We start from the raw sequence: 71,818 nt of genomic DNA on the forward strand, positions 1-71,818 counted from the left end.
TGATTCAACTCAAGCCGTTGGATTTGAGAAGGATCAATCTAAAGACACAGTTCCTACATCAAGTTATCAGCTTGTAGTTTTTGGTGATGTTCACCAAAATCAAGTAACTCAAGCTCCACGTCAAGTTGAACCTATTCTAAAAAATCCTGTTGAACAACATCCAATACAAGATGTTGACCAACCTGTTGAACGACAACCTCCTCCAAAGGTTGAAGATGTAGCATTTAGAAGGTCAACTAGAATAAGGAAATAAGCAATTCCTAGTGATTATCAAGTGTATTTACATGAGTCTAACTATGACTTTGGAGATGAAAATAATCTTGAGTCATTTTCACAAGCTATTAATAGTTGTAATTCTAAGTTATGGTTTGATGCTATGAAAGAAGGATTCGATGGCAAATAATGTTGTATGGGATCTTGTTGAGTTGCTTGATGGGATAAAACATATTGGATGTAGGTAGGTCTTTAAAACCAAGAAGGACTCACTAGACAACATTGAGAGATACAAAGCCCAATTCATGGCCAAAGGATTATTTCAAAAAGAAGGAGTTGATTACAAAGAAACCTTTTCTCTAGTGTCCATGAAAGACTCCTTGCGCATAATAATGGCATTAGTTGCACATTTTGTCTTGGAATTACATCAAATGGATGTGAAAATGACTTTCCTAAATGGTGACCTAGAGGAAGAGGTTTATATGACTCAACCCAAAGGATTTTACTCTAACAATGGAGCTCACTTGGTTTGCAAACTCAAGAAATCTATATATGGACTAAAACAAGCATCCTGCCAATGGTATTTGAAATTCCATAATGTTATCTTGTCATTCAGTTTTTTTGAGAACAATATGGACCAATACATCTACCACAAGGTCATGGGAGTAAAATAATATTTTTAGTATTATATGTGGATGACACACTTCTTACAACCAATGATTTTGGGATGTTACTTGAGGTGAAACAATTTCTTTCTAAGAATTTTGACATGAAGGATATAGGTGAGGCATTATATGTCATTGGCATTGAAATTCACATGAATAGATCTTGTTGAACTCTTGGCTTGTCTCAAAAGGCCTATATCAACAAAGTTCAAGAAAGGCTTAGGATGAAAGATTGTTCACCAAGTGTGGCACCTATTGTGACGGGTGATAGGTTCAATTTAAATCAATGCCCTAAAAATGAGCTTGAAAGGGAACAAATGAAAAAAGTTCCATATGCTTATGTTGTAGGAAGCCTTATATATGCTCAAGTTCGAGTTTGTCTCATTATTTGAGGCATCATCACAGCGTATTTAGTTGACAAGTTTCATTGTTGGTCTACAAATAGTTTATTCCATTTCTAGACCATTGAAGATCTAATAAAACTACTATTTTTCTAGCTAAAAATAATAAAAGTGGAAGTCAAAGCAAGCATATTGACATAAAGTATTTATCCATGAGGGAACATGTGAAAGCAAATGAAATAATCATTAAACACATCAACACTAAATTAATGATTGTAGATCCATTGACAAAAGACATGTCAACTAAGTTGTTCAAGTATCATGTAATATGTATGGGACTTGATGTAGCTATGTAATGTCTCTTTTGAAAGTAGTGAAACTTCATTTTGTTTGTCTTCTCATCTTATGTATACATTTGGTCAAGAAAGACATAATTTGTGGACTCAATAATGCGTATTGAACATGTTCATTCAATTAAATTGTTACTTTTATTAAGGGTGATTACATTGTGATACATGAAAGGTAATAATCATTTTAATTTGAGAACCTATTGTCATGATTCATGTGATTAACATTAGATGTGAGTATAATTTTTTCAATATTGTAGATAACATAAAGTGTGAGAAACATTGGATCAAGTGGGAGAATGTTAGACTTATTTTAATTTTTTTTAAATAACTAAAAGATCTCATAGGATCCTAATATTTCTTAGTACTTTGTTTTGTTTTACTCACTCATGTATCTAGTCACTTTCAATTACAAACAACAGTCATATTGTTAGTGGTTTGTTATGAGTGATTTAGTGGTTATTTGCATATCCTGAAAATGTGGAGTTGGAGTTGGTTTCAATGATGGACAAAAACTAACTCTATAAATAACAGAGTCCCAAACCTAAACATCTTATTTTTATTCTGAAATACCATTTTCCATCATGTGAGAGGTGTTATAGTCTGGAAGCACTCTGTCTTTTCTTATGTATGTGAGTGCTATTGGAGAAACAATGGCAGGAGGTTAGTGGTCCTTTAATTAATTTTTAATTCATATACTCATGTATAGAGTGATCACTTATGTGCAACGTATGATCTGGTTTCTATTTATTTTAGCATTACTCGAATGATTGCATATTGAAATAATTCTGTTGGTCGATACCTGAACCAACCGAGTATGCAAGTAACATGCTTAAATCCTATGTGATGCTACTACACGCCTTAGTTATTGAAACACGCAACACTGTCAAACATTGAAACTTGTTATATGACTTTTGTATGTTGTAAAAACATCTTTTGTGCTCCTTTCTTAATTTTATAAACAATTAGCCACTACCATAGTGCCATTAGAGAGCGTAAAGTAATTCTATTTTAAATTTAAATTTTCATATAGTTTTATAATTTGAATATCTTTTCTAGTAGCATGTATTTGTCTTTCTTCCTCATATTCCTTTGGTTTTAGCATGTTATTGTTCTTCTATTAACATTTCACTATCTCTTTACAAAAGCAACCATGTGATGTCATTGTGTCATCACAAAGCAGTACAAGAAATAAAGGCCTATGACACCATTAAAAGCTTAGCCAAGATGACCAGCGGCATGTCTTCATTATAGACGCTTGCGTTTTGAACTTGTCGAATTTACGATCGTAAAAAAACAAGATAGCTTGCAGATTCAAACATGACTTTTTGTATTAGTGTAAACTCGCCTTAACCCACCGGTCATACTCGCTACCATTGAATCCAACAATCGACAACCCGAAATGCTCTTGCGATTAGATACAGTTCAAAAATAATGGTGGTTAATTTTGATCGATTCGAACAGTTTTTGCCTAAAACCGACCAAACCGATCAAATGCTCAGCCCTACTTAGAGGCGTCACTCTGCACTTTGACACCACCTTAGGTATGATGTCAGAACAGGAGGCACCTATCAAAGCTACTCCTCTAGAAGGCGTTAACCCAAACTACTTTTTTCATGATGTTATTTTCCAATGTAGTCAAATGTTAGTTTCCAACTTGATGGGAAATGGGTGTCATTTGATTGCACCTTCCCAAGGTAAAGGAGTGCAGGAGGCGCTAGTCTACCTATTTGGAGCCTAGTGGTGGCGCTAGGTTGGATGTTGTCTTTAGTGGCCCCAGCTAATGTTGTGCTTTGCCTATAAGTTGCAATAGGAACGAGTTGTCATTGTTGTTGCTGAGATATTTTTGGTGTTGTAAGTGTGTTGTTGAGGTGTTGTGAGTGTGTTCTTGAAGTGCTTTGTTTGTGCTATTGAGGACATGCATTTTTTGTGTTGTTGAGGTTGTTGCTGGTGGTGTAGTGTGGTGAGGTTGTTGCTTTCAACTTACAAGGTAAGTTTTGTTATTTTATTTTATTGTATATGTTCTTTAATTTGTTCATTTATTTTTTTTCAGTTGTTAGTCCCTTCTTAGAAAAAAAGTATGCTATTATTTTTGTTTTATTATATCAATGAGTTCATAAGTCTCATTTTTAAGTAGAAAAATATAATATGATGTATTTTTAATTGCCTAACTTTAGTATAGAAAAAATTTGTAGGAAATATGTTGTCATTTTGTATTTTCTAGAAATAAAATGTTGTAGGAAATATATGTTGCCATTTTTTAGTATGTAGAACAAAATATAGTATGATGCATTTGTTTAATTTTTTTAGAAAATTATAGTAGAAAAGATATGTTGACATTTTGTCACTTTGTATAAAAAGTAATAGTTGTTGAAAAATCTATAGTTGTAAAAAAAATAGAATAGAAAATTATTGTTGCCATTTTTTACTTAGTAGAAACAAATATAGTTGTAAAAAATTAATAGAAAATATTTGGTTGCCATTTTGTTACTTTGTAGGAAAAAACTATAGTTGTAAAAAAAATAGAAAATTAATGTTGTCATTTTGTTACTTTATAGAAAAAGTATAGTTCTTGAAAAAGATTTAATAGAAAATTATTGTTGTCATTTTTTAGTTTGTAGAAAAAAATAGTTGTGTTAAAAAATTTAATAGAAAATATTTGGTTGTCATTTTGTTACTTTGTAGAAAAAAAATTAATAGAAAATTATTGTTGTCATTTTTTATTTTGTAGAAAAAATTTAATAGAATCTTTTTGGCATAATTTATGCATTTAAGCGGAAATTTTTTTTGATGATTTTTTTATTAAGTTGACGTATTGTTAAATTGCATAATAATTTTTTGGCTTAAATATGTTTTTGGTCCTTAATAAATACACGTTTGTTGCATTTGGTCCTTGATAAATTTTTCTTTCAAATTGGGTCCCTAATATTTCAAACATTTTGCCTTAGGTCCCTGCCATTAGTCTGTAATCATTAACTGCTTGCGTATTCGTTAACTGGACACGTAGGAGTTTGTTGTATCATGCCACGTGTAACCTTTGGTGTTACTATTTATACACGTTGGAATTTATTTAAAAAAAACCAAAAGGATGTCATTTTAATGTAAGGACTATAGGTTAAAAAACGATAACATTTGTGTCATATAGAAAGAGTGTAACGACTTTGCTTCAAAAGATAAACGGGTTTCTTTTTTGCTTGCTGGGTTTTTGTCAAAGTTCTCCATAGAAGGCGATTAGGATTAACTATTTGGTCTGTTATTTCTATCGTGGAGGGTTTGTTTAGGCGACATGTGGGTGGAACGTTTAGTCTTCGTCTTTGTCGTTGTGGTCCATGCGTTTTCGGGGCTAGGGTTTGGTGCGATTGGAGGAAGATTCTGGTGTTACAACTTGTGGTCTCAAAAGTGAAGATTATGGTTAAGAAAGATACATCATTAAGTGTTTTTTATTGCATTTGTATTGTTTATTCTGTCTTTTTTGTTCATTTTTTTTGTCAGTATGTGTTGGGGTACACATGAGGTCTTTTTCATGGTGTTTATTGATTAGAATAATGTTTTTTTGGGTTAATTTTTTTCTATGGTTTGGCAAAGATGCCTTTTTCTGTGAAGGTTAATCATGGGGTAATTTCATTCATAACCCCTTTTGAAGTATGCTGGTGGAGACAAATCTTTGTTGCTTGACATAGATGAGGACAAGTGATCCTTCTTCGAATTGGTTGGCATTCTGAAGGCGACGTAAATTGCATAGGTGACTTTAAGCTGTGGTGGGAAACCTGGCCATAATTAGAGAAAGTGCAATTTGCCTCCTCCAATAGTTGAGGAACTAGAGAATGAAGGCATTGTTATTCAACCAGTGAATGAAGCCAATGCAGCAGGTGGCACAGTTGCTATAAAATGACAACACATTAGCTATTATTCGGTCACAACAAGATGAGAATGAACCTGTTATTGAGGCACGTCAACCTGAGGTAACTAACTTGTTTACATTAGTTACATCTGAATAAAAGGAAAGGAGTACCTCAAAAAAACCCTGGTTCAAAGACTATGAAAAAGGCAAAATTATCATCTTCAAGGTCTGTCAAAGGTGCATAGGCAGCTTCTAAATTAGCTTCTCAACCAGCTCTTCCATTAGCATCTGAATAGGGTTCTTAACCAGCTTCTATAGCACAACCATCTGGTATGGCTACTTCACTAGCACAACTAGCTTCTCAATCAACTTCTGAAGCACAATCACCTTCTCAAGCAGCTTCTCAAGCAGTAACAAGGTTGTCTTTTGAGAGTGCAAAGTCCACCAAGTTGGTGAGATTACAAGTGATGTTGAAATTAAATATGTTGTTGGTCACCATAGAGGTCTTAAATTAATGTATTGTACATCATATTTGTAGGGAACTGGAGCACCTACCAAAATGGTAAGGAAGTCTGAAAGATCAACACCTATTCAAAATGTATTCCTTACTAGAATTGATAGCTTGAAAAAGTTCTTAGAGCTTACAAAAGGCCAATCTATAAATAATGTGATAGAAAGGAAAATTTTGCAATCAACAAGATTAACTAAATTGTGTGGCAGGTTGACTTTTAAAAACAACCAACATCTGGTGTTGTTGCTAGTGTTGATAAGGTTATATCTAATTTTTTATTTAACCCTTGTCCTTCATTAACTATATATATTATTGATAAAGTGTTGAATTTCAGGTTTCTCAACAACAAGGAGATAGAAGGGTTGAGGACAAGGCCAAAGTTATTAGCCCATCAACAAAAGTTACAAGAAGTAAAGGAAAAACAAAATCTGAAGGCAATAGTCATTTTGTGGGACAACAAAGAACACATTGCAAGAAGTAATGATCTGAAAGTGAATATGATATTTTGAAATCAACATTGAAGAAGACTTAATTTTTTGTTTAGCTTTTTGGTTTGTAATAATTCCATTTTGGATGGCTATTTGGTTTGTAATAATGTCATTTTGGTTGGGTTTTTATGATGTACCATGTGACTTTGTCAGTAGCCAAACTCTATTTATGTTTTAATATTGTAGGATTTGTTGCTTGTCAAACATCATGTTGTTTAAAACTCTTTAATGTCAGTGATATTAATGTCATTCTTATTAGACTGAAATTCATGTCATTGTTATTACACCGAAATTACTAGTTATGTAATATTAATGTCATTGTTATTGACTAAAATTAGAAATTCTTTTGGAGTAGCACTTGAAACTGAATATTGAAAACAAAGGATTATTGTACAAATTGAGTTTGCAACTCATCAATGTAATTTCACAATACACATACCTCAAACATGGATAATTAGTTCCATAAAAAATTCATTACTAATCATGTGTTCATACAAACTTGTCCTTGCAATAACTAAACACCAAACCCGGAACCTTAAACTTGATCTACTTAATTGCAAATGAAACTCTGATAGCACACAACAAACCCCAAAGGAAGAGCACAATGCACCCTAGGACCTTCACCCTTTTTCTCTAAATGCTTGTCTTCATTTGTTGCTTTGCTAATTTTTTTCTGTAGCTCTTCAACTCCAGTGGAATATCCTTGACAATGAGCCTCTTCTTTTGCAACCATCTTTTCAATTCCTATATTTATTCATCATACACACAAATTATATTCTCATCAGAGACAAGTTTGTCTTCAGCTGCTATAAGCTTCTGCTTCAGATCCTCCACTTGTGATAGATAATGATTAACCTCCAAAGAACTTGTACAACCTTGGTTTAACTGTTTGGCCAAATCGTCATCCCAGACCCAAAATTTACACCTATCTTCCTGAAAATTATACAACAAAAACAAATCACAAAAAACGAACAAGGAACTGAAACACGAACCAAAAACCAACATAAATAGACCATAAAACACAACACAAACAAAATCACACCAGAAACCAAATATGTCAAAAGTAAACTTTTTTTACCTTCCATTCAGCACATCGCCAAAATATCTTGTCAGGATGCTTCTTAGTTCGAGATGTTAGTTGAATCATGGACTTGTTGCACAAAAAACAAACAAAATCATACCTAAATGACGAACAAGAGCCTCCCATGGATGCAATTCTCTTCTCTAGACCTAGCGAAGCCCTATATGAAATCAGGTGCAACAAGAAGAAACACTAGGTGCGAATCTCAGACCGCCATACTCATATTTCCTATAGCAATTGAAACCAGGTGCGACAAGAAGAAACACCAAGTGCGAATCTCAAATCATCATACTCATATTCCTTATCACAATTGAAACCAGGTGCGACAAGAAGAAACACCAGACACAGCAAACAACATTGTAGGCATCGTAGACAAGAAGAAACACCAGACCCAATACTATAGGTTGTCGTTATTTTAACCTATAGTACCTACATTAAAACGACGTCGTTTTGTTTGTTTTTTTATAAAAAAAATTCTAACATGTATAAACATTAACACCAAAGGTCTCACGTGGTACCAGACATCAAACTCCTATGTGTCCAGTTAACGACCACGTAGACAGTTAATGATTACGGACTAACGTTAGAAATTTAAGGCAAAATATTTGAAATATTAGGGACCCAATCCAAAAGAAAAATTTATTAGGGACCAAATACAAAATATATATATTTATTAGGGACCAAAAACATATTTAATCCTAATTTTTTTTTATGAGTAAGAAAATACAAAGGAACAGGGAAGGAAAGTTAAGGCCTAGGGAACAAAGTGCCCATAGCATCAACTTCCACAAAAGGACTAACATGAGTTGCACAAACCTTTAACAATACAAAAGAAAAGCTAGATTTTGCTCCTTTCTTTGCCTAAGTGTTCAGAACAAAGTTTCCTTCTCAAGGTATGCTTGAAGGAAATGTAGAAGCAAGCTTCATGATGATGAATCAAGTTGATTCAAGTAGATTTTGATAATGACAAAGATGATGACAAAAAGCCCAAAGAATGATTTCAAGATTGAGTCAACAAATTCAAGATTCAAGAGAAGTTTGATTTCAAGATTCAAGAGAAGATAAATTCAAGATTCAAGAGAAGAAATCAAGAAGACTTCACAAGGGAAGTATTGAAAAGATTTTTCTAAAAACAAACATAGCACAGTTTTGTTTTTCAAAAGAGTTTTTCTCAAAATTTTCTAAGTTACCAGAGTTTTTACTCTCTGGTAATCGATTACCAGTGGCAAAGTTTGATTTCAAAAGTTTTCAACTGAATTTGCAACATTCCAATTGATTTCAAAATGGTGTAATTGATTATAAGATATTGGTAATCGATTACCAGTGTATCTGAACGTTGAAATTCAAAATCAATTGTGAAAAGTCATATCCTTTCATAAAAAGCTTTGTGTAATTGATTACATGGTTTCGGTAATTGATTACCAGTGACAAGTTTTGAATAAAAATCAAGAGATATAACTCTTCAAATGGTTTTCAGGTTTTTCTAAAGGTTATAACTCTTCTAATGGTTTTCTTGACCAGACATGAAGAGTCTATAAAAGCAAGACCTTGACTTGCATTTGAACAATTTATTATTACAACCTTTTCATATATTCTTTTACAACCTTTGAATCTCTTTGAACATCTTCTTGAACTTCTTCTTCTTCCTTTGCCAAAAGCTTTCTAAAGTTTTCTGGTTTCCAAACCTTGAAAACAAGAGTGTGCTATATCTTTTTCATTATCTTCTCCCTTTGCCAAAAAGAATTCGTCAAGGACTAACCGCCTGAATTCTTTTTGTGTCTCTTTTCTCCCTTTTCTAAAAGAACAAAGGACTAACTGTCTGAATTATTTTGTGTCTCCCTTCTCCCTTGTCAAAGAATTCAAAACGACACAGTCTGAGAATTCTTTTGATTCTTCTCTTTCCCTAAAACAAAAGATTTCAAAGGACTAACCGCCTAAGAATTCTTTTGTTTCCCCTTTACAAAGTTTCAAAGGACTAACCGCCTGAGAACTTTGTCTTAACACATTGGAGGGTACATCCTTTGTGGTACAAGTAGAGGGTACATCTACTTGGGTTGTTGTAACTGAGAACAAGAGAGGGTACATCTCTTGTGGATCAGTTCAAGTGGAGGGTACATCCACTTGGTTGTTCAAAGAGAACAAGGGAAGGTACATCCCTTGTGGATCTTTGCTTGTAAAGGATTTTACAAGGTTGAAAAGAAATCTCAAGGACCGTAGGTCGCTTGGGGACTAGATGTAGACACGGGTTGTTGCCGAACCAGTATAAAATTCTTGTGTTTGTCTTCTTCTTCCCTACACTCTTTAATTTCCGCTGTACACTTTAATTATCGCTTTTACTTTTGGTTAAGTTTCTATTTCTGTTATTTACTTTCTTAACATTATAGTAAAAGCCTAATTGAATCTAGTAACATTAAGAAGGATAGATTTTTAATTAGTAAAGGTTTATTAATAATTAATTCAACCCCCCTTCTTAATTATTCCGAGGCTACTTGATCCAGCAGGAAAGATCCCAAGAGGTGTTCTTGAAGGATTGAATAGCATTGACAATAGCAACATGTGGATGAACTCACACAACTCCATTTTCAATGAATTAAAGACACATAGTGGAGTTTGTTTCACAAATTACATGCATGTAGCCAACTTCTTTAGCCATTTAAGACCATAATAAATAGCGTGAAGCTCCACAACGGTATTTGTCGAGAAATCGCAGGTGCCTAGGTACCATGTAAGCCCAGTTCTCAAGATAATTTTTTTTATCATGCAATAAAAAAATCAACAATGACTAATAATTAAATTAAATTATAATTATAGTTCTGCATTAATATTTGGTTTGTGATTTTGGTCTTTTTTTCCTCATGATTTTAGTCCCTATGTTAATTTCATATGTTTGTCATTTTAATTCAATCCTTAATTTTCTCTATATTTGATTTTTTTATTTTGATTAAATTAAATCCTAAATTTAACATGTTCATTTAAGATATATAAAAAATAATTAATTAATTAAAATGTAAAGATAAATATAAAAAATAGTTAATTAATTAAAATGTAAAAATAAAAAGAAACAAACATTAGCAAACTTGATGATTGAATCAAAATTATGAATTTTTAAAATATAAGAACTAAATTATAAAAATAAATAAAATCTAAGAACCAAAATTACAAACAAAAATTAAAAGAGACCAAGATTATAATTTAGCTTAATAATTTAGTCTAATAAAAATAAACATTAGAATATATATTCTAATCATGTAAAAGTAAATATAACCACATTGAAAGTCGATATTTATGCTATATAAAAAATAAAAATTGATGTTTCTCACATTGTACCTCTTATTGCTATTAATAGAGGGGTAGGGGAATGTGAGTTTTTATCTCAAATTAATATTGGGAACGAAAGAGGGGGGCGATTATATTTTCACATGTAGGTACTAACTGATTTAAATATTTTAGGGGGGCAATCAAACGCTAGTTGATGTCTTCCTTGAATATTTTGACGTAGCTAGAGAGCTTCATCCATAAGGTAGAAAAGAAGATCAGAATCAAGATGCATAAAAATCCAAGTTTGTCGGGCAAACGAACAATCATGAAGAGTATGAATCCAAGTCTCATGAGCTGTTCCACACCTGCAACAAGAAGAATCGAAAGAGATATTTCGTATAAAGCGGAAGGAGATAGTAGGAAGATTTCCTCTGTAGGATAGCCATATGAAGAGTTTTATATTTTTAGGAAGCTTAGGAGGTGTTTGGTTTGGTTTTTTTCTGTTTTCATTTTCACTGGAAATAGAAAATGATGATGGAAATGTATTTGGTTGGATTTCAGTTTTCATTTTTAGTGAAAATATTTTCTCAAACAAACCAAAAACTGGAAACAATAAAATCTCAATTTCAGAGTTTTCAGTTGAAACCAGGAACCTCATTTTGGGTAAAATGAAAACGCGGTGGCAAGAAATGTAATTTTAAGAAAATCTAAAAATACATTTCCTTTTGAAAACACATTTTCAGTGTTTTTATTTCTTGAAAGCAGAAAACAAGAAGTCAAACCAAACATGTTTTTAGAATTCTAATCTTTTGAAAATGAAAACAGTTTTCAGAAAATGAAAACAGGAAATGAAAACAGAAAATGAAAATGCAAACCAAACACACCCTTAGATTTCCACCCCTAGGACCAAAACTTTGCATAAGAATGATGACTGGCTGGCTCATGGTGCAACCACGCATAAGGGGAAAACCCAAATACTTCCATGGATGGTGGGTATGCTGAAATTCTAATACGGAAGCAAATTGTTAGATCTTACTTCTAGGAACATTCTTAGAAACAAAAAATTTTGATTTCTGAATATTTACCTTAAGAACAGAAGCAAAAAAAAAAATCTCCTAGGACATCCTGTACCAGCTTGACTTGAGAGTAAGTTGCCTTAGTGAAAAGCAAGCAATCATCAACAAAAAATAAATGAGAGATTTTTGGGCCACCTCTCAAAATAGTCGCAGGTTCCCAAATACCTTCATCCATCTTTTGTTGGATGAGAATAGCTAACTTTTCCATACAAAGCAAGAACAAATAGAGTGACATCAGATCCCCTTGATGAAGCCATGTCGTGGAGAAAAAGAAGGCAACTTTATATCATTCCATTTAAGAGACAAAGAAGTAGTAGTGGTGCAGTTCATAATCAAATCAACAATATTAGTAGGAAAACTAAAATCACATAGTCAATCCCAAGAAGCTCTAATCAACATAGTCATAAGCTTTCTCAAAATCAATTTTAAACATAACATAACTTGTCTTGCATATTTTGTTGTGTATATGGTGAATAATCTCCTAAGCTATAAGAGCATAGTCACAAGTTCCCCTCTTTGGGATGAAACTACTCTAAAGCAGGCTAATAACCCTTCCAAATGAGGATGAACACAATTAACTAGCACCTTAGAGACCAACTTGAAAACCAATGCTAATGGAAGTAGGGTTATCAAACTTTGGGATAGGGACAATTAAGGTTTCTACAAGCTGAGGTGGGACCACACTAATAGAGAAAATGCCCGAAATCATGCTCCCTGTGATACCCCGTTTTTTTGTAAAATAAATAAAAGAATTTTATTTAAAAATTAATAAAGTTTTTAGAAATTAAATAAATAAGAGAAAATGATTTTTATTAATTAAAAGAAGGATTTCATAGTATTAGAAAATAAATAGAGTAAAATGATATTTTAGAAAATAAAGGGATGTTTTAATTGGTTATTTATTTAATGAAAGAGAAAAATAAAGTTCCTTTTTATAAAACAATAAAATAAAGAAGAATACAATAAATAATAGGCTGAGAGTATCCTAGCTATAAATAGAGACATATTAGGTTAGGTTTTATATTTATGATATGTTTTTACGTTCTCTCTTCCTCCCAAATTTGTTCTCTCTTCTTCCTCTCACAAAATCCTCTCTTTCCCCCCGCATACACCCAAACTTATCCCAGTAAAACTATAATCCCAGACTCATTAAATGTTGGATCGTCTTGAAATTTGGACACCACCTTTGGAACTCATTCTCTCAAATTTTCATTATGGAGATTTGTGAAATAATGTATGTAGAGAGAGAAATGACCCTTGCATAGAGAATGAAATTGAAGCTCAAATCCCTTCTCCTTCTCTCTAATGCTTCGGAACCCTAGCAGAGCAACCAGAGAAAAATCTTGAAGAATCTTAGGGAACCCTAGGAGATGTCGCTATCATTGTCGAACTAAACACGTGAGCCCGCTTAGAGGTAAGTGATAAGTTTATCTCAATTGAGGTTAGAATGAACATGTGTAAAAATTCTTAAAGGGTCAAATTGAGATTTATTTTGGAATGTTTATTGTATTATAATTCTACCTTTATGATTATAATCACAAGATTTTTACGTTTGACGGGCCAATTGGTGCCCTAATACGAATTGGTTGATAAAATTGAGTGCTCTTGGTGTTTTCGTATTTTTGAACCTAGGATTTTGATATGATTATGTGAAATTGTTTGAGGGATTTTACTCCCTATGTTGTGAGAAGCATTTTTGTATAATTGGTTTATGTTTTGGACAAGATTTACTAGATTAACATGAGAATTAGATTGTTGGAAATGTTATTTGTCATGTTTTGGTATCATAAGCTTATTACGTGTTGATGATTATAACACATGTATATGTATATGAATTGTTGAAATAAATTAGGAATTTAATAGTTCAAATAATAAAATTAAATTGAAGGAAATATTAATATATCAAGATTCAACGATAAATACTTTCAATGCAATTTTAGTTTAATTATTTATTAACTATTTTTAATTGAAAATAATATAGTTCAATTTCATAGATACATGTTTTGTGTCATGTAAATATTAATATTGTGTGATTTTTATATGATTTATGAGGTGTGATAACATGTTGCGTTGGGATTATAATATTGTAATTGAGATTGGATGTACGTCATAAATTGAGTATGTGTTGAATTGTAAGATACATGTGTATTGAGATTTTTTACCCATTGAGTTGTGAGCTATGAACTATATAATCACACAATTGTAAGACCCTTTAAGGGCGACGAGTTAATACACAATGAGTATTGTGATGGGATCCACTGTGGGAACCCGACGAGTTGAATCACTTTGAGGCGCAACGAGTTAAAATGATTTTGAAAACAATTGAGTAGTTGTGTGTATTGCATAGTTCAAACTCCAGTGACACATGTACGATTTTAAATGCCTGCTTTAATGAGATGATTAGTCATATGAATATAGCATATTAATATTATTACTATGTGATATGTATATGATGCATGAGGCATGATAACGTGATATCTTGGAATTATGAAAGTGTGATAAACTTTGTGTAAGTGACAAGTTAAGTATGTGTTAAATTGTGAGATCACATGTGTATTGAGATGTTGTGTGCATTGAGTTGTGAGCTATGAACCATACAATCACACGATTGTAAAACCATTTAAGGGCGATGAGTTAATGCACGATGAGTATTGTGATGGGATCCACTGTGGGAACTTGATGAGTTGAATCACTTTGAGGCACAACGATTTAAAATTATTTTGAGAACAATTAAGGAGTCGTGTGTTTTGTATAGTTCATAGATAGAGTCTATGTGTTAAAATGTTTTCTGGGTTGGACTTAAATCGGGAGGGAGAGGTATTGATGAACTTTTCAGAGTCTAGGCCTTGGGGGTACATACACCCGGTTTGAGTACTCCTTTAAGCTTGTGCCGATCCCACATGGTTGGAGCATTCTTGCAAAATAACATGATCCTGACTAGTCTCCCTATGATTTTACCTAGTCAGAGTGACCTGACTTACCAGTGTGTGGTCTGTCTAGTCATGTACTCCTAGGCGCTCGACGAGGTTTTTCATTGACATGGTATCACATTGCATATAAGATTGAGTTTTAGTTCATCTATTGCATAATGTATGTGTAATGACCATTGTAACTTGTTATGTGATGGTGTGTAATGCATTGTATAAGTGTGAGATGTTGTATTGTATTTGAGATGTGTTGTCTTGAATATGTGATTAATCGTGAAGGTGTGAAATGTGATTTGTGATTAAATTCTAGGACAAGTGATGTTACGTGTTGAGTGATGAGATGATGCAAACAGTGCCAAAGTTGAGCCTTGTTATACCTATATTGTTGTTATAATTATATTATTATTATATTTATATCATACATGTATGCTTTCATTTATCTTTATTCATTGAGGAATGTGATGACTCACTCCCTGTGTGTTGTTTGTGTTTGAATCTTATGATGATCTTGAACCTTGTGTTCATGAGAGCAGATGACTAGGTGGATTGTTTTAAGGAACCTTGTGCTGAAAGACATCGATACACAATACTTTGATACAATGTGACATTGGGACATGAGTTTTTGTTTTAATTGCATGTGTTTGGATCCTGTGATGATCTTGAACCTTGTGTTCGTGAGTGTAGATAGCTAGGTGGATTGCTTTAATGAATCCCGTGCTGGAGGACGTCGGGACACAATGCTCTGATAGGATGAGTCATTGGGGCATGAGTTCTTGTTTTAATTGCATGATGTTCCAAACATGTCAATTTATTTTACTTTATTTTACTAAGATGCTTAACTTGATTTCTTTTGTAAACTTGAACGACCTTGTTTTGAACCGAAAATGTTTTTGAGAAGTTTTATTTGGCAACAGTGAAGCAAATGTGGACCTTTTATCCACTTGGATTTACTCAGGATTTTATTGAATAAAATTGATTTAATTAGATTCTGTGTTTTATATGTTTTTCCCATTTATATGCATGTTGGGGTAGAGGTGTGACACTCCCAATATCATTTCTAATATGCACCCAATAAGTTCTGAAGAAAATAAGCTAGAACACATGAGTCCTTAAGGCTTTGTAGTGGTCTGTCAGACCCTAATTTCATCCCGGTATAATGTTTTATCATTGCCAATCGAATTGTGGCGTTTTGCACCGGTTATAGTGCAAGGCCAATGGGTCACTCAGGTTTTGGTGGTTATTTGTTAGATCCATAAACAAAGCCACAAGGAAGGGAAAAATGGTCTTTTCATGAAGATTTCTGACCCTAAATTCGCCCAGGCTAGCATCCAGCTCGCCTGGGCTTCCGGTTAACTTCAACCCTAAGCAAGCCACTCGCTTGGGCAAGCTACAACTTTCCTGGGCGAGTAGATACCTTCAGTCCTGAGCAAACAGCTCGCCTGGGCGAATTCCCCTACACTCAATGGTTGTTTTCTATAAATAACTATGCAGGGGAAGAGAAAAAAGGGCCACCAGCCTAAAACTAGAGAGAAAAACGCAGAAGAAGAAGGATAAGAGGGAAAGTGGAGTCGAGGTGCTGCAGAATTGTGACCATGGATCACTTCCTTCGTTATTTCTCTTGTTAGTCTTGTGCTTTGCGCATTGATCAGTTAGTTTTTCTTAAGGATTGAGTATAATCTTTGTACCCTCAGTGTCCCTTTTGATATTATATATGTATTAATCTCTTTTACTCATTATTGGTAATTTCATTCTACTCGTAATGCTTGATTCTAGTTGATCACTAGTGTCATGAAATTGGATTTTAAGTAAGACTGGAAGGTAATCTTAGAATCTTAACCGAATGATTTTACTCTTTACGTTACGTCGCTGGGAATAGAGCATAACATTTTGATTGTAAAAAGGCACAAGAATATAATTGTAATGTTGGGGTATTTACTGCATATGCAATGGACCGATATTCAGTAAATATTCTTAGGTTTCATGTGTGAGGAATCAACTTGGGATAACTATGTGTGTATCAACAATATTAGAAAATGACTTATATATGTTAATCTTATTAGGATACTAAGGGTATGAACGATAAAATCCAATCCTATATTTTCTTGAATCAATTTAAAGTCTTTTTTGTAATTTATGTATTTTTGATGCCCTAAACTCCGTTATTTTCATTTTCGTAATTTATGATTTTCGATGCACTAAATTTCGTTATTTTCATATTTTTCGTTATTTCTGTATTTTTGTTATTCTCGTGATTCCGTTATTTTTACTTTCCTTTACTTTAAGTTGCCACGCTAAGTCTTGGACCTGCCTGGTAATTCTCCTAGAGCGTTTGTTTTTTTTCATAGCACACGACGCTGGGTCTTGGACTTGCCTCGCGCACTCAAAGATATTCAACATATTTAAAAATTGGCGGATACAAAGGATATCCAACCAATAAACAAAACCAAAATAAAAAAATTGGTTCAACACATAAAACATTTGACTTAAAGAATTACGTAGGTCTAATTTTCTTATTGTACCTGGGGATACTAAGAGCAAGGGCAACACCCTTGTCGATTCGGAAAAAAAAAGAAAAAATAATGCAAAAAAATTCACCACTCTTGGGGAAATAAATAATTTTAAGGTCACTTTATTTTTATCACTTACTTGATTAAAGGCTATCATTCTTTGTGACAAGCACATGGGGTGCTACTAGCACCTTCCCTATGGGTAAATAACTCCCGAACCTCTTCTTTTCAAAATTCGCAGACCTTTCATTTTGGTTTTTCTAACGTTTCCCTTAAATAAACGTTGATAGTGATTCCCACTCGTTTTCTTCATAGAAGACAAAATTTCTTTTATTTTCTTTCACCGTCCCATTGTGATGTTAGGTTGCGACATGGTCCACGGTAAAAAAACATCTTTTACTTCACACAGAGAGATTGGGGCAACAAGGACTTCAAAGACTTGGTCTTCAAGCTAAGGAATAAGACCAAGATTCATGCAGTAAGGGAGGAATCTAGCAATTGACTGAAAAAGATTATGATAAAAAAGATTGAGCCTTTTTTTGGATAAGAGAAGTGTCTGTGCACCAAGCGTTGTCAATAAAAAAACTTGTTACCATATTTTTCTCCTCCCGATGATAGTCTGAGTATGGAAGAATTTGGTATTTTTGTTGATAAACTTCACCCAGTTTTCACGGGACTTTTGAAACCAAAGCATCTCGTCATGATAAAGAACTTGATCATACTTGACTTGCAATGATTTTTCGAACTGTATCAAAGCAGATGTGGGCTGAGTCTCCAATTGACTATGCACACTCTGAATACGCGCTTATAGAATTCTATTTTCTTTAAAAATATTGCCAAGAACATCTTTATTGAAAATAATCGACTCCTCCCTGACCTTCTTCAACTTAACCATAACATCACCATTAGTATTCCCTTAAGCTTGAGAAACAATATTCTCATACTCAGGATGAGATATCCAAGCTGCCAGAAAATGGAAATAAGGAACTTTTAATGTATTTGATTGATGACAATGGAGAGAATTATGATTGTTCTGTTTTTTTCCATTGCACAATAAACCAATCACCATGCAACTTTTTATTGTGATTTATTTTCGTAATTGTATGACCCCCATTTCCATAATTATTGGAAATATTATCAGCAATAATCATAACATTTAATTTTGTTGTGGAACTGTCTCCCACTTGCCCTAGTGGCGAATTAGGCACTTTCGTATCACTCTCATTTGTTTCCATGTATTTTTTTTTTAAATTTTGCATTCCCTTAATAAATGACCATATTATATGAAGACCATTATATTCAACCTTATACCAAAAATCTTTTAGCCATACCTTCCCCACAACCGGCTTCGTTAAATCGATTTCAACACATACTCTTGCGAACGTTCCCTTCTAGATGTCCTTCATGTTACTGTCCACCCTCACTGGATTTCCAATTGTTTCCACCAAAGCAAGAAGGATGTTCTCATCATAGTAGAGGAGATTAAGACCTGGAAATCTAATCCATATGAACGTCTTCTCAGCCTTTATCGTGGGTGATAAAAACTTTGGAGTCCAATGTTGCACCGTGAGATAATGATTGAAAAGCATCCATGGTCCTTCATCCATAACCTTTTATCAATCCGTAGCATTGTCAAATTTTACCATAAAATAGCCATTGCCAATATCTAATATCTCAAAACCTGCAATCAACTTTCATAACCTGCGGAGTCTCTCCTTCATCAAAGTACAACCTATAGATTTCCCTAGTAGTTTCAATACTAGGGCAATTTGCCATAGGGCACATAACCCTTTGAACATTGTATCAGAGATATGAAACATGGGTTTAAGGGGATTACCTCCCTCAAACTCAATACGTGCCAACTTATGTTCAATAAGATCAATTTTTGATTTTGGAGCTGGGATTGGTTTATCTCCCATAACTTGTCTCGGAATGAAAGTCTTTAGGGATGGGGTAGGAATACGAAGTCCACCTTCGTCAGGTGGTTCTTCACTAGAGCCCGTATAGTAACTATTTATGTTTATTGTTGTTCATAATGTAAATCTTTTCTATATATTTAATTAGATATGTAATGGATATTAAAATAATAATTGTCAATTTCTTTTGATGAAATTTCAGGGTTTAATACACTTTTATAATGGCGTAAGTTCTAATTCTACACTCTGATCCACGTGACCCTTCACTACTATGACTCTAGGCGATGCATGTGTCAAAAGTTGTCCAGAACAAAGAAGAAGAAGAAGATCGTGTATTACGATCTAGGCGATCCTAAAGCCAATAAGGCCAAGGTCAACATCAACAACATGAACCATGGAATTATTGACACAAGTTGGTTTTCTTGGCATTGCACAAAACACATTTTTCCTGTATGATAATAACTTGATATCAACACTTGTCGAGCATTGGAGGCCAAAGACCTACACGTTTCACATGCTAGTTGGAGTATTTTGTAGGGTTTACCCGTTAACGGTGAACTTGTGATAAAAAAATATTACACATAAATAAACTAGTTTTCACTGTGTACATATTTTATTTTATACATATACAAAATGAAAACTATTTTTCGTTATGTATTTTATACACATACAAAATGAAAGGCAATTACTTAACACACCTCGTTGTGTAATACATATTATCCAAGCAACAACTATATAGAAGTGGTGCGACGATGGTTGGGTGGCGACATAATGGTGGGTTTGGTGCGATGTGGAGGTGGTGTTAGGTGGTTACAATGGTTCTGATGGGTGGAGGTTGGGTGCAGTGGTCATGGAGGTATAGGGGAGAGGCAACTGCTTGGAAGGGGAAGGATAAGAATGAAATATTATGAATTTAAGTGATGTACTAAGCAAAATTTAGGTGAGTTAAGTAATTGCCAAAATGAAAACTAAGCATAACACATCAAGTGTTGCTATTGGTCCCTACATAAATTACTTTTGGCCCCTAACTATAGGTGAAAATACCATTCTACCCCATTTGAAATTCTCCACCCCCCTCTTCCGTCTTCCTCGATCCCTGTGCTTTTAGCCAGCTACTGATAGGATAATTGGATCGTCATTTGGAGGAGGTCAATTGATTTGACACTTCTTTGGTCGTATAAGGACCACTGTGTTGGGTCTGTTTGGATCAATCAAGAGCGACTGGAGTTGAAGCTTCTCAACCATAGAGTCGCCATTGGTTTCACAATATGTTCTCTCGTGAGTCATACCAATGATTAAGATTGCATCAACAAAATAAACGATTTAAATTGCGTATATATTTAATATGGTTAGTATGCATATAAAAAAAGTAATATTCAATCAATGCATATCATAAAAAGAAGTGTTCAATCAATTATTGAAGTGTTGTAATGTTCAATCAATAAAATGACACCAAATGTATTTTATATATATTTTTTCAATTAAAAAAATGGTATAATGAAATCACGAATTTGTTGTTAATTTTTTTGTCACCCCAAATAGTCTAAATTTCGTTGTGTTGTGAAAAAAATAACAATGGAATCACAATTCTGTTGTATCAAGGGGTGCCAAAAAAATAACAACGAGATTGTGATTTCATTGAATTGTCTGGGGTGACAAAAAACTATAAATTGGAATCATAATTTTGTTGTGGTAAGAAGGGTGCAAAAATGATTGCAAAAAGAAATCATAATTCTGTAAGAAGGATAATTTGAAAATAAACCCTTAGTAGGGGCCAATAACAATGAGAATGAGACCAATAACAACTCCAAAACATGTTGATAGATTTAGGCCACATGATTGTAGCCCAAGCCCATCCTAAGACGGCAAAAAACACATGAAGCAAATCACCCTGTCACAAGTCTTTTGTTTAATTTAATTTGAAAATTTAGATGAGGTCCAATTAATCTCACACTTCTTTGGTCGTACATGGACCAGTGTTTGTGGATTTGTTAGGAATGACTAGAATTGAAGCTTGTTAGTCATAAGTCGCCATTTGTTTAACAATATGTTCTCTCGTGAGTCATAACAACGATTAAGATTGCATTAAAAAAATGATTTAGATTGCGCCTATATTTAATATGATTATTATGCATATAAAAAAAGTAATGTTCAATCAATACATATCTTGAAAAGAAGTGCTCAATCAAATTATTTTAGTGTTAATGTTCAATCAATAAAAAGATACCAAATGTATTTTTTATATATATTTTTTCAATTAAAAAAATAGTACAATGAAATTACAATTTTTTTGTTACCCCAAATAATTTAGATTCCATTGTGGTGTGAAAAGAATAACAATGGAATTATGATTAAGTTGTATTATGATTGTAAAACGAAATTAGAAGTAGGTGAGAAGAATAATCTGAAAATAAAAAGGGATTAACCCCTTAGTAGGCCCAATAACAATGAGTGTGGGATTAATAACAAGTCTTTTGTTTAATTTTTTTTTAATTTAATTTGAAAAATTGATCCCGAGAGAAACCTGGCGCGTCATGCTTCTTCGAATGCAACCGCAACCAAAGCCAGTTATTACTCTACCATCTCCACTCAAACCCTAACCAACAAACCCTGAACCCACCACGACAAATTTCCCACTCTCACTTTCATTCCGGCACGAACAAAACCCTAACCCGATGGAGAACCGAACCACCCAGGTTCGGTGCCCGGAGAACCAGGAGCTGGCCACCTACGTGTGGAACAAGTGGAAGGAAATGGCGCAGCAACCCAAAGGCATTTCTGACAACATCGACATGACCCTTTCCAAGGCCCACTTTAATCTCTGTAACTCCAAAACCCCCATTCGAACCATCAAAGATTTCTCTCAAGTCAAGTATGTGTCTGTTTCTCTCCCACTTATGTTACCATAGAAATGCCACATGGGTCAAAATTGTAAATTTATGATTATATGCATATTATAAAAATTATAATATTTGAATAGGTTGTCATGTTAGGAGTTTTTAATTTGTGCAGTTTTGTGGAATTGTGTTGTTATGTTTATATCTCTGAAGATTTGGTTTCTAATCGAGCCAAATGGTGTCATGTAATGCATGCAGCTGACTTCACCTAGTGGGATAGTTTTGAAAATTTGAAAAACTATTATCCAAATTTGATAAGTTGGTTGTGGACCTTGGTTTGAACTTTAGTGCAAAAGGGGTTGTTGGGTGTTTAATGATTGGTTGTATGCATATCATATCTCTTATTGGTGTGTTTGTGAAGTGGGGGGGGGGGGGGGGTAAAGAATCTAGGGTGTTTAAATTGTGTTTGATGGGGGGAACTAATCTGATGGTGCTCTTATGTTTTCTGGAAGGGGTGTGGGGAAAATGATTTTGAAGCTCATGCAGGGGTTTTTTGGGACTGGTTCTGAACCAGAAGACTTGACTAAAAAGGGTATGTCTGGTGCTATTTACTTTTTTTTTTTCTTTCTGTTATTTCAATTTACTTCCCCCCCATGCATAGTTCTGTCTAATTTTTCCTTCTTCTCTAATCTTACAGGAAAAAGAACTAAAGGAACCAAACGTTATATGCCTCAGAGGAACTCTGTGGCATATGCATTGTTGATAACCCTTTACAGGTATACATACACAATACAGTCACATGCACTACTGATGTTATGTTTTTTTCTTTTTGGGTTAAATATGTTGTGGAAGTTATCATGGTAAAACTAGTTAGATTATGAGATTTAACTGATTTTTTAATAGGGGAACTTCAAGCGGGAATGAATTTATGCATAAACAGGAACTAATTGACGCTTCCGAAGCAAGTGGGCTATCTCGAGTGCCGATTGCGTATGTTTAATTATTTTCTGTTTGTGTGTTTTAAGTAGACAAGTGTTGTGAAAATGTATACAACTTTTGACCAAGCGCATTTTGCATGTCCAGGCCAGAAAAAGGGAAAGGAAAACCTGGACATTTTGGAAGTTCTTCACGGGATTGGTATAGTGGATGGAGTTGCATGAAGACCTTGATAGCTAAGGGATTAATTGTAAAATCAAGTTGCCCTGCTAAGTATGTTATTCCATAGTGTGCATGTCTTTTTTCACAATGTACTGCTACTCTGTTAATTTTTGTATATAAATCTTTCTTTTAATCTTTTATATTATCTTTCACATATTAAAATCTGTGAGTTAGGGGAACCTTCTTATTTTTGAATCTGTAACTAATTTCTTGAATTGTTTACAGTTAGGCTTGAGCATATTTTGTCCTTATAACGTGCTTCAACAATTGAGCCATCCTCTCTTTTTATTTGTTCACTATGTATTATATGCAATAAAATATTATATGGCAGAAATATTCTAAGTTGGAAAAAATAGAAACTAAGATATAGGATTTTTCAGGAAGGGGTTAAAAAAAATTATTTTATTGATATTTTTAGAATATTCCTATTTCGACACAAACAAGAAGGAATAGGAATCGGACTCTAGGAAAAGACAAATAATCCCCCCTAGGGTACCTTTTCCATATTTAAATTTATTTTGTTTCAAATTATCTATCTATATAGATATCTGTTTTATGTTTAGTATCGAATCCAATTTTCTTGTATTTTACAATAGAAACATATTTCTATAATAGAACTCTCTATGATAGAAAATTGTAAGAAATGTTTTTAGGCATTATTTTTGCAATTCATTATCAGTGAACATTGTGGTTGTGATTTGTTTAAGTATGCCTTCTATAGATGAATCTGCCAAGCAATGCTAATGTAAAATTTAATTTACTAGACACTAACTAGTAAAACCGGAAATTGTTAGTGGTTCTTGTTAAAATCTTTAAATACTAAGTATATGGACTTTAAATGAACCATGGAAGTTGATATGTTCAAATGAAAATTCTCCATTGATGAATTCTGTTGTGCTCAGGTACATGCTAACTCAAGAAGGTAAGGAAGCAGCACGCGATTGTCTTGCAAGATCTGGAATGGCAGAATCTATAGAGATGTCGTCTTCTGTTGAAATTCCTTCTTGTATGGATAACCAAAACTTGTTGGATGTGGAGCTCAATGGTCATGACTTGGAATCAGAGGTGTTGTCACCCTTGACCCAGCAAAAGAAGCCAATAGATGTTCCTCTTGATTGCCTTGAGAGGGTATTTTTCCTCTTAATAAAGTCCTTGTTACTTCTTTTTGTTTCTTCAAATCCATATTGTTGGAATTATGTGTTCTATATGTTACATAAAACCTAAAACACTAACCCTTATTTATACTAATCATAATCCTAACTAATTAAGGAAGCCTTATCCCACTAAGTGAGGTCGACTACATGGATCACATGATGCCATTGGCATGATAAGATTAAAAGAATATTCCAATAGTGGAGCAGTTTTCAGTAGTGGCCATGGTGGTGCCAATAGTGGCCAAAATAAAGGATTTTTGCATGCTATAGCGGTGCTACCATGATATAGGCTTCAAAAACCTCTTTTACCCATGAAACAACATTGTTTAGTTTTTGTTTTGTTTTGTTTTTTTTTTTTTGGGGGGGGGGGGTTCTAATTTTTTTTTCTTCACAAACATAATAGGATTTCAAATCCTTCTTCCTTGACCATTCCATGAAATGTTACCTCTATTTTGAGCTTTGTTCATTCATTAATGGACATTTTTCCCCTTTATTTCACCGTTTCTTCTACTCTTAGGTTTCCTTGCTAACTTCTATCTAATTTGTTCTGTTCTTTTTCTATTAAGTGCACCATCATCTTTCATTTTTTGACATCATTACTATGTTCTTATTGCTCCTAGAATGATGGTGATTGTGTCTGTAAATTGTGGCTTATTGTTTATCGTGAATTTCTTTAATTTTTGGTTCTTTCTTTCTTGTTTTTGAGTATTTTAAGTGTAGTATAAATTATTTAGTTTGCATTATAATATTTAAAATAGCTGCCATCCCTCTTCTTGCTATCTTGCTATAGCTTTTTCAGAGCTGGCCGCTATGTGTCACCTTTTGAGATTGATAACTATGAGTTGTACATGGCTACTTGGCTAACTCTCTACTATGACAAGTTCATCTAAGGATTTATTTGGAAAATATCAATAGAATACAAAATAGCAAGTATTGAAACTGTTAGGACTATGAGGAAGGGGAGTTAGTTACTACAGTTAGGATATTGATTAGTTAGTTAAGGGGTTAGTTAGTGAGTTAGAGGTGTTTATTAAATATAAATAGGGGAAGAAGGATAGGAGAGAGGGAGATCTTATCATTTGTAGATTGAGCATTAGCTCTTTGTGAAAGGATAAATCCTTTGTGAAGGGGAAACCCTTGGAGGAGAGTTTTCTCTTCTATTAGTTAGTCAATAAAATCCTTTCTTTTCTTTCTCATTTCAATTCTTGGTTCCTGACAGAAACACAACATATGTCAACATATTTTATATTCTCGTAGTTTATATTTATGATATAATATTATGAATTGTGAATTTTTTTTCCTTCAATTTTCTTGCATACGATGTCCATGAATTTTTTGTACTAAGAATTCCTGATTTGTGTCCCTTGTTATTCTCATGTCAATTTACTTGCAGTTGTTTTTTTTGCCTGATAATTAAAATGTACTTTTTTTTTGTCTGTTACAATTTCTTTTGCAGTTTACTCAAATGGGTTACTCCAAGGAGCACATTATTGGTGCTTTCACTGAAGTTTCCAAAAGCCATCCAAATAAAGATGTCTCATCTCTGTGGCCTGCTGTTTTATGTCATCTTCGAGAGGAACAAGTCTATGGTTCACAGCCAGAATCTCAAAGTAGTTTAAATAATCTTTGCTTGATTACTGCTTATACTGTGATAAACATTGTTTCTTTTTCCCTGTTTCTGAGTTTCTTAATTATATGTTTCTGACGAAACTTGATCTCTATTAATCATTTCATAAATGACCAGGGTCCAGAGACCTCATTGTAAAAGACAGCAGAGCTGTGAGCTTGCATGTGCGAAACATTTGTTCTCATGATATTCCTCCTTTCACCTTGAGAGCTTGCTCATCAGCTGTATGGTTTGATCCATTTGCAAAAATTGATCTACTTTTTATATTGTGTGTTCTTTCTAATGTACGTGAAATATAACGAGTAGTACTTTCTCAGAATGATTTAGAAATATTTTTCTTTTTGAATTACAAAATTTGTTGGTTTTGATCACTTTGAATTTTTAAAAGGTTTATCCACTAACAAGTACCATTCTTGTTCAGATATCATTTTTATGTTACAAAATACTATAGAAGTTACATGTTGCATACTTGCATTAACATCAATTGCATTCATTTTTACTATTTTGTACATTCATTTTATGTTACAAAATACTATAGAAGTTATCTGCACGGTAGTCAAAATCGCGAGTTGGAGCGTAAGATCGTACGCACTTACGATCTTTTTCAGCCTGTCCGAGTTTGCATCTGGTGTAGATCGTCTTATTGCCGTGGAAGATTGACGCTTGCAGCGGCGCGGTGCTCCTCTGCAAGTTCCTGTTAGGCTTGAACGCGGGTCACAAGCGGGTCAGGTTTGCGCTCCAACTCATGAACTGAAGGATCGTTGGAAATTTGGGCTTAAAAAACCCTAGCGGCCCACACCCTTCATCCTTCTATTCTGAGTTGTTTTTTACTGCAGCCCTTTTAACCTAGAAACCCAAAGTTTTACTGCACTCCCTTTTCCCCTCCTATAACTCCTAAAACGAAAATTACACCCCACTTTTACCGCCACTAATTCCCTCAATTTCTTTTTACTCTTTCAGTCCTTCCATCCTAAAACAAAAATGTGACTCCCTTCACTCACTTACTCCTCTTTCTCTCTTTCCAGTTTCAGAACCCACAATCCCTTTCACTTTCTTCCATGTTCTCTCTTTCAAGTTTCAGCACCCACAATTGAAGTATAATTTTGTCTTTTAAGTGTCATATTCTGATTTATTTTAGTTTATATATGCACATATATATGATATATGATTATACGTGCATATATATGAATTTCATAAATTTTGTATGATTTTACAATCCGTGTTACGATCCCCTGATTTACAATCCTTACTCCCCGTCCCGAGAGTAAAATCTCAATTTTGACTACCATGGTTATCTGTTTTGCAAGTACATTTGCATGTCATAAGAGTAAGACGATAGTGCTTATTGTCCTTATTTATTATTTCTGTTGTACTGTTCGTCCTGATTTATCAAATTAAGCGCAGTAGACCCTAGTTGAACAAGTACACAACTTGGTTCAAATTTCTTGAAATTAAAGTGAGAGTGGGAATTTTTGTCATGGTGGGTTCGCAGGGTTTGTTGGTTAGGGTTTGAATGGAGATGATTGAGTAATAACTGACTCTGGTTGCAGTTGCAGTTGCAGTTGAAGAAGCATGACGCGCCAGGTTTCTTGGGGATCACTTTTTCAAATTAAACAGAAGACTTGTGACAGGGTGATTTGCTTCGTGTGTTTTTGCCGTCTTAGGATGGGCTTGGGCTAGAACCATGGGGCCTAAATCTATCGACGTGCTTGGGAGTTGCTATTGGCCCCTTTCCCATTGTTATTGGCCCTTACGAAGGGGCTAACCCCTTTGTTATTAGTTCAATTTTCTTAATTACTCTGTTACATCCAATTCAGATGTTAAAATTGACAAGAATTAAATGCAGATCCAATTTTGATATAATAAGACAATTGTCCTCTTATACATATCTTTTTCTCATTCTATTTCGTCTATTTATTTCTCAAAAATGAATTTTTCTGGCACATCATGCTCTACACCAGTGTATGCTGGCAGTTACCAACTGAATAATACCACATTCCTCTACCAGCCATGGACTTGTGCTCAAATCTCTTTGATTGCAAATTTTTTACCCCTTGCTACAGTTCAAAACCTGTGTTATTTTCTCATGCTTACATGTTCTAGTTTAAAACTTTTGCAGCTACCTTCATACATGTCCCTCTAACCAAAATTCCCTGGTCACCTGAAATATTTCTTCTAGCCAATCCCCCATCCCTAGATTTTTCTGAGATTTTCTCTTTGGACAAAAACTTCCTTTGTTGTCTTCACAGCCATTCTCCTTTTACTCTCCTAAAATCTCTCCTCTTCAAAAGCTCCAATTATTTTCACCTCCAAAAAACCCCAACATAGCCAGGTTGAAATATAAAGTTCTTACATTTTCTGTTGAACCAAACAAATCATTTGTGCTTCTGCAACTCTTCCTTCTTTGGCTGAGCTTGACACTCATGGACATGAAAACCAAGACCTAGACAGTCTTGTGTAACCTCATGGATTCCCTTCTCAGACCCATGTAAGGGCACTTTTGAAGCCATTACCAACAAGATTGTATTATCTCCTATATTGCATAAATATGGGCATTCTGAGTCTAAAATTTTATATTTGGAGCCATAAATAAAAAATAATAGGTAAATCTTAATGAAAATAAGGTGTATGCATAAGAGGGTGTTGTCTTTAAATATCATATGCTGACGTCCATAGCAGGTGTATTTTATTATGTCAATTTAAACATCTAAATTAGATGGAACAGAGATGAAAATGAGTTGTATTAAAATTAGAGTTTAATGTGCTTAGTTTGATAGGGTGGAAAGTGCTAATTCAATAATAAACTAGATGGGTAAAATGCATTTGACCCTAATTTTCTTTTATTTATTTCATTGTATTTATTTAAATTTTGGCTTATACATGCTGCATAGTTATAGTTTTTGAAACAAATTTTGATATTAGTACTTGATAAATATCTTAGGACCGACCCATGCAAAATCCTAACAAGGATGAGCTTGTATCAAAGTTGAACATTTTAAATGTGCCACCATTGAGCTTGGGGGAGAGATTTGAGGATGCTTATGACGTAGTTTTAATTTTGGATGATCGGGAGCAATTTGCCACACAGGGGTCAGTAACATGAATCCATTATCCCTATTTTCACTCAGGATATTGTATGATTTGTATCAGAGGCTATTTTTCACAATCATTCAAGTATTGTTCGTCTTTCTGCTAATAGCTCCAATGAATTTTATATTCCATTGTTTCAGATCAAGATCCAGGAAAATTATTGAGAATATCCGCAGCCAGTTCAAAATCCAGATAGAGGTATGTTTGATGTCATAACTATTTACTGGTAGTTCCAGACTTCCTATTGCTTCTCAAAATTTGTGTTATGTATTGTATACTGCATGCTGATGCTAATATATACCATGGGAACTGACATTGACCAATGTGATCACTTGGGGATGTATCAATATTATGCTTTGGTTTTGCATATAGGAGAATATTTACAAGTATATATCTTATTGCTTTAAGATGAACATTCACTTGACTTTGGAGTCAAAGGTGCTCATTTAGTCAGTGAGGACCTCTAGGTATCATGGTATGGTATTATGGAACAGGACAATTGTTTGATGCTGGCCTTTACAAGTGATATGCTTCCTTATATTATTTGCTAATAGGTTTTCAGTTTATGTGGAAATAGTATAATAGGAAACGAACAAAAGATAGGTAGAGAAAGGAGAAAGGAAGGGTTCTTTTATTCAGATGAGCAGAAAGGGAACTCAAGAGGCAGAATCCTCTTACAAGGGGAAGTCCCCTTATCACTGAGACGACTCACTTTGTATTATTTTCTCCTAAGGTGCCTTTAAAATTTTCCCACATTTAACTCCAAATGGAACCTCTTGTAACTGACTCATTATTGATTAACCACATATTAATTCCAAATAAAACCAATTGTAACTGATGTAATAATCTCCTAATAAAAACCCTTGTAAATTACTCATAACATGTTAAGCACTTATTACTGTTTATTCGTCCTAGAATAATCTCTCCAGATTTTGCTTTCATTAATTATTGACATGGGTTCTTGTCTGGGTCTTACAATACCACCCACTGAAGAATTAACCTTGTCCTCAAGGTTGAAGTCTGGAAACTAACTGGCTATGAATAGTGAAAACATCCTCCCTAGTAGCTTCTTCTATGGGCTGGTCTTACCGCTGAATCAGAACCTATTCCACTCGCACTCGCTGCCTAGTTATTGATTGAGCCAATTGTAACTCCAAATTTTAAACAAATTGTAACTGATGTATTAAACTTCTAATAAAAACCTTTCTTACTTATAATATATTAGCCACCTATTAGTGTTTATTCCTTCAGGAATAGATCATCCAAACCTTATTCTCCTAATTAATTATTGGGATGGGCTCATCTCTAACACTGACAGCCAATATTCTTACCTATCGTTATGTATTTCTTTTTGGGAACTTATCTTTGGCAAATTATTACATGCTTCAAAAAAGAAACAGCCAGGAAGTCGTAACAAAACTGTTCTTCAATTTGAGCAGATTATCTATGTTTTGATTTTCAGTTAAAGTTTTTGGGTACCAATGGTTGTAAAACAAATTAGATGTGATATTAAACTTTAGCTGATTTGGATGGAACTTGCATTTAAATGTTGTATCTGAGCTCCTTTATTTAGAAGATAGTAAAAATAATCTAGAAATTGGTTCCATATATAGGTTCGACGATTGCCAGTCGGAGATGGGATTTGGATAGCGCGCCATAAAACTCTGAACAGTGAATATGTGTTGGATTTTATTGTTGAGAGGAAGAAAACTAATGATCTATGCAGTTCAATCCGGGATAACCGCTATAAGGATCAAAAACTAAGACTTCTGGTAATTATTCCTTCTTAAATAGATAGAATTGTTTCTTGACAATATAAATGGTTTGAACATGTGATGGCAAGCATATGCATATATATGGTCACAGATTAATGGTTCTACTTCTTTATTTTCCTATTTTAAAGAAAATAAAGTGATAAATGTATGGTTGTAGAATTTTGGTGAAGATATCATTCAGTGGCTGGTAACTTTGTAGGATACCCTATATTCTTTTGGCATGATGTCGAGGAATGTCATCATTGTTACTGAAACATTACATCAGTTGAAACTTTAGTTGAGTTATATCATTTTCTTTTATAATTTCACTGACAAAGAGTGTAGCACATTATTGCTGTGAAGAAGTTAGTCAAATTACACATTGTTTGTGCTGCTTGAAATATGTTCATGTTATTCCTATTTTATTCAGCTATATAATTTAAAAGCATGCCATACTGACATAGCCTCCTCATTCCCCACTTCTCAATCCAATTGCTCATTGTTAGAGGTGTGGGCTGAAGAAGCTGATATATCTTGTGGAAGGTGACCCAAATTCTTCTGAAGCTGCTGAAAGCATAAAAACTGCGTAAGTATTATTTATTATTATTATTATTATTTAAATCATTGTGCTGTTACTGTTAGCCATTGAGGTGGGAAGGGGGGGTGTTAGAGAATAAACCAAATTCAGCCTGATGTGCATCATTATTACCATCACTATTATGACATTCATAGCAAATGCTAAGGTTTGGTTTGGAATAACATTTTATTTTCAGTTTTCACAATTACTTATACCAAACTTTGAAATAGGAAACAAAATGGAAACAGGATGACATTTTTTTTTGTAATTATTGGTAAAAACAGGAGGTGGAAGCAATTTCTTTTCACAAACCAAACACACCTTAAAGTACTTTGGTTTGGGTTGATTGGGGTTTATTCTATGAAATTTTGTTGTTTTCTATCTTTAATAATCATACCAGTAGTTGTGTACCGCACTGGTCTCTTAACTGTAAATTAGTTACTTCTGATTACTACATTGTTCCTTTGTGTTTCTTTGTAGTTTTTATCATTGACAATTGAAAGTAGACGCAGGCTAGTGTGGGAGACCTAAAGTATTTTGGTGCATTAGATATATTATTAATTTTTAATTCGATCGTTAAGATTTTTTCATTTTCCTTTTCTTAACTTTTTTATTTCCTTTTCTACCTTTCTTCTCTTTTCTGGTTTCATTCTCCTTCCTTTCTCATCACCGTCGTTGTAGGCGGTGGCATTCCTCTGCCGAATGAACAGCCAGAATGCCACCATGACTCCGTCACCATCGCCGGAAAATCTCCGTTTTAAATAACCAGATTCAGAAAACAGATGTAGGAACCAGCAATGAACATTCAAACCAAAAAATCAAAATTCAAACCTAAGTGAAGTGAAATCCAGTCAAATGCATTAGATCAAGAAATCAAGAAGCACAAAATGCAGTCAGATGAAAAAAATCAGTTCTTCACAATTCAAAAAAGAAAAATTATATCGCTTCTCAATATCCAAACGCCAGATTCACCATCTTCTCACATTAACAAGAAGCCAAAAAGCTCCGGTGGGAACCTGCCTCTCAGCAAAGGCATGACATTTCACTGCTGCACTCATCCTCGGCGTCTCCTGTGATTTGAATCAACAGCTCGTGGTGCAAATCGAGGAGAAGCCACCTTGGCCACTGGACGACTAGCGGCGGCTGTTTCAGTGACTGTGTGCCATGACAAGGACGAGATCGAGAGATTGGAGTTCTCCTTCCTCTTCATGTTCTCCCTTATAGTGTCACTTTTGTTGCCACGCTTGAAGAGAAGTAGAGCCTCGCCAGGATGAGCTTTGCTCTGCCACTGCTACAAGAGCCTTTGAAATGAGGAATTAGGGATTTAGGGTTTACCGGGAGAATCAGGAAAGAGAGGGGTAGTAAAGGTAAAAGGTAAAGAAGAAAAAAATAGAAGAAAATCATCCAACCTTTGATTAAAAACTAGTATATCCAAGGGTCTACATTCACTTTCCCATGGTGGGAGACCTAATGAGGTTTCCCATGCTAGCCTGTCTTGAAAGTATCATTTCTGACTTGTGATTGGTGCATGCGAGTGAGAAACCATTTAATACAGAAATTTGCCATTAACAACTATTTTGTTTATTTGGTAATGTGGTGGATAGAGTAGTACTTATGTTTTGTTATGGTGGTGCCATTTTGCATGAGGTTTCTGTAGCAGTAAGATGACTATGGGTTACTAGATTTTTCGTGAGTGAAGTTTATTTAAATTGTTTGCCTATATATCTAAAAACTCAAAACATTAACCCCGTTTACGATGTTTTTAATCCCAACTTGTACAGTTGTTTTACAACTGAGATTCTGGAGGGATTTGATGTTCAGAGAACAAGTGGCTTAGGTGATACTCTAAGGAAGTATGGTTATCTTACCCAAGCAATTTCTCAATATTACAAGTCAGAAATTTTTGAAGACAATGTTAAAGGCTCTGGGGCATGTCCTCCCTTTGATGAATTTATTAAAAGGTGTCAAGACCTTGAAAAAACAACAGTTAGTGATGTATTTGCCATGCAGCTTATGCAGGTATTAACAATTTAAAAATTAAATTTTATCTGTTTTTCTATTGGTCGTTTAGTTTGTCTGACTAAATTAAATCCAGTGACCTTGAGTATCTTTTTAATTTAAAAGTTACAAGAAATCTACACCACCTTCAGGTGTAATATAGCTTTCAAACACTATTTACTGGCAATTTTCAGAAATCACAGCACAGCTTAAATTGCACGCTTATTTTTGAATTCATTGTACTTTGATGAATTCTCATTCCTTTTTTGCTGGATCCTCAAATATACTTTGACGCTTTAGTGAAATATGATCAGAACTGGCTGATTATAGTGATGTTTTGGTCTCGAGCCTATGATTTGCGTAATGAACTGCATTTTTTTTTTGTAAAATTGGATGAGTAATTCTAATAACTAACTTTTTCATCCTGTAAGTTATTAAATGTTTTTTTATTTAAACATGTTGGAATTTGCAAATGCAGGTCCCCCAAGTTACGGAGGAGGTTGCCATGGCTGTGTTGGATTTGTTCCCCACACTTTTCTCTCTTGCCCGTGCTTACTCACTACTCGTGAGTCCCTTTTTCTTTCTCCCTAACAGGAAGTCAATTGTCTATAAATGACAATTTGATTCGGATTGGATACTTGCAAAGACTTGTGTGAGCATGGGTTTGGATACTATAGTGCACACTGTGCTCTATACCCACATAATGTTACATTTTATAACTAGGATTTGAAAGATCTTTGGGTAGCTTGATCTGAACTGAATATAGAACTTTTAATTGATATTTTTGTTAATTTTTGTTTTTGAATAACTTTATTGTTTTACTAGTTTGTACAAAAATGTCATAAGGAGAGAGAATATTCCATTTAACTAAAACGCTGGTAGTGAATTTGATTCAAAGTATTTCAGTATCCATTCAGTATGAATATGAGATTAAAGCTGCAATTTCCAGAATCATGGATCTGGATTGGAGTCTATTTCGTAAACACTGATATGAGTGTGTTTGGAATAATAGTTTTTAGAATCTTGAGAAACTTGATTAGTATTTAAGAGCCACACTCTATTTAGCAAGGAGGTCTAGTTCAGTTAGTTGAGTAGGGTATGAGTGTTGTAAAATTCCTGATAATGTGTTCAATTCCTATGGATAAAAAAAGAATCACTATTTCATGGCATTCGTTTAGTTCTTTTTTAGATACTTTGTCACTAACTTTTGCTCCCTCCCCCTTCTAATTTTACCCACTCTGATTGTTTGATTTGATTAGGATGGTGATGGTTGTGCCCAGGAGGAGATGCTTCGAAGACAGAGTAACAGTGTGATCAATGCAGTTGCCAGTAGGAACATTTTTCAGTTCGTTTGGGGCAGCTGACTTGCATTTTCCCCTTAAAGTTGAATTTTTGGATGTCAATCCACTAAAGCGAGGTGAATACCATATTTTTCGTACTTTTGTAACTCATTATTGAATGTGTTTGTAAAATTATTGGGCATTATAACCGATGCTTATTTTGGCAGCAATTTGTATATTTTGTAAAGGAAAATCCCACACACACACACACATATAGGGCATTAGGTATAGGAGTTAATTTTTATTTTATTTTATCGTATAACTGTTCTTTTGTTACGGCAGAAAGTAATCTTTATTGCTGAACAAAAGTCTAAAGCACAAACTCAGTATGTGAAATATTGAGTCATTTTGTCTATTTTTATTTATTTATTTATAAATAAGCTTTTTTAAATAAACCGATATAATTTGCTTCTTAAAATAAACAAAATTATTATTTTTTAAAACAGAAGCAGTTTAGACTTTATACTTACACTAAAAAATAGAAAGTTGTTTACTTTATACTCATGAACACACCTCATTTGATACACGTTCTTGTGATTTCATTTACCAACTGATCATGCAAGCAAGGTATTGACCTAAACTTGATATTATTGTATCTGTTGGCACGTAGGTGGAGTTGACAAAATGAACATATTTTTTAATTTTTAGCCCGATATTTTAGGTGAATTTAATTGGGTTTATTTTAGCCTGTTTTTTTTTTTTAAATTTTTCTTTTAAATTTATATAAATTTAGATAAAAAAGTAAAATGAGTCAATTTCAGCTGGCCTGGTGAGCCACAGAGCTTGACTGGATTTTTTTAAAAAAAAATGAGGTATATAGAATATGGGCTGGTTTGGCCTAGTCAATGGTTGGGGCTGGCTTGTCCATTTTGCCACTCCTACATGTAGACTGTGGGAATTGCTAGGGGCACCCAGCAAGATTGCTGTTGCACCCAGCAATTTTTTAGAATTCCCAAAATACCCCTTAATGTTTCCGCGTAAGAACCTTTTTCCGCCGTTAATGTTACAACTGTGGAAGAACCTTCTTCCATGCCATCTCATGGAAGAACTTCTTCCGCAGGAAGCCACGGAAGAAGGTTCTTCCGTAGTTGCAAATTACAATTACGGAAGAACCTTCTTCTTCACAGTTGTAACATTAACTGCGGTCTTCCGTGTCATCTCGCGGAAGAACTTCTTCCGTAGGAAGCCACGGAAGAACCTTCTTTCGTGAGTTAATTTATTTTTTGGTTTTTAAATTTTTGGATTATTTTGTATTTTGTATTTTACTATTACAAAATTTAGTGCATATTTAATTCGGGTTATTATTACAAAATAAAAAATATTTATTTAATATATATTAAATTTTGTAATAGTAAAAAAAATTGTGAAAGTAAATATTTTTTATTTTTAAAAGAATATATGGATTAAATATTTTTTATTTAATCTAGGCTACTATTACAAAATTTAATGTATACTTAATTTGGATTACTATTACAAAATTTAATGGATTAAATATTTTTGTAATAGTAATCCGAATTAAAGCATTAAATATTTTTTATTTAATTCGGATTACTATTATAAAATTTAATGCATTCAATATTTTTGTAATAGTAACCATAATTAAATATGCATTAAATATTTTTTATTTAATTCGGGTTACTACTATAAAATTTAGTGCATATTTAATTTGAGTTATTATTACAAAATAAAAAATATTTATTTAATATATATTAAATTTTATAATAGTAAAAAATTTTGTGATAATAAATATTTTTTATTTTTGAAAATATATACGGATTAAATGTTTTATTTAATCTGGATTACTATTACAAAATTTAATGCATTAAATATTTTAGTAATAGTAATCCGAATTAATGCATTAAATATTTTTTATTTAATTTGGGTTACTATTATAAAATTTAATGCATGAAATATTTTTGTAATAGTAACCAGAATTAAATATGCATTAAATATTTTTTATTTAATTCGGATTACTATTACAAAATTTAGTGCATATTTAATTCGGGTTATTATTACAAAATAAAAAATATTTATTTAATATATATTAAATTTGTAATAGTAAAAAAATTTGTGATAGTTAATATTTTTTATTTTTAAAAAATATACAAATTAAACAATATATAGGTTATTAGCACAACACTATAACCAACTGGGATAATGAGCCAATTATGTTATAAAATAAATAATGTTACTATAGATATTATTACAATTTCTAATGCATATTTAATGCGCATGTAAATTTAAATAATAAATTTTATGATAATTAAATTTGATATAAATCATACGAATTATTTAATTTGTATATATATTTTTTTAAAATAAAAAATATTTACCATCACAAATTTTTTACTATTACAAAATTTAATATATATTAAATAAATATTTTTTATTTTATAACAGTAATCCAAATTAAATATACATTAAATTTTGTAATAGTAACTCGAATTAAATAAAAAATATTTAATGTGGGTTACTATTATAAAAATATTTAATGCATTAAATTTTGTAATAATAACCCGAATTAAATAAAATATATTTAATGCATTAATTCGGGTTACGTTTACAAAAATATTTAATGCATTAAATTTTGTAATAGTAATCTAAATTAAATATATAATAAATTTTATAATGATAACCCAAATTAAATAAAAAAATTTAATTTGTATAATTTTTTTAAAATAAAAATTATTTACTATCACAAATTTTTTTATTATTACAAAATTTAATATATATTAAATAAATATTTTTATTTTGTAATAATAACCTGAATTAAATATGCATTAAATTTTGTAATAGTAAAATACAAAATACAAAATAATCCAAAAATTTAAAAACAAAAAAGCAAATTAACTCACGGAAGAATATTCTTTCACAGTTGAAAATAACAACAGCGGGAGAACCTTCTTCCGTGCGATATCGCGGAAGAAGTTCTTCTGCAGGAATCCATGGAAGAAGTTTCTTGCGCTGTTGTTATTTTCAACTGCGGAAGAACCTTCTTCCGTGGCTTTCTGCGGAAGAAGGTTCTTCCGCAGTTTAAAATCGCGTTTTTTAAACAAGGACAGTTTTGTCCGATCACATAATTACTGGGTGCACCAGCAATTTTGCTGGGTGCACCTAACAACTCCCTAAAATTGGAAAATAAATTCAAATAGTCTTTTAATGAGTTTTTTTTTTAATCTTGTTATCCTCAAAATAAGAAAACATACTGTCCTGCATAACAGAATTGAAAGTTAAAGTTATCTTTCCCACTTTGCATGTCTCACTCTCTTTTCTCACCATGGTTGCACCCCTTTCTCATTTTAATTTATTTATTCACTGCTTTGGGATAAAAAGATAGCACCACCATCGACTTGTGTAACTTTTGTGATTATGCTCACAAATTCTCCATGTGGAATTTCTTTTACAGTTTTTTTATGCAAAGACAAATTGCATATGGTCCCAGTTATTGAGACTGCAGTAGAAGACGATAATCCAAACCAACTCACCATTTTCAAAGTGGATGCTGTTTTGCTCTTTCACTTGTAGTCACACTACAATGGAAATGGTGCCGGAGCGTGGTGTTGTTAAATAGTTAAGCGAACGTATCAATAAGATAAATTAAAAAGAGTATTATAGTAAGTTTGATGTTAATAGATTTGTGTTGTACATTATTTCATCAAACGATGTACAAGAAGAAAATTTATCCTATACCTAAGTTATTCTGTTGTGTTCTTCTTGTTGTGTACCAATCGTGCTAAATATGCCACATTACTAAATTATAGGATCGAAACTGGCACCTACATGTCTTCCTATGATGTTAACGTACCAAAATTATATGTTTTTGGGAATTTTATGAGCTGTCCAACTGGATTTCAGATTAAATTTGATGGATTTAAATTTGAATTTTAAAAATTAAATTTGATGTATTTTGAGGATGTGATATCCTAAACCATATATTTGAATTGTTGACCTATATATATTCTTTTAAAATATAACTTTTTAAAAATTATACTTATAATAAAAGCCTTTTGACTTAAGCGAGTAATATTTTGTATAATATAATATTATATTTATAGTCCATTCAGAAAAAAATATAATATTATATTTATGTTAATATCATTCATTTTAAAATATATATTAAAAAATATACTTTAATCTTAGTTTCATATCTTTTTAATTTTATAATTTAATTATACATAATGTTAATATTGATATATTATATCAAAAAATTAGATTGATCCCGTTTTATCTCATAATTTTAATTGAGTCAAATTTGAATTTAAATAAATAATCTTATAATTTATTTTAGTTAACACCATTAATTCTTGGAAGATTCTTGAATTTAAATAAATATTTACTCTGGTTGGTTATAAAAATATTTTTTTTTCTTTCTAGAATCAGCAAATTTGTTTTACTGATTGTTCCTTCCTGTACATTGTGCATCGCTATTGGACAATTATTTTAGACAAGTTGAACCTCATTCATACGTTTATTTTTTGTTTGCATCGAAGTTATGCTTTTATACGTTGCGGCAAAAATCTGTTCAATAATCGGCTAACAAAATCTAAACAATAAAGAATTCATGAATCAATTTGTCATTATGTTACAAATGCTATCCATATAGAACACTGATCCAAAATGTCCCTATCAATGAACTTTGATTATGCGTCTGGAATGAAGCTTATTCTAAGCCAACTTTTTTTTTATTATTAATGAGAAATACTAGAAACATACTCTAAAGTTTTTTTAATTGTTAAAATTTATTAAAAATGTTAATTGTTAAAATTTATTAAAAATGACAAAATAGAGAGCACAAGATATTATAACCACTTCCAATGTGAGAATATGCGTATAAAAAAATACTTTCATATTTTGCTCTCAATCTCAGGTATTGACTTGTCTGTTTTCTCCTTTGTCCAAGGAGAAGTTCCCAAGTGGAGGGTCTAGCCTTTAACATGAATCCAATTTTCTTCTGGAGGATCTTCCTAAGATTTTCCTTGTTATCCTCATCATCAACCACGAGGAAACAAGTATGGCCCGTTTGGACATGCTTGTTTTTGACAATGATAACCCGTTTTGGCCAGCACTAAAATCTTCTACTCTACAAAGAGACAATTTTGGGTTAGGGAAGGCTTAGCAATTGACAAATTCCATATTCTTTGCTGCCTGAAGGATGACAAATTGGAGGTGACATTATCAACCACTTCTCTTGTCCATTCTTGGGAAAACTCTTCCAAGACAAGAGCTTTAACTAAACTATAAAACCCCACATCTCCAAACACTGTAGAGCTTTGCATTGAGGAACATTTTTGGACTTTTGGTTTAGTTGCTCTTTGAGGCCTTCTGGGCCTTACCAAGACCACTAGCTGTTATTAATCTGAAGTTGGTGGTGTGATTAATTAGTTGTTCAAGTTGCACCTTATGGACTCAGGTACTAATTATTTTGTTTTTTTTTTGCCTTTATGAAGTTCATGGTTAAAGAAAATGCTGCATTAAAAACAGAAAGGGCAGAAAGCAATAGAAACTAAAGGACATGATCGTTCAATAGTAGTTAAAAGTTTTAGCCGTCCAAAAGTAATGGAAAGAAATCCAGACCATAACAGTGTAAGAAGTGTAAAAATTTTGTTTGTATAAATATAAATAGTAAACTAAAGGACCAAAAAAGTACAAAAACTATGCATGGCCAATGGGTATTGTTATAGCCAAGTGAGATTTTTATGCCGGTTGAGATTTTTAGTAGATAGTATTTACATTATAGTAAACTAAATAAATCATCTTATTGGACACTTATTGGCCATACTTTACTTACCTTCTAGCCTAACTTCAAATTGGTTAGAACCTCTTTCCCCTGATGAACCAAAGGCTTAAGAAAAAAAAAAAAAACTAACACATTATACTAATTAGTTCAAATTTCCCTTTGAAAAGGGACAGTTTCTTCCACAACATAATCATAGATTGTAACTGAAATTCTGAAAATTTATAAATAAGTAACTGGCTGTGAACTTTAATTAGGTGCATGATAAGTTGATCAAATATGAGATATCTTGGCATTATTATTGTTTACCTTTCTGTATGAAAGTTTACTTTTTCTCTTCAGTTAAACTTTTTTTACGCAGTCTTTGAGTTTGGTGAAACAGCAGAATAATTACCCCATGAACTTTATGACCTGTTTACAGTAAGAACTTTGCCTGTTCGTTTGTGCTTTTTCCAATGAATAACTTTTTTTAATTAAAAAAACATACAACAACATCATCAATAAAACCTTATTCCACTAGGTAAGATCGGTTACAAAGATCATACATGTCATTTAGCTAGTTTCGTTAAAAGCAAAGCTTTTTGTAAAACAAGGAAGAATCAAAATAGAGTTATTTCACTGCTTTTTCACTACCAAAAAGTAATATCTTTAGAAAAGGAAATGAAAAAAAATAAAATTCCTAAGAAGTATCATAGAATATATATTTTTTTATACCAAGACTCATTGTCTGATTGGCAAATTGTATCTGGAAACTGATGCTTGTTTATAACATTTATATTGTCTGAGTGGAATGAACATCTTTCATTTTTTCTTTTCACCCTTATGGCTCTTACTTATGCTAGCTATTTAATCAAGCTATTATGGATTGATTAGGTTCGCCATATCAGTGGCTGAGGGAGCTGAGATGGGAGTCACAGGGCTTAAATCCAATGATCCTTCTTCTTGACTGTGCTAAATGTGTTGCATCTGGAAGCATCAAGAATGCAGATATTGGCCTTGAGTACATATCTCAGATTTCATCACCTGATGGTAGTGCAGTGCAAAGGATGGTCACTTATTTCAGCGAAGCACTTAGTTACAGGATAATAAAACGTTTGCCAGGTGTATATAAGTCTCTCAATCCACCAAAAACATCACTGTCTTCAGAAGACATCCTTGTTCAGAAATACTTCTATGATCTGTGTCCTTTTTTAAAGTTCTCATACCTGATCACAAACCAAGCCATTGTGGAGGCGATGGAATTCGAAAAGGTGGTTCACATTATTGATCTCCACTGTTGTGAGCCAGCTCAATGGATAGATCTTCTACTAACTTTCAAAAACCGTCAGGGAGGTCCACCTCATCTCAAAATTACAGGCATTCATGAGAAGAAAGAGGTTTTAGACCAAATGAACTTTCATTTGACAACTGAAGCAGGGAAATTGGATTTTCCTTTGCAGTTCTATCCAGTTATTAGCAAACTGGAAGATGTTGACTTTGAGAAGTTGCCTGTGAAGATAGGAGATGCTCTTGCAATCAGTTCTGTTCTTCAGCTTCATTCTCTTCTTGCCACTGATGATGACATGGCGGGGAGGATCTCACCGGCTGCGGCCGCGACTATGAATCTGCAGAGAGCAGTGCATATGGGCCAAAGGACTTTTGCAGAGTGGCTTGAGAGAGATATGATCAATGCATATATCTTGAGTCCTGATTCTGCATTGTCACCTCTTTCCTTAGGTGCCTCACCTAAGATGGGGATCTTTCTCAACGCTATGCAAAAACTCCAACCAAAACTGGTGGTGATTACTGAACAAGAATCAAACCTGAATGGATCCAATTTGATGGAGAGAGTTGATAGAGCACTGTACTTTTACAGTGCATTGTTTGACTGCTTGGAATCTACTGTTTTGAGAACATCAGTAGAGAGACAAAAACTTGAGAGCATGCTTCTGGGTGAGCAGATTAAGAACATCATTGCTTGTGAGGGTGTTGATAGAAAGGAGAGACACGAGAAACTCGAGAAATGGATTCGAAGGCTTGAAATGGCTGGTTTTGTGAAGGTACCTTTGAGCTACAATGGGAGGATAGAAGCCAAGAATCTGCTGCAGAGATATAGTAATAAATACAAATTTCGAGAAGAGAATGATTGTTTACTTGTCTGCTGGAGTGATACACCAATGTTTTCTGTATCAGCTTGGAGTTTTAGTAGATGAATGTTCATATATGTGCTGGAATATGAAGAGGTTGAAAATGAAATAATCAACAAGACAATAAGATCGATTGATTTTTATTTTCATCTTTCTTTCTTTCTAGGGTTTAATTGTTTCTAATTTCTATGCATAAAGGGTTTTACGTTTTTGTTCTCTAGAGCAGCTGGGTGATTTGGAAAGCCAAACAACAAATCCATCTTGTATTGTTGTTGATTTTAATAATTCATTTGAGTACAACATATTATTAATATTAGTAATAGCATTAGCTAAAACTCATTTTCATTTACAACAGCTGAGAGTGGTGGCATTATCAATGAAAACTACCAAATATTTACATATGAGATACTAGGACATAGTTATATATGCCCAAGGAATGTTAGAGTATGTTACCTCAATGTGTTTGGCTGTCTATGAAACATTGGATCGGCGATGGCAGTTTGGTAAGAAGAAATATTGTACCTTAGCTGAAATATAAGTGGGAAAAATAAAAAATCTCTCGTCGGCTAGAGATACTGAAATATAAGTACATTATACAAATTTTACAAATTAATTTTATAGGGTTGAATTAAATCCAAACCCACATTCTGATATGGGTCTCTAAATTCGAGGACAGAGCAACCTCCAGAAAATAAGATAAGAGTAGAATTCTGAGTATATTCATTGCCTTTCCTCTTTGTTAATACATGTATATATAGCAAAAAAAAAAGAAATATTCTTCTAACGGCCCTGCTCTCACAGAGGGGGCAGCACTAACAAACTGAATATTCTAGAGGGGACACCTAGAGGAGACACGCACGAGACAAGCACTAAGGAAATCAGAAAATAATAGGAAGGCAAATTCTATTAATAGGTAATTCCTCAACTGCCCTTGGTCTGTTTAATGAATGTAATCCTCCTAGTCTAATGGCTTCTTTGTTGCTCGTTTGGGCCTTGATGCTGCTGTGCTATCATTCCTCATGTCATCGAAAAACACCTTGTCCTCAAGGTGGTACTGAGTCTTGAGTTCAGCCCAATTTTCCCACGTGGAGTCTTTAGGTTGCAGACTGGCCCATTGAACCAGAACTAACAGCTGGGGCGGGTCGTTAATGTCCCACTTATGATCCAATATGGTCAACGGTTCTATCACAGGATTGTTGTCCCAAGAAGTTGGAGGAAGTAAGTGATCTGTAGTGATGGGGCCCTGATGAAGCTTAAGTTTGGAGCAGTGGAAGACGGGGTGGATTTTGGCTGAAGGAGGTAGCGCTAGTCGATAGGCCACTTTGCCTATGGAATCAGTGATCTGATAGGGTCCAAAGAAACGTTTGCCCAATTTCTGGTATTTATCAGCTATGGAGGTTTGTCGGTAGGGTCGCAACTTCACATAGACCCAATCACCGATATTGAAATTGGTGTCTCGGCGATGAGTATCGGCAAGCGTTTTCATCTTTGCCTGAGTGCGTTCGAGTTTCTGGCGAAGGGTCTCGAACAAGTGTTGCCGTGAGGAAAGTAGAAAATCTACTGCTTCCACAGAAGACGAGCCTGGTAGATAGTTTATAATTGCCGGCGGTGGTTTGCCGTAAGTAACCTCAAAGGGAGAGAGGTTAGTGGAGGAGTGGCAAGTGTTGTTGTAGCACCATTCCGCGAGACTGAGGAACTTACCCCACTGAGTTGGCTTGTGATGCACGAAGCTACGAAGATATTGCTCGAGCACGCGATTGAGCACCTCCGTCTGACCATCGGTCTGAGGATGATAGGCGGTGCTCATTCGTAGCTTTGTGCCACAGAGCCGGAAAAGTTCCTTCCAAAATCGGCTAATGAAGATTGGGTCCCGGTCAGAAATCAAACTCCGGGGAAACCCGTGAAGTTTGCAAACCGAATCAATGAAAAGTTGGGCCACCGTGTGGGCTGTGAAATGGGAAGGAAGAGACCCAAAATGGGCTCCTTTGGAGAAACGGTCCACGACAATCATGATGACGGTGGCGCCCTGGGAGTTGGGGAGGCCGGTAATGAAATCCAGAGCCAAATCCTCCCATGGACGTGATGGTGGTGGGATGGGTTGGAGGAGCCCCGCCGGTTTCTGAGGAACATATTTAGTCTGCAGACAATCCACGCATTGCTTGATGAATTTTTGTGTGTCCTGGTGCATTCCTTCCCAGTAGAAGCTCTGTTGTATTCGACTAAGGGTCTTGGCCAATCCCATGTGGCCACCCAATAGGGACTTGTGAAATTCCTCAAGAAGGAGAGCAATGAAACTGCTGCTACTGTTGATCCAAATTCGCCCCTTGTATAGTAAGAGGTCATCCCTGAGAGTAAACGCAGGATGTTGTTGAGGGTCGTCGGTGACACGCTTCTTGAGGGCATTAAATTCTACTGATGAAGCCAGTTCACGCTTCAGGTCTTCCAAGAATTTGGGGTGAGGTATGGACAGGATGGAATACATTGCGGCAGTGTTGTCGTCCTCCGCCCGCCGCGAAAGGGCGTCAGCTACGACGTTACTATGACCAGCCTTGTATTGAATGGAATAATTATATCCCAATAGCTTGGCAAGATAAACATGCTGCTAAGGGGTTTGAATTGGTTGGGTCATGAGTTCGCGTAGACTCTTGTGATCAGTCAGGATCACGAAAGGGTGTCCCAGTAGATATTGCTGCCAACGTTTCACGGCTGAGGTGATGGCATGTAATTCCCTGATGTAAGTAGAAGAACGGAGTAATTTGGGTCACAATTGCTTACTAAAGTAAGCAATTGGGTGTCCGCGCTGCATCAAAACGGCTCCCATGCCTGCTCCTGAGGCATCGGTTTCCACCACGAAGGGAATCGTGAAATCTGGAAGGGAGAGGACAGGGGTGGAAGTCATGGCGGCTTTCAGATCATCGAAGGCTGATTGTGCTTCAGTGGACCACGCAAATTGGTCCTTGCGTAGAAGTCGCGTGAGTGGCTTTGCAACGCGGGCATAGTTTTTGACAAAACGCCGATAAAATCCGGTTAGACCAAGGAATCCCCTGATCTGGCGCGGAGATGTCGGGGTTGGCCATTGTTGCATGGCCTGAAGCTTTGAAGGGTCAGGTTCGACACCTCTGATAGATACAAAGTGGCCGAGGTATTCGATGCGGCGTTGCCCGAAGATGCATTTGGATGCCTTCAGATGAAAGTGACTCTGTTGTAAAGTTTGGAGAACACGTTCAAGGTGGTCCAAGTGAGTCTGGAAATCACGGCTATAGATGAGGATATCATCGAAAAAGACTAATACGAATTTTCTGATGAACGGCCGGAAGAGATCATTCATGGTGGCCTGAAATGTTGAAGGCCCGTTGCAGAGGCCGAAAGGCATGACGACGTACTCATAGTGGCCCTGATGAGTACGGAACGCCGTTTTGGGTATATCTGAGTCAACCATTCGAATTTGGTGGAAGCCTTGGGCAAGGTCCAGCTTCGAAAACCAAGAAGAGTGGCCGAGGTCGTCGAGGAGCTCATCTATAGTGGGAAGGGGAAAACGGTCCTTGATCGTGACCTCGTTTAAGGCGCGATAATCAACGCAAAAGCGCCACGTGCTGTCCTTTTTCTTAACCAGGAGTACCGGAGAAGAATAAGGACTCCGACTCGGACGAATGAGCTGCCGGCGGAGCATGTCCTCGACTTGGCGTTCGATTTCGTGCTTTTGAAAATACGGGTACCTGTATGGACGGACGTTGACGGGTTTAGTGTTAGGCTCTAGGTGTATGGCATGGTCGGTTGGCCGTGGAGGGGGAAGAGATTCAGGTGGTTGGAACAGAGGTGAGTATTTCTGAAGAAGACGATGTATGGGTGGGGGAATGGAGGTGGGGAAAGTAACGGGCCCAGGTTCCTGAAGGTGGATATGGAAGAGGGCTGCCACTCGTTGGGTTGCCATCAGCCGTCGGACTTGGCCATGGTGTATCTCAGATGGGCCGGTGTCAATCCCGCCTTGAATGGTAATGGGCCGTCCGTGGTGAACAAAGGACATTTGAAGGTGTGCATAGTCAGTCGTTATTGGGCCCAACAGCTGTAGCTAGGCTACGCCCAAAACAACATCAGTACCACCAAGGGGCATTACATGCAAGTCTAGGGTAAAGTTGTGCCCCTGAATTGCAATGGTGGTGTTGCGGAAAACCCTATTGGAGGTGACTTCGGAACCATTGCCCACCATAACTGAGTGGGGGTACGAGTTGGGAAGTGAGGTGGAGGAAATGGGCAAGTCGATCATGGATAAAATTATGGGTACTGCCGCCGTCAACGAGGACGACGGCATCGTGACCTGCAATCGAACCCAGGACGCGAAGGGTGACGGATGCGGGTTGGCCGGATAACGCGTGTAGGTTGAGTTGGGCCGAGAGTGGTGTGAGAGGTTGGTCTGTGGGGCTAGGTAAAGGTGAGGTTGGGGTAGGTGGGTCAGGGGGGTCAGGAGGTTGGTCGTCATCGTCAGATGCAATGAGGAGGAAAAATTTTCCGCGACAACGGTGGTTGGGGCCGTAGCGTTCGTCGCAATTGTAACATAGCCCTCGCTCGCGGCGGGACGCCATCTCGGCTTGGGTGAGCCGTTTATAGGTGGTTTTGGGTGGTGTGGGTAATAGAGGGGGAAGATTGTTGGTTGGGGTGGAAGATATAGGAGGGAGGGAGGCCAAGGGAGGTGATGAAGGGGGTAGAGTGGACAGAGGAGGGGGTCGAGGACGATGATGGCGTCGGGCGTCAGTGAACTTGTCTTTCTGAAGCCGGGCTAGTGCTGCTGCTTGGGACAGGGACAATGGTTGAAGGGCCAGGACCTCTCGGCGGATATCCGGAGCAAGACCGGAGATGAAGCAGCTGAGGAGGAAAGGGGTAGGGAGACCCACGATCCTGTTAGCTAATGCTTCAAACTCGGCGAGGTAGGAGTTGACGCTGCCGTGCTGCGAGAGTTTGAAGAGCGCACCCCGTGGGTCGTCATACAAAGAGGGCGCAAATCGGAGTTCCTGAGCCTGAAGAAAAGAAGACCAGGAGGGGAGTTGGTCGTTTCGGTGCATCCACTGAAACCAACTCAGTGCCGCGCCATCAAGGTAAAAGGAAGCCACCTGAATTCGCTCATCATCAGGGGTTCGATGATAATCAAAGAACTGACTGATTTTAAATATCCATGCAGGAGCGTTGGAGCCATCAAATCGGGGCACCTCGAGGTTCATGCGTGGTGCAGAAGAATGAGGAGAGGGGGAAGGAGAAGCAGTTTTGAGGGCGTGAAGGCGTGAAGCAACATCATCGAGGCGAGAATGGATTGAATTTTGGGTAGCGGTGAGTATGTTTTGGTTCTAGATAAGAAGGGTAATGGCTTCCTCGAGTCGGGATAGTGTTTGGGAACGCGTATTATCGGCCATGGCAAGGAGGAATCAATGAAAGCACCAAATGATATGGGTCTCTGAATTCGAGGACAGAGCAACCTCCAGAAAATAAGGTAAGAGTAGAATTCTGAGTATATTCATTGCCTTTCCTCTTTGTTAATACATGTATATATAGCAAAAAAAAAAAGAAATATTCCTCTAACGGCCCTGCTCTCACAGAGGGGGCAGTACTAACAAACTGAATATTCTAGAGGGGACACCTAGAGGAGACACGCACGAGACAAGCACTAAGGAAATCAGAAAATAATAGGAAGGCAAATTCTATTAATAGGTAATTCCTCAACTGCCCTTGGTCTGTTTAATGAATGTAATCCTCCTAGTCTAATGGCTTCTTTGTTGCTCGTTTGGGCCTTGATGCTGCTGTGCTATCACATTCTTATGATATATATATTTTATTCATTTCAGAGAAGTTTCTATATTCTAACCATTTCCCATGAGATTTTAGTGCCACTGAGACGATACGGGTTGGTAAATTGGCATATGAGTTGTATATGGTGTTGTTAAAATTCAATGAACCGTATAAAACTTCTGGTCCAGTGTCAATATTGTGCCAATACTCAAATATTCCAACTATATATGAATCTGTTACTCAACAAAAATCTGATGCTTTTGTTTAGAGATATGAAATTGCTAATATTCAAATATTCCAACTATATATGAATATGATATACCACAAAAATGGGGATGCTTCTGTATAGAAATATGAAATTTTGCTGTAGAATAGTTTGAATCTTACTTTAAAGATAAGCTTTGATCATTAAAAGGCGATGTCTGTAATGCATTTCTAGTTTTATGTTCTTTGCAGGTGTATTATGCTGTAAAGTGGTATTTTCTTTTATATTTCATATTCAACTTCATGTGTTTAACTTGTGTTGTTATATTAAAAATTACTGTTTTCAACCTTCAATTTTTATTTTTTTTTGGTTTTTGAAATCTTTGAAAGTTTGGTTAACTACATGTCTTTGATCTTGCAACCTTTCCAGCACCTTTAGCTCACACGACATTCTTTGTCATTCTGAACCTTTTGGTGGATGACAAGTATGTCTTTGCAATCTCACCAGCACCTATGGTTTGCCAACACTTTATCTTCCAACCAAGCAGTGATCAATATTGGTCTTTCGTTTGAGTTTCTAAAATTTGAAAAAGGCACCTAAGTTGTTAAATGCAATCACGCATATACATTTCTACACATTTATGACATCAAATAGGATATTTTACATGGAAAGGCATCTTATCTATCAGCATCTCCTGACTGTTAAATGTTTCAAAAATATTAATTGATGCAATAGATCATTATTGTAGTTATTATCTACAAACATTTTTTGTTGCCATTCCCTATTTTGACCCTACTTGGTATCCTAGATTTAACCAATTCACATATCCAATATCTCTTATCTCTTGTGAAATACTCTTGTTTGGCATTGCTTTTAAAAGGACTCTTGATTTTAGGTGGTAAGGTTGCAAATATTCTAGTAGATTTCCATGTCCAAATAGAAAAGTTACAAAAAGTTAACCCTTGCTTTCTCCTTGAGTATATCATTGTTTAGACCTATAATTGATGACTTCAAATTAGATAAGAAGGCTCTGTGTCAAAGCACAAGGCAACTTTGTTTGAATCTTGTTCTCGTGACATACGAAGCCTATGCTTGTTTATCCTAAAGACATACATTTGTTGGCATACGGTACTAAAAATATTTCTCAGTAATTCTTTATCTAGTAGCAATCATCATATTATGTTCTATCAACATTTGGTTTTCTTAATTAGGAGTTACTTGTCTCATTTTTGCTCCATAAATTAAGGAGTAATAACTAATAAGGACATCATATTTGTTCTCTTTCTTTGCAAACAAATTTATTGTACCAATCTCCTTCATCTATGACTAGATAACCTTTTATATGAAGCCAAACAAAAGTTTTGGAGGCTTTCATGACTAACTTGGCAATGACCACTTTCACACACAAGACTCTAAGATGCAATAACTTGTTTAAACATTGTTGGATTGTAGTTGAATTGGACTTAGTTACCCGGTTTAGCCAGCAAAACAATCTCATCTTATCGGGTGAAGAAACCAATTGTGGTCTCAAAGGTCAACAAATCAATGGTGACATGACCAACTCTTTTGTTTGTTGCTAACTTAATACTGCTAGTCGTTCATGACAAGAATTTTAACTTGTATTGGTTGACTTACCCCATGAAATCCAAGGCCACAGCCCCTATAAAACTTTGCATTCTCTTTTAGGAACATTGGATGCTCATGGAAATGTTCATCTGCATTTTTCATTAGGATAGGGAATGTAGTAGAGAACTTGAGAGGTTGCTGATGTACATGATCATTTAGGGGTCCAAGGACCAAATTATGGACACAGGTAAATACTCTCTACTTAGTAGAACATTAGTCCAAAAGAAATTAAAAAAGCCCCAAACAATATATTCAATCAAAAAACCTTTTATCTTGTTTTTGCCATCAACTCCTCATAAAAGCTTAAGCTCTAAGATTATGTCATGGACCAACTACCTATTTCTGCACTAAATTTGACTTTGCAACACTCCTAATAATGTCTTTATAGTGATGTGTTCAAGTTTTCCTAATAAACTATATCTTATATATCATATTCATCGTATCCATGGCTCAAAGATATGAATGGGGAGGATAGGGGTAAATACCTGACCCATACTCTGAACACATGTGCCAAGTTTATTGAATCAGGCAGCTTCATGAGTGCAGATATTGGATTGGACTATATTGCTCACATTGCATCCCTTTATGGTGATGCGATGCAAAGGGTAGCCACCTATATTAGTATTGGTCTAGCTTTCCAAGTCCTAAAAAATTTGCATGGAGTACCTAAATCAATCAATTTGCCAACAACAATGTCAACCTCAGAAGAACAACTTGTTAAGAGGTAATTCTATGACCTGTATCCATTTTTAAAGACTGCATATGTGATCACAAGTCATGCCATTGCTGAAGCTATGGAAGCAGAAGAAGTGATCCACATCATTGATCTCGATGCATCGGATGCTGCTTAGTGGATTTGTCTTATGCAGAGATTAAAAGAAATATGAAAGAACCTCCCAGTTTTGAAAATCACAGGGATACATGAGAAGAAGGAGATTTTAGAGGAAGTGGCAACTCAATTGAGAGTAGAAGCTAAAAATTTGAATTTCCATCTCCAGTTTAATTCTATTGTAAGAACTATGGAGAGGCTTGATCTTGAAGAAATGTCTGTGGTGAAAGGAGAGCCTCTTGCAATCAGCTCAGTACTTCAGCTGCTCACTCTTTTGGCCACTGATGATGCAATGGTCTACATCAAGAGCTCGCCAGGTGGAATCATTGTAGAAAAGGACGTTTGTGGTAAGAATCCTGAAACTGCTCAAATATAAGGACCTATGACCAGAAGTAGGACCAAACAGTCAGTAGATACCCTCTAATAAATGGTAGTAGGCATACTTAACAAGGCCTGAGTGGAGAAGGATGAAGGCCTAGAAGTAGAGGCACTACACAACATATTAATCGTTGCTGAAGGCCCAAACTAATTTAAAGGCCTATATCAAATATGTTCTATTTTTTATTTATAATTTTTTCATTGCAATTTTGGCCCAAACTGATTTAAAGGCCAATGTCTATTTCTATCTTTCGTTCAGATACACTATATGTATGGATTTCGTTTTCAATAGAGGAACTTTTGGAATTTGATAAAATTTGGTGAGAATTTTTCTCTAGGTTCCTTGTTGAACCAATTTTAGACTTATCAAGGTAATCTTTGTGGCATCTACTCTGACTTATCTTCCCTCTCCGGAAGTGGCGTCATCCAAAACTCTGTAGTCTGTATCAAGTGATCCGCTCCTAGTAAGGATCACATCATTTGGTATCAGAGCTTCGACTCTTGATACAAGTTCTATCCTATCCAATTCTTTTTCTTTGTAATCTGTCCAAGTTCGTGTTTTGTTCTTGTTCTATTATTTGCATTATTATTTGTGTCTTGTTGCGTTCTTGCTGCGTTCTTGTTCTTGTTTCTTGTTCCTTTTAAACTTTGTGTCAAAAAATAAATCTATTTGAACTCTATTTCAAGTTGTGTTACAAATTTTGTTTAGGGATAATTTGGCTTACTGGAAGAATTTTGGGGTTGAGTGGGCTCTTGAATCTATGTGCCTATTTGCCTATTGAACGAATTGCCTAAATTATCAGAGACAAATTAGAAAAGAAAGCATTATAAAAAAAGGTTGCATAAATTTTGAAAAAAAAAGAAGAAAAGAAGAAAGAAAGTGGGTGTTTGATCTTTGAACACAAAATTGAGGCAGTTATAGGCATTTTTTTGGCAATAAAATCGTGGACCAAACCCCTTATCTAGATTCTCCTCTGAATTCTGAGTGTTTTGATGCATAGTGGGCCTCAAATGGACAACCGTAGCAAAAGTTATGACCAATTGAAGTTTATATGTCATCTTCGTTTTGTTCTCTTCTTTGTGATTAAGTAGCTTCTTCTTTGTTTATTCTATTTGTTATCCAAATCAAATCAAATCTAATCTGTTATCCAAATCAAATCTAATCTGTTATTCAAATCAAGTCTAATCTGTTATTCAAATCTGTTATCCAAATCAAGTCTAATTTGTTATCCAAATTAATTCTGTTACTGAGTTTGTGATAATTAAACTGTCTTTCCTGTTATATTATCTTGTGAGTCTAATTTGATACATCCAGGAACTTAAGAGGGAGTCAATGGTAAAAGGCAAGAGTGAAAATATCACACAAAAGCCTATATTGAGAGCATCAAACACTAGTGAACTACCATCAAAGAGAGAAACACATGAGTAGAGTGTGGAGAGGTCCTGAAACCTTTTTTTTATAAAAAATATTGTAGAAGATTTTCTTCTTTATTTATTATGGCAGGAGCTAGTGATGGTGGTGGTGATTATCATCAACTGGACGAATCTCAGCGTTTGTTATTGGACGTAATGACTACACAAATGCAACGATTGCTGAATTGTAACAATGAAAAGCTCTATAGACGAATAGAAGGTCTTGAGAACCAACTGAATTAGAATACTGGAAGACATTATGATGCTAACAGAGTGGGCAATGTTGGACCCAGACAACACAAAATAGAGGGAGTAAAACTCAATGTACCTTCTTTCAAAGACAGGAGTGACCCAGACGCCTACTTTGATTGGGAGATAAAGATTCAACATGTCTTCTCCTACAATGATTATACTGAACAACAAAAGGTGAAGTTAGTAGCAATTGAATTCTCAAGCTATGCCCTTGTTTGGTGGGATAAAAATAAAAGAGAGATGATGAGAGAGGAGGGGCGGGAGATAAATACATGGACTAAGATAAGAAGGGTTATGTTAAATAGGTATGTTCCAACTAGCTACAACAGAACCATGCGATAGAAACTCCAGAGGTTGTCCTAGGGAAGTTTGACTGTGGAGGAGTACTTCAAGGAGATGGAGACGACACTAGTGAGGGCCAACATTGAAGAGGAAACTGAGGACACAATGGCTTGTTTTCTGAGTAGCCTAAATCCTGACATTAGAGATGTTGTTGAATTACATGAGTATGTGGAATTGGATGACTTGCTGCAAAAGGCAGTCCGGGTTGAACAACAGCTGAAGAGGAAAATTGCAGTGAAAAGGAACTCATATAACAATTTCAACCAGAACTGGACCAACAGATCCAAGAAGGAGGGAGGAAACTCGTCCAGTCCACATGGAAAGTCAATAGTGTCCAGTGCTGAAACCAAGCATAATTCTGCCTCATCATCCAACATTGACACCAGAAACATAAAATGCTTCAAATGCTTAGGCAGAGGACATATTGCTTATGACTGTCCAACCAGGAGGACCATGATCATGAAGGCAGATGGAGAAATCACCAGTGAATCTTAAATCAGTGGAGATGAAGAGGTGGAAGAAGAGCTTGAGGAGGAAGCTATGCAGGGTGATATGCTAATGGTGAGAAGGCTATTAGGAAGTCAGATGCAACCACTAGACGATACCCAAAGAGAAAATATTTTCCACACTAGGTGCACAATTAATGGTAAGATTGTTGATGGAGGAAGCTGTACCAACGTTGTAAGTTCCAGGTTAGTGTCCAAACTCAATTTGGATACTAAGCCCCATCCTAGGCCATATAGAATTCAGTGGCTTAGTGAAGATGAAGAGGTAAAAGTGACCCAGCAGGTTGAGGTGTGTTTCACCATTGGAAGATACAATGATAGGACACTTGTGATGTGGTTCCAATGGAGGTGACTCATATACTGTTGGGAAGACCATGGCAGTATGACACCAAAGCAGTGCATGATGGTTTCACCAACAAGATTTCTTTCTAGTACCATGACCAGAAAATTATTCTTAAACTTCTATCCCCTAGAGAAGTGTGTGATGACCAAATCAGAATGAGAGAAAAGAGACAACAAGAGAAAGAAAAGAGTGAGGCACCAAAGAGGAATAGGAAAAAGAAGAGTGATACACATGAGAGAAAGAGTGATCCACATGAGAGAAAAAGTGATACACATGAGAGAAAATTTAATTGTTTAGCAAAGACAAGTGAAGTAAGGAAAATGTTACTTGCTTGTGAGCCACTCTATTTACTGTATTGCAAAGACAGTAAAATTTCTACTAATTATTCTAATGAGTTAACTATTTTTGTTTCTCCTAGTGTTGAACTCTTATTGCTGGAATTTAAGGATGTCTTTCCCAAGGAGATTCCTCATGGACTGTCACCCTTAAGAGGCATAGAACATCAAATTGACCTTCTTTGAGGAGCTTCATTGCCTAATAGGCCAACTTACAAAAGCAATCCTCAAGAGAGCGAGGAGATTAAGAAGCAAGTGCAAGACCTCATGCAGAAGGGGTGGGTGCAAGAAAGTTGGAGTCCGTGTGCCGTCCCAATTATTCTAGTGTCAAAGAAAGACGAAACTTGGAGGATGTGCACAAACTGCAAGGTCATCAACAACATCACGGTAAAGTATAGACATCACATTCCTACACTAGATGATATGTTGGATGAATTGCATGGAGCTTGTGTTTTCTCTAAAATTGACTTGAAAAGTGGGTACCATCAAATTAGGATTAGAGAGGGGGATGAATGGAAAACAACTTTCAAAACTAAGTATGGGTTGTATGAATGGCTGGTTATGCCCTTTGGGCTGACCAATGCCCCTAACACTTTCATGAGATTAATGAACCGTGTGTTAAAGGAATTTCTAGGAAAATTTGTTGTGATTTATTTTGATGATATCTTGATTTACAACAAATTCCATGATGAACATCTTGTGCATCTGAGACAAGTTTTAGAGGCCCTTAGGTGTGAGAGCTTGTATGCTAACATGGATAAATGTGTGTTCTGTATGGACCATGTAGTTTTCCTTGGTTTTGATGTGACATCCTCTACCCTCACAAATATAAATAAATAATAAAAGGAAATAAAATCATACAAAATTTATTTAAAAGTTTTGAAACACATAATAATAAAAGGAAAGAAAACCATGCAAAATTAATTAATTTTTTTAAAACACATTTAATTTAAATCAATTTATAAGGATAAAAGGTTTACATTCACTTAGTGAAATCATAGTAGAAATTGTTCGAATAAAAGATAAAGTTATCCCGACTCAAAACAAGGTCGCCCATTCTGAATAAATAAAAAAAACTAAAACAGAAAACATAACTCAATTATATCATTCACGAAATTATAAAATATGAAGTAAAATCCTATGCCCCGATGTCACACTTATCAAAGCATATCCCTATCACAGACTAAGTCTCTCCATCTCTAGCATGAAACTCATCATATGCTGGCTCACTTGAAACAAAATGACAATCAGCTCAAACACAAATACACACCGGGAGTGAGTTATCACATTTTTAAATAAAATACGGATAAAATAAAAGCATAAGCAAAAATACATTATTCAACTATTTATAACATAACTCAACTTAATTCAATTCACGTTGTCTCAACACTTTATCATTTAAATATCATATTTCAATCACCCATCTCATGACCCATGAATCACACACTCAATCAAGGCATAACAACACTCATCGATTTCATAATAAACAATTCACAAGCGTTATGCAACAATTATACTAAGACTCAAGCCTATATGCAATGTGGTATCATGCCAGTGAAAAACTGTAACATCCCAATTTTTGTAAACTAGATTAAAAAGGATTGTTATTTATAAATAAATAGAATTTTTAAAAAAATGATGAGATTTTATAAATAAATAAATAAGGAGATATAATTATTAATTAAAATAATGGTTTGAGAGGAAATAAAAAGGGTATTTTATTTATTTGTTTGATAGAGAATAAAATAAAGTTTATTTTTATAAAATAATAAATAAATAAATAGAGTAAATAATAGGTCGTAAATACCCCTAGCTATAAATAGCAACATGCTAGGTCAGTTTTCAGACTGACTCCTCAGCCTCCTCTGCCTCACAATTTTGTTTCTTCCCTCTTCTCCCAAAACCCTCTCTTTTTCCGCAGACCACCTAACCTGTCTCAGAAAAATGATGATCTTGGACTCGTTCACCGTTGGATCGTCGTGAAATTTGAACACTATGTTTACAGCACAATTCCGAGAATTCTCACCGTTGGGAATTTTGATATCATGTTTGAGCTGAGAGAAATAACTTTCGCATTGTAGCTTTTTCATTTCCCGCAGAAACCCAAGATGGTCTCAGTAAAATTACGATCCCGATTTTGTTAACCGCTGGATGTTCATGAAATTTGTATATATTGTTTGAAATTAAATTTCGCACAGTTTCACCGTTGGGATTTGCGAGATAATAATCTTGGAGGGAGAAAAAGGAATCGCATGAAGACAGTACAAGTGGAGGTTTCGATCTCTTCTCCGTCTCTCTGACGTTTGGGAATTCTATCGGAGCAGTCGGAGGAATAACTGAAGGAATCTCAGAGAACCGCTAGAGATGCTGCTATTGCTGTCGGAAGACACGTGAGTCCGCTTAGAGGTAAGGGATGCGTTATTTACCATTGGGGATTAGTGAGAACATGTGTATGGATCCTTAGAGATATCAATTGGAATGGGTTTTGGGGTGTTTTTGCAATTTTCATTGTATCCTTATAATTATTACAGTGAATTATATATGTTTGACAGACCAATTGTTGTGAAATTGATATGTTATTGTGTTGAGCGTGAACCCTATAAATCGAACATTTTTCTAATTAATATGAATTGATGAAATAAAGTAAGGAAAAATTTAGAGAGAGATATTGATTTTGTATTTTCTTGCTTTTTTAGGTTTTTATATATAATTTAAAAAATTAATATCATAATTGAAATTGACCAAAGTGTTCGTATAATTATTTATAATTTGTGCATTGAAATCTTACTTTGATATTTGTGATTCAATATGATGTATGTTAGCTTATATATATAGAGGTAGTTATTTATATTAATAATTTATGTAAATAATATTGTAGAGTGTTATAGTATGATTCCAAAAATAATTAAGTGTTGAAGTTTGAGAATATTATGGTTAAATTTGATGAACATGTGTGTGTTGTACCTTATGAATATCATTAGAAATGTTATGAGATGGTTGATGTGATGTTATGAGATGTTAAAGTGTGGACATGATATTCGATTGTGAATAAGCGGATGAGTTTAACACTTGATGTTACATTAATTATTTTGTGAGCTATGAATTATACAATAACCCGACCAGTGTTAAAGAGAAAGTGTAGGTTCCTAGTTAGGAACCATTGTTAAATTGTAGCGCAATTGTGTTAAACATGTTTGAAACATGAATGTGAGGTCGTGGTATTGTATAACTCATGAGCAGTGTTTATAAATGAAATATGTGATGAATTATGGAATAATATGTTGCCTTGAGATTATAATATTGTTATTGAGATTGAGTAAAAGTGTAAAGTAGAACATGTGTTGAATTGTGAGATACGTGAAAACATGTGATGGCGGATTATGACATTATGAGATGTGAAATTGTGAATGAGTTTTGGTTGTGAATAAGTGTGTGATTAACTCTTGATGTGACATTATTTGTGTTGTAAGCTGTGAATTGTACAATAACCCGACCAGTGTTATCTTGAGAAGAGTGTAAATGCACAGTGTTAAAGAGAAAATGTAGGTTTCCTATTTAGGAATCAGTGTTAAATTGTAGCGCAATATGTTGTACGTGTTTAACACACGAGTGTGAGGTCATGGGTATTGTATAATTCACGAGCAGTGTCTGTGTGCTAAAATGATTTTAGGGGTTGGACCTGAATCAGGAGGGAGACGCCCTGACAGACTCTTCGGAGTGTAGGCCTTGGGGGTCACCGGGTTTGAGTGCTCCTTTAAGCCTTTGCTGATCCCATATGGTTGGAGCATTCTCGCAAAACATCGTGACCCTGACTAGTCTCCCTATGATCTTACTTAGTGAGAGTGACCTGACAAACTCATTGTTTGGTGTGTCTTGTTATGTACTCCTAAGCGCCCCAGGGTGGTTTTTCATTGACATGGTACCACATTGCATATAGGCTTGAGTCTTAGCATAACTGTCTCATGCGCTTGTTAATTGTTTATTATGAAATTGATGTGTTATTATGTCTTGATCAGAGCGTGTGATTTTTGTGTAATGTGATTAATGATTGAAAAGTGAACTTTGAATGACAAAGTGGTGGAATTACGTGAATTACGTGTAACTAAGTTTTATTTGGTTTATATGATATGTATATCTAGTTGTCTTGTTTCTCTATTAGTCAGGAATGTAATAACTCACTCCCCGTGTGTTGTTTGTGTTTGGATCCTATGATGATCTTGAACTTTGTGTTCGGGGGAGCAGATGACTAGGTGAACTGCTTTAAGGAACCATGTGCTGAAGGACGTCGAGACACAACGCTTTGATAGGATGTGGCATTGGGGTATAGAGTTTTATAGACGACCTTGTTTGAGCCGAAGTAAATTTATTATTTATTTAGAAAAGTTTTATGATGATGTTAGAAAGGTGAATGTGAGCCTGCTACCCTCTTGAATGGCTTGTATTTAAATATGTTTTTAAAACTTGAATTAAGTTTAATTTTTTTTAATTATTTCTTTTATTATTAGTACATATATGTGTGGGGTAGAGGGTGTCACAAAAATCACACTAGGGCGCTTAGGAGTACATAACAAGACACACCATACAATGAGTATGTCAGGTCAGTCTCACTAAGTAAAATCATAAGGTGACCAGTCAGGGTTACTCTGTTTTGAGATAATGCTCCAACCACATGAGATCAACATAGGCTTAAAGGAGTACTCAAACTGAGTGTATTTACCCCCAAGGCCTAGACTCCAAAGAATCCATTTGGGCCTCACTTTCCTGATGCAGGTTCAACCCTTAAAATAATTTTTGCATGCAGACACTGTTAATGAATTATACAATACCCACGATCTCACATTTATATTTTAAACACATTTAACATGTTGCGCTATAGTTTAACCCTTAAGAATCCTAACTAGGAATCCTACACTTTTCCTTTAACACTGCGCATAAAACTTTTCTCGAGGTAAACACTGATCGGGTTATTGTATAACTCATAGCTCACAAGATAAGTAATATCACTACAAGTATTAGTCACACACTCATTCACAACCATATCTCATGTTTATAATTTAACATTTCACAATTTAACTAATTACAAAATATACTTCACAATTAGAAAAAATTGTATAATAATGATAACATAACACATCTAACTTCAAGACTTACAAACAAATAGATCTAACATATCACTATACAATTACATGTAATACTTAATATATATATATATATATATATATATATATATATAGATATATTTATATATAAAATTAATAATAACAATAATCATAAACCTATCATTAAATAAATATAATATTATATATAAGTAAACACATTAAATATACATATGTAATTAAATGTATTATAAAAATTAATGTATATATATATAAATAAGTAATTAATATATTAAAAACTTATTGAATATATTAACGTAATGATACGTAAGCATTAAAAATACGTTATTGAATATTTATAAGTAATATATATATACATAAATATTAGAAACATTAATTATATTAAACATAATCATATTAAAACATATATATAAATATATTATATTCAATATAACGTAAACATACGTTAACGTAAATATATTAGAATTATAATGTAAACTTATATAAATATATCTTCAGATAAAAAAATATATGTATAATATATATATATATATATATATATATATATATATATATATATATATATAACAACTAAAAGCTTATATAAATTTATATGTATATCCTAATGCATTTCAACAAGTCATGAAAATTCGACAATGAGAAACAACACCTTGGTTCTGAGTACTGCATCATCATCATGGAAAATTAATCACAATTTTCATTTTAGAATTATCTCAAGAGTAAAATACAATCTAATAAAATTTATCATTGGCAAAAGGATAACAGGTGATGAGCATCTAAAGAAAATCATACAATAGAAGAACGAAAAGAACACTTTTCTTACGATAAATTCTTCCTTACTTAATCATCAACTAGGAAAATACCAAAATTCTACTTAACACAGAAACACGTAAATTTCATAAAACAATCAATCTGTCAAACACCATCAATCCGCGATTTAAAACATAAGAACAAAATTAAATTTCATAAAACAACCCAAAATACTCAAAAATTGATTCTCTAGGGATTCCTACATGTTCATTCTAATATCTAAGCGTGAGTAACTCATCCTTTACCTCCAGGGAGTCGCTCAAGTGTTCTTCGTTAGCAATGATGACGTTTCTGGTGCTCTCTAGAGCTCATCCTCCGGTTGCTTTGTTAGGATTCTTGTGCACTAGAAGAAGAAAAGAGAACATAATGTATTTTTGTAAAAGCCACTATGGGTTAAAAGTTAGTTTATATAGTGGGGGAATTGATGACATAATCTTATTTTATTTATTTATTTAAAGGAAGTAAAGGGGCGGTTGTTACAGCAGCACCTCTTACTGAGATTTCCAAGAAAAATGTAGCATTTAAATTGGGGGGGGGGGGGGGGGACAAGAACATGCATTCACTGCACTTAAGGGAAAAATTGATGCATGCACCAATTCTTGCATTACCTAATTTTGACAAATCCTTTGAAATTGAGTGTGATGCGTCTAGGGTTAGGATAGGGGCTGTTTTAATGCAAGAAGGACATCCCATTGCTTACTTTAGTGAAAAACTGAATGGGGATGTCCTTAACTATTCCACATATGACAAGGAGTTGTATGCATTGGTAAGGGCATTACAAAATTGGTAGCATTACCTTCTACCTAAACAATTTGTCATACATAGTGACTATGAATCCTCGAAGCATCTTAAGGATCAAGGCAAATTGAGCAAGAGACATGCCAGGCGGGTGGAGTTTCTTGAACAATTCCAATATGTCATCAAGTACAAGAAAGGTAAGTCCAATGTTGTTGCTGGTGCACTTTCAAGAAGGTATGCCTTATTCTCTACTCTTGAAACTAAATTCATTGGGTTTGAGCACATTAAAGAATTGTATGACCATGATCCAAATTTTGCTTCTCAATATTCTGCATGTGTACATATTGCTCAAAATGGGTTCTTTCGGCATAATGACTATTTGTTCAAAGAAAAATGAATATGTGTGCCTAAAGGGTCCATGAGGAGATTGCTTGTGAAAGAAGCCATGCGAGGGGGATTAATGAGGCATTTTGGGGTTCAAAAGACTTTAGACATGTTGCAGGACCATTTCTATTGGCCGCATATTAAACATGATGTTCATAAATTTTGTGAACAGTGCATTGTTTGTAAGCACTCAAAATCTAGGGTCATGCCTCACGGACTTTATTCTCCTTTGCCTGTTCCTGAATCTCCTTGGACTGATTTATCTATGGATTTTATTTTAGGTTTGCCTCGGACAAGGAATGGTAAGGACTCTATTTTTGTTGTGGTTGACAGGTTCTAAAAAATGGCACATTTCATACATTGCAAGAAGAATGATGATGCAAGCCATATTGCTAATTTATTTTTCAAGGAAGTGGTGTGTCTTCACGGACTACCAAGAAGCATTGTTTCAGATCGAGACACCAAGTTCCTTAGTCACTTTTGGAGAACATTGTGGGGGTAAGGTTGGAACAAAGTTGCTCTTTTCCACTACATGCCATCCTTAAACTGATGGCCAAACTGAGGTAGTAAACAGAACTTTGTCTTCTCTTCTTAGAGTTGTGATTAAAAAGAATATAAAGAGTTAGGAAGAATGTCTGCCTCATGTTGAATTTGCATACAATAGGGTTGTACATAGCACTACACAACACTCTCCATTCGAAGTAGTGTATGGTTTTAATCCCTTGACTCCTCTTAATTTGTTACCATTGCCTAACATTTCTAATTTTAAGCATAAGGATGCACAAGCTAAAGTTGAGTATGTGAAAAGATTGCATGAGCAGGTGAAGGCTCAAATTGCAAAGAAGAATGAAAGCTATGCCAAGCAAGCCAACAAGAACAAGAAGGAAGTGGTACTTGAATTAGGTGATTGGGTTTGGGTACACATGAGGAATGAGAGGTTCCCTAAACAAAGGAAGTCCAAACTTCAACCTAGAGGAGATGGACCTTTCCAAGTACTAGAGAGGATCAATGACAATGCTTACAAGATTGATATTCTAGGTGAGTATGGAATAAGTTCTTCATTTAATGTTGCTGACTTGATTCTATTTGTTGCAGGTGATGATTCTGAACATTTAAGGGCAAATGCTTTCCAAGAAGGAAGGAATGATAAGAATCCTGAAACTACTCAAATAGAGGGACCTATGACTAGGAGTAGGATCAAACAGTCAGTGGATACCCTCCAATAAATGGTAGCAGACATACTTAACAAGGTCCAAGTGGAGAAGGATGAAGGCCCAGAAGCAGAGGTACTACAAAGCATATTAATCGTTGCTAAAGACCCATACTAATTTGAAGACCCATACCAAATATGTTCTATTTTTTATTTATAATTTTTTCATTGCAATTTTGGCCCAAATTGATTTAATGGCCAATGTCTATTTCTATCTTTCGTTCAAATACAGTATATGTATGGATTTCATTTTCAATAAAGGAACTTTTGGCATTTGATAAAATTTGGTGAGAACTTCTCTCTGGGTTCCTTGTTGAACCAATTTCAGACTTATCAAGACTTATCTTCCCTCTCCGGAAGTGGCGTCTACTCTGACTTATCTTCCCTCTCCGGAAGTGGCGTCATCCAAAACTCTGTAGCCTGTATCAAGCGATTCACTCCTAGTAAGGATCACATCAATTTGTTGAGATGCTTAGGAAACAAAAGACCAACCTTAGTTCTGATTCATCATTGTTACAACTTATTCTATGTGCTACTTCAACCAAAATTATGCATTTTCTAAATGGCATGTGCAAACTCCAACCTAGAGTGATGGTGATTAATGAGCAAAAATCAAATGTTAATGGTTCTTTGACAGAAAGAGTTGACAAAGTATTGGACTTTTATGGTGCATTGTTTAGTTTCTTGGAATCAACTGTTTCAAATACACAACAATTAGAGAGAATCTTAATGGAGAGGACTCTACTAAGGGAAGAAATAAAGAACATTGTTTCATTTGAAGGAGCTGAGAGAAAGGAGAGGCATGAGAAATTTTACACTTGGGTTCCAAGGCTAGAAATGGATGGGTTTGAGAAGGGACATATTAGCCATCATGGGATAAGGCAAGCAACAAAACATGGTTTAGAAATGGTTGGTTATGGAAATGGATATAAGCTTGTTTGTCTGGAGAATAATTGTTTGTTTGTCTGTTGGAATGATAAGCCACTTTTTTCTGTATCAACCTGGACACTTTAGAAGATCAATAACATGGTTATGTAGTGTGAAAGTGAATTACTATGGCATGCACATTTGATAAGCTACATTGGGGTTCAGTTATTCGCTAAAGTGTGTGAATCTTCAAAACTTGTTTTATTATCATATCTATATCTATGATTTTATATAGACTTAATTGCAAATTTTACAACTCAATTTTTATTATTTTGCAAATTTTATTATCGAAGTTTTATTTCTGCAAATTTTTTCACTCAGGTTTTCAATTTTTGAAATTTTACCACCATTGACGAAAGATAGATGATTTTGACTTTTGACATCGGTTGTAATTATCACCAATGTAAAAAGTGACTTTTTACATCATTTTGTTAGTGTGATAGAAAAATGCACAAAAGTAAAAAAATTTAGATGATAAAATTTATGGAATGTTGAAAGTTGTATGATAAAATTCCTGAAAAAAACTTCAGTTATAAAATCTGCGAAATTATGAAAGTTGGGCGGTTAAATTCGTAAAATAGTGAAAGTTTGACGATAAAATTTGTAATTAAGTCTTTTATATATTGAAAATAAAGAAGTTTAACTGACCCTTTGCCATGTGTTTAGGAATTTGTGTAAAGGGTTTCATGTTTTCTTAATTTCACTTCATGTGTTCAGTCAGGAAAATCAACCTACCCGTGTCTGTCAGGCAATTTTCTTCTATTATTTAGGTGACTCAATTTTAGCAACAAGCTAGTTTTATAATTAGGCCGATTTATAGTAATAGAAATTTGCAAGATGCTAATGCTATGCTATGTATCTCTTAGTATATATGCATAAACTGAACCAATAAATAAAAAACACACCTATGAGGAGTGAGAATCTACTTATGTCAAGCAACACGTGTGAAGAAAAGCAAGATTCAATGAGAATGAAGAGTGCAAAGACATAAGGTAAAAACAAACCAACTTGTCTACCTCATGTTGATTATTTTTCAATAAACCTTATAAAATACCAAATGAGCACCAAAACACATTACGTCAGATTATCAAGAGATTTTAAGGAATACCTGAATCCATAGAGAGCTTGATCAACACGCAACGGAATCTTACAGTGGTCACGGACAATTGGTTTAATGAACTTCCTCAACCAAATCATCTTCTTCCTTATGGGACCTTCGTTTTCTCTTTAGATGGGGAGAGGGGAAACTGTTTATTGATTTGGTGTATTAGGGACCATGACCATGTCTTATGTTTTAAACCTATGTGCCAAACTGGTTTCCGCTCATTAAGCCCATATCAATTTTCTGTTGGCAGTCTAATGGGCTCACTTAAATAGATCACTTTATATTGAACCCATTTAAATGTAAATAACTAATATAAATGTTATAATATAATATGTAGCCCATATTAATTAATTAGGAATTATAAAATTCCTAACAATCTCCTACTTGGGCTTCATATTAACCTTAGACATTTATATCACAAAATTCTTTAGGCGCACAACCGTATGTTATTTACTTTTAGACTCCTTTTATACAATCTGGTCCATCTCATATAGCAACAGGAAACCACTGCAGTTTTCATCACAATTTAGCTTGACTAAGCCACAATGATCACCACTGTTACTCATACTCGATTACATAGATCAAATATGGATAAACGGCATGGAAATTACATACAATGTGATCTTAATCATGTCTATTTCCAACTAGTCCAAACTTTATTCTTTATAGAGATCAATCCAAAATGCAATATAAACATTGCACACAAAACAAACTCAAAATAAAATGATAAACATCAACTTTATTTCTGCAGAAAATCCAAATAACAAAATGTTTGTAAACTGTAAGATATAAAACATGAGTAAGACTCTCACTAAACTAAGGTACTGTCAGGAATTATACCCATATGAGCAGCGTGCTCGTGAAAAAAACTTTAGTGTCATACATTTAGTAAGTGGATCAACTAGCATGGAATGAGTTCCTATATGTTCTATACAAATATGTATTTTCTAAATTCTTTATTCAATAACCAAATACTTTATGTCAACAAAAAAAATACTTTTACTTAGTTGAATCCTTAACAAGGCTGCTAAGATATTGTCTCAATAAACACCTGATGGCTACTTAATGTTGGCGACAACAGGAAAGCCAGTTACAATAATTTAGCAATCATAAATTCTAGTATAATGTCCCATAGCAAAATATTAACTCCACCAACATGGTCAAATGTGAATCCTTATGTGAAGTGATTGCTATTAAGACATTCTGAAATAATCGAAGTCATAATACCCAATGATCTCTAAACTTCTAGACTTTCAATATGAAAACATGTAGTTCCTTGTTCTCTTCAATTAATGCATAATTCACTTTACTACTTTCTAGTGTTGCATACCAAGATTACTCACATATCACCTTAGGACTCCCACAAAAATAATTTCAAACTCTAAATTTTATACATGCAGATTTGGGATTCACATATGAGTAATTTAAACCATAGTAGTAATAACAACAACAATTAAAGAAGAGAACAATAAACATGTAATGCACAAATAATCTTTATGGTAAATTTCAAGACCCAAACAAGATACCTAACACACCATTAATCCTTAATCTTTGGATTGAAAAAGACTAACTTCAAATGGAATGCATTGATGAAACATTGGTGATAAGTCCCGTCAAACAAAAGTTGTCTTTGGACACTCCATTGCTCACATGGAAATCTTATATGATGATTATTCCGGTCAAATAATGATTGTCTTTGAACATTTCATTATTCACATGGAAAATCACACTATTTATAATCACCATATGTTTACCATTAAAAGCATGTAATTATTTTGTCAAATTGTGTCATCCTTTGGGCCGAGCATACTTCACATGAATAATTCCATGAAACATCCATGTAAATTCAATCAAATTAACTTATGCAACAGAGGTTACTTTGGCAGTATGTTGTTTCAATCAATTTAACCCAAAAATACAAGACAAATTAATATAACAAATGGGAGGTCTTAAAATTACACAAATTTTCTTAAAATTACACATTTTAACCAAAAAAATCCTTTAAAGATACTGGAGAAAAGGTTTCTTTATAGTCAATGCCTTCCTTCTGAGTAAAGTCTTTAGCAACTAGACAAGTCTTATATCTCTCGATATTACCCTTTGAATCCTTCTTGGTTTTAAATATCCATTTACAACCAATAGGTTTCACACCTTCAGGCAACTCAACTAGATCCCAAACTTCATTGTCATTCATAGACTTCATCTCATCCTTCATGGTGTCAATCCAATTTTGAGAGAAGTTGATTGGATCATCCTCTGTTAAACCAACACCATCCTCATGTTCTTGGAGAAATATAATATAATCATTTGAGATTTCACTTCTCCTCTCTCTAATGGACCTCCTTAATGAAATTTCTTGAGGTTGTTGAGGTTGCTCTAGAGGTATTTGAGGGAGAACCTCATTGTTGTCTTTTTCTGGAACAATGTCAATAGTTTGAATATTGTCTTTTATTACTGGAGTTGTGTCTTGAACAGTAATAGGTACGAGGTAAATAACAGGTTCTTCCTCAAAGACAACATTCCTTATGTTCTCTTCCTTCCCAAACTCAACTTCCTTAAGAAATCTCGCATTTCCTATCTCGAAAAAGGATCTTAAGGTGAGATTGTAAAATTTATAGCCCTGAGAGCGTTCAACATAGCCAACAAAATAGCAACCAATTGTTCTTGAGTTCACCTTTCTTTCATATGGCCTATAAGGCCATGCCTCAGCTGGACAACCCCAAATGTGCAAATGTTTAATGCTTGGCCTTTTACCAATCCAAATGTTTAATGCTTGGCCTTTTACTTGGCACCCTATTAAGGATGTAAACTACGGTCTTTAAGGCTTCTCCCTAAAGTGACTCTGGCAAAGAGGAATGACTAATCATACTTCTCACCATATCCTTAAGAGTTTGGTTTCTTTGTTATGCTACACCATTCATGCTAGGTTAGTGTATTACGGAACAATTCCACACTCTTTGAGGAAAAGCGCAAAAGGTCTTGGACGTTGTTCTCCTGATCCATCATATCTGCCATAGTACTCACCATCACGGTCAGATTTGACAGCCTTAATTTTCTTTCCAAATTGAAGTTCAACCTCAGCCTTAAAAGTCTAAAAAACGTCTAGGGATTGGGATTTCTCATGTATCAAATATAGGTAACCGTATCTAGAGTAGTCATCTATGAACATAATGAAATATTGTTGTTCATTCCAAGAAGTTGTAGGAAAAGGACCACAAATGTCTGTATACACTAGTTCCAAGACGTCTTTAGCTCTTTCGACACCTAATTTCCTTATGTTTGTTCGTTTTCCCTTTATGCATTCAATACAGACCTCAAAGTTTGATAAATCCAAAGGGTCAAGAATTTCATCCAACACAAGTCTTTGAATTCTTTGTTTAGAGATATGGCCCAAACGCTTATGCCATAAGGTGGCTGAATTCTCATTCAATTTTCGTTTTGTACCATGTGAACTTATTTGCAGTATTTCATTATAGGAACTAACAACATGAAGCATGTAAAGATTATCAATTAAAGAACCAGAGCCAACCATATTTGAATTTTGGTAGAGACTAACTTTATTATTTCCAAATGAAAAAGAAAAGTCAAATTTGTCCAAACTAGAAATAGAAATCAAATTTCGTCTAAAAGACGGTACAACAAAAGTCTCAAACAAATCTAAATAAAATCCATTTTTTTAACTGTAATCTAAAAGTTTCAATAGCTTCCACTGCAACCTTCTTGCCATCACCCACAAAGATAAATCTTTCATCATCACTTGGTAGTCGACTCCACAGGCAACCCTGCATAGTCATACTTATGTGAGTAGTAGCACCAGAATCTACCCACCAAGTATCTTTAGGTACAAAAGCCAAATTAACTTTTGAACAAACTATAGTAAGAAGTAACATGTAAATTCCTCATTCTTATTTTGTTTCTTTTGTTGAGAAGTCCCTTCCGCAGCACCCTTAGTCTTCTTCCTTTTCTTATTCTGAGAGGTCAAAGTCAAGTGAGCACTTTCAGTCCTATCTCTCTGTAGCCTCTCCTCCTCTTGCACATAGTGAGATATAAGCTCATTGAGGGACCATTTGTCCTTCTGAGTGTTATAGCTCACTTTGAATTGCCCAAAGTGTGTAGGAAGCAAGATCAAAACCAAGTGCACGAGCAGGTCTTCACCAAGCTCTAACTTAAGTGACTTGAGTTTTGATGCGATATTGGACATCTCCATAATGTGCTCCCTTATGTTTCCTTTTCCTTTATACTTCATGGAAATGAGCTTAGCCAAAAGGTTACTCATCTCCGCCTTTTCATTTTTGGTAAAGTATTGCTCAATTTCCTCAAGGAATTTCTTTGCACTTTGACCCTTAGAAATAGAGCCCTGAAACGCCTTTGGAATAGAGCGCTTCATGATCATGAGGCACATTCGGTTGGACCAATCCCACTTCTCAATTTTTACCTCAATAGAGGTTTCCGGAGTGGAAATGGGTCGTTCCGTCCTCAATGCCAAGTCCAAATCCATACAACCAAGAACAATTTCTACGGCTTCCTTTCAGACCTTAAAATTTGTCCCATTCAACATTGGGATAGAATTCACTTGGGCAACATTTGCGGCACTGGTAATATTAACTAAAGAGAGAACAAAAATAATAACATGTTCACAAATAATCAAACAAGTCATATAAAGTATATATATAACAAGACATACAAATATTTCCCATAACAGATCCATCACAAAATACCCAGCACAACATTAATTCTAGTCTTTGGACAGAGAAATTAATTTGTAATTGATACTCTCAACACAATGATCAAATATTGAAAATTAGTTCTGTCAAATAATAGCATTTCTTGGTATCGACTATTATTAACAAAAAAAAACTTTATAATTGTCACATATTTGTCATTGAAAGTATGTTATTATTTGGCCAAATTGTGTCTTCCTCTAGGCCCATCACAATTCGCATAAATAATTTCATATTAACATCCATGCAATTTAATTAAATTAATTTATGCAATAGAGGTTACTTTGGCTACATAATGGTTCAATAAATTTAATTAAAATTGCAGGACACACAAATAAATGGAAAGGACTTGTAATGGTTAAATTTGCACCAAATTGTGATAGCAGTAAATGTTTGAAAAACTACATCATGGTAAACTAATTACGCACCTGAAACAAACATATCACAGTATTATCACAAATTTATACTAATCACATGAATAACATAAATTATCAGCTTATCACCATTTCATGAAAAAAAAAAACAGTTGGCCAAAAATAATAATAATAAATTATTCATATAAGACAAAAGACCATTGTCTTATTACTGATTCATATAAACAAAAAAAAATATATTTTTAAAATTGTGCCACATACTAAATGCCAACACCAGATACGTAGAACCTTTATCCCCAATAGAATAATATGACAACAAATGTGACATAAATAAAAAAAAAGTGTACAACCGCGTAAATCAAATGTAGAAGCCTTTTATTAATTCTAAAGAGGAGAAAAACTTTATGGCCATAACAGATAAATTTAGGGGTTTTACAATTTTATTGATCAAAATAGTTTCTCCCCAAAATAAAATTAGGGTTCATATAACTAAAATAATCCAGATATAATACATATCAAATAGAGCTTTAAATCCCAATAATCTAACAGTAATGGTGGCTTTGATATCACTTGTTGGTTATTTTTCAATAAACCTTATAAAATACCAAATTAGCATCAAAACACATTACGACAGATTATCAAGAGGTTTTAAGGAATACCTGGATCCATAGAGAGCTTGATCAACACGCAACAGAATCTTACAGTGGTCACGAACAATTGGTTTAATGACCTTCCTCAACCAAATCACCTTCTTCCTTATGGGACCTTCATTTTCTCTTTAGATGGGGAGAAGAGAAACTGTTTATTGATTTAGTGTATTGGGGACCATAACTATGCCTTATGTTTTAAACCTATTAGAGTTCTCATTATCCCCTAATGAGTCAAACTGGTTTCTGCTCATTAAGTACATATCAATTTTCTGTTGACAGTCTAATGGGTTCACTTAAATAAATCACTTTATATTGAACCTATTTAAATGTAAATAACTAATATAAATGCTATAATATAATATGTAGTTCATATTAATTAATTAGGAATTATAAAATTCCTAACACCTCATACTCAAATAACAAATGAAAATACTCTGAATTTTATTAACAAAGATGATAAGAATTCTATTAATTAGTTTTTAAACAAAACTTCATAAAAAGCCAACACCAAAATCAAGTTTTACTTGTAATGTGAGAATTACCCTTACTTATGTATATTTTAATATGAATATATCATTGGTTGATATAGGATTTTCAATACATTTCTTCACACCAAAAACTGAATATCTTGAACATAAAATTTATAGAACTAAATATTTGTGTGGTCTGAACTGCTTGATAGCAGATGGCCCAATCTATCCAACACTAATAGTTAGGATGAACTCTGTTATCATCTTAGAATGTGAATTTTAACCTAATTCAATCCTTTAAAAGTAGCAATTAAGATAAGGATTATTTTCATTTAATTTGTCCATATCACTAGTCGAAATGAGATCTCCTACAATTACAATGATTCAGATGTTAATGTTGGCCCTTTTGATCTTAGCAGTTCTGTGAGAGCAAACACCACGTTGAATGGTTTACCTAAACCGATAGATATCTATGCTTCTTAGATTGTTGTGAACAACTAGTTTTCTTATGCTTCTTGGATTTAGAAGTACCAAAGTGTTATCTTTTGTTCAACCGGGAAATTGAAATTTGAAACAGAGGAATCTGCAGTTGGGGGTATATTGAATCGGCTGAAGAAAGACAGAATTTATTGATCAGTTTGATTTATAATACACTATGAGTCTATGACCGTAAAAACCATTCAGTAGAATTTAGATGGCTCTTTAAAGAGAATGTTTACAAATTAAACTGTTTCTTTTACCT

The 71,818-nt window shown here is 34.6% G+C and overlaps 3 protein-coding genes across 4 annotated transcripts; 2 read left to right on the plus strand and 1 right to left on the minus strand.

The window, feature by feature from the left end:
- Positions 1–21,658: 21,658 nt before the first annotated feature.
- Positions 21,659–34,893, plus strand: LOC100798497 (crossover junction endonuclease MUS81). Of its 2 annotated transcripts, XM_003538175.5 has the most exons (15): positions 21,660–22,043; positions 22,521–22,600; positions 22,706–22,784; positions 22,912–22,998; positions 23,092–23,217; positions 24,069–24,294; positions 25,777–25,930; positions 26,065–26,171; positions 28,889–29,037; positions 29,178–29,235; positions 30,651–30,809; positions 31,298–31,377; positions 33,150–33,387; positions 33,845–33,931; positions 34,626–34,893. In XM_003538175.5, the coding sequence occupies exons 1-15, from the start codon at positions 21,847–21,849 to the stop codon at positions 34,728–34,730; spliced, it is 1,932 nt and encodes a 643-aa protein (XP_003538223.1). In that variant the 5' UTR covers positions 21,660–21,846; the 3' UTR covers positions 34,731–34,893. The 2 variants fall into 2 exon arrangements, with proteins under 2 accessions (XP_025980205.1, XP_003538223.1); XM_026124420.2 differs by lacking the exon at positions 33,150–33,387 and having other exon boundaries at positions 21,659–22,043.
- Positions 34,894–39,844: 4,951 nt separating this feature from the next.
- On the plus strand, positions 39,845–42,855 carry LOC100779726 (GRAS family protein TF80). The gene is made up of 2 exons (XM_003539172.5): positions 39,845–40,116; positions 41,314–42,855. Exons 1-2 carry the CDS (start codon positions 40,107–40,109, stop codon positions 42,630–42,632), a joined length of 1,329 nt encoding a protein of 442 aa, XP_003539220.1. The 5' UTR covers positions 39,845–40,106; the 3' UTR covers positions 42,633–42,855.
- A 25,877-nt stretch (positions 42,856–68,732) lies between these two features.
- Positions 68,733–69,359, minus strand: LOC112998409 (uncharacterized). Its single transcript, XM_026124517.1, has one exon. It carries the CDS (start codon positions 69,357–69,359, stop codon positions 68,733–68,735), a length of 627 nt encoding a protein of 208 aa, XP_025980302.1.
- Between the last annotated feature and the right edge of the window lie 2,459 nt (positions 69,360–71,818).

Source organism: Glycine max, chromosome 11 (genome assembly GCF_000004515.6).
Source record: "Glycine max cultivar Williams 82 chromosome 11, Glycine_max_v4.0, whole genome shotgun sequence".
NCBI lineage: Eukaryota > Viridiplantae > Streptophyta > Magnoliopsida > Fabales > Fabaceae > Glycine > Glycine max.

Bases quoted from the DNA above. Each gene is read 5' to 3' on its own strand.
- LOC100798497 (XM_003538175.5), top strand. From the start codon at position 21,847: ATGGAGAACCGAACCACCCAGGTTCGGTGCCCGGAGAACCAGGAGCTG. The intron at 26,172-28,888 runs GTATGGTTTGAT...TAAATATCTTAG, and splicing joins TGAGAGCTTGCTCATCAGCT to GACCGACCCATGCAAAATCC. The intron at 33,932-34,625 runs GTGAGTCCCTTT...TGATTTGATTAG, and splicing joins CCCGTGCTTACTCACTACTC to GATGGTGATGGTTGTGCCCA.
- LOC112998409 (XM_026124517.1), bottom strand. From the start codon at position 69,359: ATGGATTTGGACTTGGCATTGAGGACGGAACGACCCATTTCCACTCCG.